Consider the following 71,026-nt stretch of genomic DNA (forward strand, 5'->3'; position numbering starts at 1 on the left):
CGGCAAAGGCTGTGAATAGTTATGTACATGTGATATGTGATATGAAAGAATATGTGCATATTCTTTCACTGTATTTTAATACAGACTTTTTCCAGTCAAATTTTACCTAATATTGTGATTAACTCTTGAAAACGTCTATGTGGCTCCGAAATGTAGCTGGTGTGTGGTGAGCGACTGGCTGTGATTGCTCACATCATCCAGGTGGATGCTGCCCGCTGGTGGTTGATTACACTGGAGTAGAGTGTACTTTGGGTGTACATAATTCTGTCCCATAAAACAATGCGTCATGTGCTGAGGATTTTTTTTTTTGCAGGTGAATTTAATTCTGTTTAATTGTGCATAAAAACATAGTCTAAAAATGAATCAACCAGAGCAAAGTTACATTTAGTAGCAGAAAGGCAATTCCTCATTCACACTACTCCACAGATGTAGATGAGATGATCCCCTACATTTCAGTGGAGAGTCATTTTCTTCAACACAAGCGACAGATAACATTAGTGAGATGTACTGTAGGTGTGTACAGTGCATACAGCTGAGGAAATGTTTGTGGGGATATGGCAACAAAGCTCCTGCACTTATGTTTCTCTAAGAGTACCTTCTGTCAGTTGATAGTCCTGTCTTCTTAAAGAAAACATGCATATCATTAAAGACGGCAAGCAAATAAAGCTCAGACAGCTATATGTAGTGCAGCACCACGTAGTGCAGCAAATTGCAAATTTGCACTGCAAGAAATATATTGACCTTATCATACATATAGTTTTCTGTTCATTAAGTAACCATTTTTATAAGAGAAAGTAATACATTGTGATTGACCAAAATCAAAAGCTGAGGTTAGATCTAGTAAGAGCAACAGTATTTCTAGCATCTGTTGACATAAGCTTTTAAGAAGGCTGTTTCTGTACTTTTTGATTTCAAATCAGATTGAAACATTTCGTAGATTTAGTAAGATCTTGGAAACTGGTCTGTTTAATTGGCATTATTAAAAGAACATTTCTCCCTATTACTTATCCAATGCAATTCCCTCCCTTGTATATGACAGCCAATCACAGCCTGCTTACATCCATCTGATGGAGATTTCCCGCTAATCAATATCATATAAAAAACACAAATCTCACTTTACAACCTCTGTCCATTTGTCATATTTACATATGTCCATGTTTGCTAGATTTTACTTTTAAAACCAGGAAGAACTAAAAAATAACATGAAACAAATAAAAATTTTGTTAATTTTCACGCGAATATAATACTACTTTTTTTATTAATTGCTCCTATATAAATTAGTGCTTACAGATTAATTTAATGTCCTCTAAATAATTACACAATAATAACTGTCATCTGTCTGGTTTCTTATTGGTTAAAAGAGGATCTATGGACTGATTAGAGAGGAAAGCATTCTCTGAGAGTTACTGCAAAGTACTGAAATGAAAGACAGGGATGGAGTGTGATTGTATTCAAGGGATGAGTGACCAGGGTGAATTTCTGACCTAAGAGGTGGTCCATGACTCCAGGACTGCCCACTTGACGACCAGGGCCTCCTTTTTTTTAACGCTGCAGAATTTCTCTTGGCCGGGGGCCAGCTTTCAGCAGATGTACAGTACCAGATGCTCCTCTCCCTCCTGGATTCAGGATAGGACGGCTCTGACTCCTCTGTTGAAAGCATCCATTTGCAACAGGAAGGTCTGTCCGGTCTGTCAGTAAGGCGGCGGAGAAATTGGGGATAAAACAGTGATAATAATCTGCCAACCCCAAGAAAGCTCGCATGACCTGGATCTTGGTCAGGGCACTGGAACCTCCCAGATCACCTCTACCCTCTTTTCCTGGGGCGAATGAGCCCCCCCAACCCCGACTCGGGTACTTTGCTTTGGTACAGTGCACCCTCCACAAAATCTCCAGATATTCTTCCCATGCCTCGGAATGGATTACAGCGTTGTCCAGATAGGCGGCCCCGTACGCCTGATGGGGCTGCAAGATGATGTCCATCATCCGCTGAAACGTCGCTGGTGCCCCATGGAGGCTGAAGGGTATGGTCTTATATTCCCAGTAGCCACTAGGGGTATAGAACGCAGGTTTCAGGTTTCGCTGATTCTGAAAGAGGTACCTGCCTATACCAGGTCCAGGGTGGAAATTTAACGAGCTCTCCCCAGCTGATTCAGCAGTTTGTCCACCCAAGGCATGGGGTAGTCGTCGAATTCTGACACTTCATTCAGGCATCGGAAGTCATTGCAGAAGCAGAGGGTGCCATCCGGTTTTGGGACCATCACAATCGGGCTGGACCATGGGCTGTGAGATGGTTTGCTTACCCCCAACTTCAGCATTTGTCGGACTTTGTCCTCAATAACTTGCCGATGAGCCTCAGGAACGTGGTAGGGCCATTGCCAGACAATCCTGGGGCCATCTGGATATCATGCCAGTGAGGCCGCAGGGCTGCCGGTCAAATAGGAGCTTGAAAGGGGTGAAGCCAGTTGAGGCCTGGATTCCGAAGAGTACGTAGGGCAGCATCAGATCCCAGTCTCTTCTTTCTTCTGCAACTACTCACTGCAGCATTTGCTTGAGGGGTTGAACTGCTCCACAAGTCCATCAGTTTGGGGAAGGTATACTGTGGTTCTCAACTGCTTCACCCGCAGCAGCCAGCAGAGGTCAGCCATTGGCTGAGACATGAAGGGGGTACCCTGATTGGTCAGGATCTCGGCTGAGATGCCGACTCAGCTAAACAGAAGGAACAGTTCCCTCACGATGGCTTTCGTGAGTAGCTTTTCTTAGGGGACTTGCCTCTGGATGGCGGGGTGGCATACTCAACTATCACCAGCACATGTGCAGGCAGACTTTGACAACGGGGCTCACAACGTCCATCCCGATGCTCTCGAAGGGCACCTCGATGATAGGAAGCAGGATGAGCAAGCTGGGAGCTGACGCTAATTCAGCAGCTTGGGCATGGGCTGGAATGCGAGGTTAGATTCCGAGTCATGGAATAATTGAGCAGCAGAGATGGATGATAGGCCTAGGTGAGCCAGAATCTCTCCAGACCTCAGAGTCGTTTCAGACATCTACAGGTACCACTCAATGCAGAGCTTGTTGAGCTGCAGCTTTACAGAGGGCGGTAAGCTCCTGCTCAGCCTCGCCATGTCGAGTAGCCAGGTGTTCCTCAATCTGTTTTTGGCGGATGCTTCTTCCATGTTGAAGGGAGGAGCGCTTCACCCAGCCGTGTATTAGTTATTTATTTCTTCATTCGTTTATTTTTTAATCATTGTAACAATGTTTTCAAAAACTTGCACTTTGAAACCTGTTTTTCTCACTGCTCTGTGAGTATACATAAAAAAAGTATTGGCTGAGTATGATTTTAGTTGAAAATGAAGTCATGTCAACGCCTCCTGAATGTGTAAGAATTCTCACGCTTCAGTCTAAACTGTGTTCAGAGTTTCTTTAGTAATTTCTGCGGTCAAATAAACTGAGCTCTAACAGCCAACAATAACATGTTTCTAAACATCAGCAGTGAGATCAGTGCTCTGAAAATAATAAAGTGATGAGACGTGTGAACATTCTCAGAATTTATACTCTGCATTTAACCCAACACACACACACACACACACACACACACACACACACACACAGAGTTGGGAATGAAATGTTTCTGTTAAAGAAAAGATTACAAAGCACAGTACACATTTATATCTTTTTTTCTTGCAATTATTTTGTAGTAATGTTGAACTGTAATAAAAAAAATCAATATTTTTCAACCGTAATCACTGTGTTCTCGATTTAATATTTAATGTTTTTTGAAAATTGTTTGTGTATCATTATATTGGGTGAATTATCTCTTAAAGTGACCTCCAAGCTGTTACTCCAAGCTGAACTGCTTTTAACAAGAATTAATCTATTATACATTTTATATAGTAATGATTATGCAATGCTATTTAACATATGTTTGATTATTCGGTTTCTATACTCGGCACTACAAACGTAAAAACAAATGTAAACATTAATTTCCATCTGTTGTATTTATACAGTTTCAAACAGAGATCACAGGAACAAACTGAAGCAGTTATTACTAAACTCCATCAGTCCACTCAACTAACGTTTATTAAATCAACTTATACTCAGAGAAACCCACAGATCCAGTAATAAAAAGATTTATCTTGACATGCTAGAAAATGTATTTCACCATACATACATGTTTATAAAACTGTTTTATAATTGACAAATAAAACATACTACAAACACAAAACACTGAATTAATAATAAAGACATATGATATAAACTGACTTGAATGACTAAAAAGATGTAAAAGACACTAAAAGTATTTAGTCAATTATATAATATGTGTTTTATGAATAATTATTTGTCTGATTTGAGATGGCTCTTGTTCACCGATGCTTAAAGCTCATTGCCGTTTTCCTGAACTTCTCTGATGGAAGCGTAAGTCACTTTATCATCACAGCGAACCTGAATCAACATCACAGTCAGTGTTTTAACACAATTATTACAGAATGATGTCTGAACTGAAGAACTACAGATAATAAAACTGACACAGAGTGTGTTGAGGAAGTGTTTGCTCACCTTCTTCTTCTTGGCTCTGTGTTTATTGTACACAGTAACTTCAGTATAAGTCACATCATCTGTCTGCTCCTAAACTCCAGTGAAGAGACAACAAATGCACCACATTGTTCAGAAGGAGCAGGATGAGTAAACATGAGCTTATGATTATAAATAACTCATAGATCAATCTACAAAACTCACGACAGAGTCTTCAGTCATTTTTCTGACACCTGAAACATAACGGCATGAGAACAGTTAAGATCAAACACAAACCAATTGATTTCTGAAAGAGTCCAGAAGATTTCTAGTGCAGCAGAATAAATATATTTCTATTAAATATCTATAAATTCTAGGGCAGATGTTCTGGACTCTTTGTAACGGAGTATGAGAAAGTCTAAAAACTCACCTGCCCTTTTTTTACAAATCAGCCAAAGAATCAGAGCGGGAAGAAGAAGAGCGAGTGAAGCGCTGATAATAATCACAATCACAATCCCTGAGAGACAGACAATACAATAATCAGCATTACTCTGATTATCAAAATATAGATAAATCACAATCTACAGTTAAAATGATGAATGACACAGTTAAGAGCAAAACTATCCTCATTTATCATGAAGAAGATCTCTGGGGTTGATGAGGATCCTGTAGAAACACACCTTGATGCAGAGATCTTGCTGCAGTGTCTGAAACTGGTGCTGTTTCTGTTGATGTTATAACTTAAAATAGAATAGAAATAAAATCATAAAGTAATGCATGAACAGATCACTAAGAAATATTCTGCAAACTTCTGTAATACAGAATAAAATCTGTTAGCAGTTTATAACAGAAATGGAGCTGAAACACTAACACACAACACACACACACACACACACACACAAACACACACACACACACACAAACACACATATATATATATATATATATATAAAGCATTGAAGTAATAAACATTCATCTTATCTAATGTCTTTGTTTATCGCTCATACAGGATTCATATCGGCTACATAAACCTGTCTGTTAGAGACTGCTGAGGAGTGAGAGTTTGATGAACCTGCTGGAGTTTCTCCTGATTTCTTCTCAGAGTTTGAAGAGTCTTGTGTAGAAGTCTGAGCTGGAGTTTCTCCTGATTTCTTCTCAGAGTTTGAGCTGCTGACTGGAATCTGTGTCACTGAATCTGGAGCTATAAAGATGAACATTCATCATCTGTAGAAACCTTTTCTGTGGAGCTGTTAACTTTCTTTAAGACTTAAGAAAGGCCAGAAATACACTGTAACACATTCCACAAATCAGAATAGTCTATCTGAGTCAATCTAAATGTCATTGTTTTGTTTTATAAAGATGATTTATGATTTATCTTCTAATGGCTTTTACAGTTCAGAGAATCTGTCATAACTACATAAGAAAAAGAAAAAAAAAATAATAATCTAAACACATAATTTTGCACTGACAAACTAAACTGACCTAACATCTTTCTTTGGTCAAGAATTCATAATTTAACATCATTCTCATCCCTTTATTTGATTAAAACTACTCTTAAATCAGGTGATGACATGCATCTGTTAAATAACAAGAACAAGAGGGATGCAGTAAAACTCATGACAGTGAAGGTTTGTTTTGTACCTCGTGAAGTTTCTGCTGTCGTTGTTTCAGCTTGAGCTGTAAAGATGAATCAGACAGTAGAATATGACAATCATATATAAACTCTGATCATTATATTACATATATGTTACACTTATAAAGTTAAAGTCCTCATTAGTTACAGCAGCACTTTCTGTTCTGTTAAACTCGACTGTGGTTCACAGGTTTTCAGCAGGTCTTTGAGTTTCTCTTCTGTCAGACTGAGAGAAGCTTTTGTGGTTAGAGATGTTAGCAGGTCATCCTTCAAACAATCTTAACCCAAGTCTCTGAGACCAGACCTTTATACCTCTACAAACAACACAGAGACACGTCATGGAGAGCCAATGATAGTGTAACCTCATGATGATCTGAAAACATCTCTCCCACAGAGACCCATGACACACTGAGATAATGCTGAGCTGAGCGCTTAATTATGGGTCCTTTAAGACACTTCTGTAAAGATTCAATGGATTTCATCTGAGGCACAGTCACAACTTTGTCTGACTTAAGTACACATAATATTTCAATATTAATATTCCTCAGTGTTACTAATATCATGAGCTTGTTTTTCTCACCTGATCTCCTGACAGTGTATGTGACTGAGGTCTTGACTTGATCTCTGTGAGTAACATCACATCTCCACTCTCTGTTGAGATCTTCATTCAGGAGTGTTGTATTCAGTCTGATGATACACTGATTTGATGAGAATAATATCTGATCTCTGGAGTCTGATCTCTTCAGTTTAACACCAGCCTGATTCACCCAGAACACCTCAATTCTCTCAGAACTGATCCAATCATCACAAGAGACTCTAGTAAATGAATACAGCTGACAGAAGAGAGTCACAGAGTCTCCACTGATCTCAGTCTGTGAGGATGATGAAGATGATGAAGAAACTAAAACACAAAATGACACACACATCACACACTCTTCAGTAATTATAGGAGAATAAACAAAGAATTTGTTACTTTTAAATTAATTAAATAATCATAAACTTACTCTGAAGAACATGCAGATAAACAAGAGCATCAGATCCTTGTTGTTGTTGTTTATTCACATATTGTCTGCAGGTGTAAAGTCCATAATCTTCTTCTGTGATGTTCTTGATGTTCAGAGAGCAGTCAGACCCCAGACTCAGTCTCTCATGTTTCTTTGTGTCTTTCTTCTTTATCCCTAAACCGATCAGTTCAACTGCTGCTGAATGTCTGTTATTATAGATCCATGTAGTTGATGTACAGTCATGAAGAGCATTATTACAGGACAGACTGACATTTTCACCAGAACTGATGAACACATGAGTCTCATCCACTCCACTGATACCTGAAACACAACATCTGACTCATCATTATATTATATATTAATAAATGAGAACATAAAGAATAAGAAACAGAAGATGTCTTTACCTGTGAGAAGTGAAGAGAGAAAGATGAGTCCCAGCAGACACAGATCACACTTATCAGACATCTTCTCTTTCTGTCAGTCTTCCTCTTCAACTCTTTCTTTAAATACTTTCAGCTCTTCCTGTGTTCGTTCACTTCCTCTGATCTACAGACTGAGTGTTTATTCCTGACACGATCTGCTTCTGACTAACTCTATATCACTGCATGATGGACAAGTGTTGAATTAACATCATATTCAGGAAATTTCTGTCTGATCGTCACACTGCAGTGCAGATTATAAAATCAAACTTTGTATTTATAAAGTCCTTCCATCATGTTTTCCATCTATTTCAGAGTGGAGATGATTGACAGCAGTTCTACACTTTCATAACTTAAAACAGAGTATTAATTATAGCAGTGTTTCAGAGTGATCTCAGTGTTGATGTTCAGAGATGTGTGTTTGACCGCCGTGATCATCTCTGAACCCAGATTAGACTGAAGATGCTGTGAAGGACACTTCCTCTTGATTCTGCTGCATGTTTTCAGTTAACAGTGACATTAGTTCAGACCCTTTAATAAACTGAAGTTAAACCTTTATCTGAACTCATCAAATAATTAACAGTTTTACCACATTCATTGATTGATTTAAATCCAGGTAAAACCTTTACATTTAATCAAGAATCTTGTTATTTGGTAACATGTTTTAACATGTTTTAACTATAATTTATGAACAATTAACATGTTCAAAATGATCAGACGTGACACACTGCTCCAGACCTGTGCAGGTCATCTTTCATGATTCAGGTCAACAGCTCACTACTTGAGTCCATTTACATTATATGACATGAATAAATTAATAAAGCTCCTGAGACATGAGAGGTTTCTGGAGCTACTTCTTTATAATGTATTGTATAAATGTATATATGTTTTCTGATTTAAAGATAAAGATGATGTTACTGCTGTTGTTTACATGCAGTAGAGCTGAGATCATCCCTGAAACCAGATTAAACTCAAGATGCTGTGAATTCTCACACATTCAGTTTCTTGGTACTCTTCTTCTTCAAGTCAACTGTTGCATGCAGCATTTTCAGTTAACTAGTTGCTCGTCTCGATCCGTTATCTCCCGAGCTCTTGAATCAGTCGATGGTGAACACGAGATCAGTCCCTGGTAAGTTCACTGACTCAATGCATGCTGGGACAGATATCACTCCAAGTCCAGTGAGGTGATTACTTGCAGCATCAACGAAGAACATAGTAGAACGTCATCACTAGAATTATAAAATAAACACACAGGACCAATCTAATTTTCATATTACTTTTTATACTTTAAACACATCATTATGTTGATTTATTAAAAAAACTGTCCCTCTTTCCAAATCTTCTACCGTGTGTCGTTATATTTATCACATTCTCTTGTGGTTTATGTTTCACGCTTCAGAAATGTGACATCATTTCTGGTAAGGAAGCATGATGAGAGCCGATGCTCTATAGTTTTTGCAATGCATTATGGGATTTTTCAGGAAGCAAACGTTCCAGTGCACATCACGGTTGAGACGGTCTTTAAAATGGCCGACTCCCTGATCAGTGACCGTACGACTGAACAAGATTGAGACGCAGCCCGTGACATAATTTGAGCATCTTTACCAGAATGAGTCTAGTGTCCCCCAAAAGGTTTTCCCTCTATTTTTCAGTTGTCAGTTGAAGAATGATCTTAAGAACGTTCAGTAAAACAAAACGCTGCACTCAAATCCGTCATCACTGTCACTTTCTAGACAACCAACCAATCACAGTGGAGGAGGGTGGGACTACGCCTGTAGTACAGCTGAAGCAAGTTAATATAGCTTATCTCTTACTAGATCAAACTGCTGAAGTATTTTAAACAGAACACTAAAGAAACAAACAAAAAAACGGTGATGGACATGCAGCCTAATTTTGTTCATCATGATGTCACTGTGAAGGAGTCAATGCGGTTTTACTCACTGATTGGCAGAAAGACTGAGTGACAGCGTCAGAAATCAAAAATGTATTTACATCATTGTTTCTGTAATAAAGATTTATGGTTATTATTAAACATGCTTTTGTTCAGAGCGTGGTGGATTACTTGCGTATTTAAGTTCACATTTAATAATATGTTACTGATTTCAAATTACACAAGAAATTATGATCAGTACACATTTTAGGTAATATATAATTAGATTACGTTTAGATTACTTTTTCCCTAATCACTTTGATTCTTAAAAAGGATACCAGAAAGATGTAAAAATACAAGTAAGAAAATATATTAAATGCATTGTAATGAACAACATTAAGTATAATAAATATTACATTAAATCAAGGTGTTTGTGAAGGAACTGCAGGGGGTTTGTGAGTTTAACAAAAAGCTAACAAATTATTTAAATTATAAATCCAGTGGTCTGATGCAGTGTAGAACCTCACCAAGGAACGCCCTCAAAACTATAAGACTTTCTGAATGTGTTTAAGCAAAAATATATTTTGGAAAGGAAAATTTCAAAGATGAAAAAGGAAAATGAGAGCGAATCAATAGATGATTAATAATTTATTTCTATAGTGTGAATCCTTTGTAATCACGTAATTATAACAAAAAGTAACTGTAGTCCAATTACAAATATTTTAAAATGTAACTTACTCTAATTACAAGTATGTAACGAGGACACGGAGGCTGTGTTTGAAACCATTTGCAGAAGTTTATTTAGGGCTGAGACAACAATCATAAACGTGAAGGCAGGCAGAAGGTCAGAAGGTCATCAATACAATCCAGCAAACAACACAGAAGGGAAAATCCAAAGGACTTAAAACAGGTAAAAGGCAATAATCAAACCCAAGATCTGCAAGAGGGGAAGATAGAGAACTCTCTGTAAGGCAGGTAACACTGGGAATACTTGGAGAGCCTCTGGTTATAAAGGCCTCTAAACAGGAAATGAAGGCAGAAGAAGCAGAGTGTCACAAATGAGCGGTCTGAGGCGTGCGGATCCATATGCAGGCTTTATTAAACGAAGGCATGGTCATAGCAGGCAGGCATACAACAGTATTTATAGTCCTCAGACAGGAAGTAGCAGCAGAGGAGTGATCGCAGATCACCCAGAGGTAAAGCTCCTCTGCTGGCTTGGTGACATAGCCCCCTCCTAGGAGCGACTCTGGTGCTCCATAAAGCAAACAAAAACACTCTAAGCTTGGGAGGGGTTCCGGGAGGGGTCAGCAAGGAAGGAAGTCCAAGGAGGAAGAGAGCGGAGGGAGGAGCCAGGAGAAGACAGGAGGAGTCCGGAGCGGCAGGCGATCAGAGCCCAGCCATGATGGTCAGTGGTGGAGTTGACGGAGGAGGAGCCATGGAGAGGTAGTGGCCATCAACCCCATGGGGCCGACGACGCGGCAGCGGAGCAGGTGGTCGAGAGACTGAGGCGGAGGCGAGAGCCGAAGAGCCAGGGTGACACAGAGGTGCTGGAGGTCTCAGGCGATACCGCAGGCTTTTTGCGACTGATGCGAGACGGGGGCGAAGGGCGGCTGCGGAGCCAGAGCGACAGAGGACTGAGGTGGAGCCGGGGAAGGGAGAAGCCTGACAGAGCCGGAGGGATGGAGGGACGGCGAAGCTGGAGGAGTGGAATCCTGAGGCGACGGATGGTCGGCGACACGACCAAGGCGTAGCCGGAGAGACGATGGAGCCTGGTGGAGCTGGTGGATTGACGGACGCGGTGGAGAGGAGGAGCTAGGAACCTAAGGAAGCCGGCGGGTCTACAAGCCGAGGTGGAGTCTGGGACTCGGAGGCGGGACGATGAAGCGAGGATCCTTCACCCACGGCGGCGATGGAGACTGGCAGACCCGTGGCGAGCTCAGGTGGAGGGCAGAGGATGAGTGCAGGGCTGCTGGGATCCATCGACAGCGTGTAAAAGGGGAGGGTGGGATAACTTGAGGCTTTGCACGAGGCGCGGGCACTGGAGGCTTTGCACAAGGCGCGGGCACTGGAGGCTTTGCACGAGGCGCGGGCACTGGAGGCTGCACAGGCGCGGGCACTGGAGGCTTTGCACAAGGCGCGGGCACTGGAGGCTTTGCACGCAGGCGTGGGCACTGGAGGCTTTGCACGGCAGGCGGCCATCTTGGGAAGCGGGCGCTGGGCAGGCGGCGGCCATCTTGGGAAGCGCCGCTGGGCAGGCGGCGGCCATCTTGGGAAGTGGCTCTGGGAAAGCGGCGGCCATATTGGGAAGCGGCTCTGGGAAGGCGGCGGCCATCTTGTGAAGAAGCGGCCATCTTGGGCAGCGGCTCGGGAAGGCGGCCATCTTGGGCAGCGGCTCAGGAAGGCGGCCATCTTGGGCAGCGGCTCGGGAAAGCGGCCATTACTGATTTGATGGTGTGTCCTTTTCCTCCTCAACACCCAGCGTGAAAGCTGACCCCACAGTCACTAAACCGAACTCAATAAACTGAGCAAGTGACTCACGTGGACCCTCATGAACAAGTTTTGTCTTGAGTGGCTGATTTACTCATGATACAACTCAATCAATAAGCAGTCAGGTATGTCAGAGAGGTAAGCCATGTCCAGAAACTCTTGAGTATAATCCTCAATTGATGGTGCCTTGCTTGAGGGCCAATAAACGTCTAGCGAGGGTCCTACCTGGCCATGGATCAGGTGAAAAGCCGCTGGATCCTGGTGTGAGGTTGCATTCTGTCACAAATGAGCGGTCTGAGGCGTGCGGATCCATATGCGCGCTTTTATTAAGCGAAGGCATGGTCATAGCAGGCAGGCGTCAAACAGGGCAAACAGATGTATAGGAGGCGAGGCAATAACAAAATCCAGAAACGAGGCGATGGTCAGGTCAGGCAGCAAACAATCAGAAAACCGAAAAACAGACAGGGTCAAAACCAGGGAAATCAGAAACAATAATCCACGAACGATCTAATAAAGAAACAGGCGAAACAATGCAACCTGCAGGTGAGGGGCCTACAACAGTATTTATAGTCCTCAGACAGGAAGTAGCAGCAGAGGAGTGATCGCAGATCACCCAGAGGTAAGATCTCCCTCTGCTGGCTTGGTGACACAGAGGGTAAGCCCAGCTAGTACTCGGGTGAGGGCTAGGTGTTACAAAGTACTTATTTTTTGGAATCTGATCATATGTAATCCAGGTTATATGTAATCAGATGCTATTCAGCTTTGCTTTTCTTGTATTTAATATTCTAAATTTTCTATACAGTTTGGAGCGCTAGAAAAGATCTTTCTAAACTGCATGCAAGTAACTGAGGACTGACATGAGGATACATGAGAAGAGTATTTCATTCTTATCTCGTATTCATCACTATTTCCTCTCGGTGCTGTGATTTCTTCTTCTCTGCAAAATAATTAAAAACATATCATTTCCTGAGCTCTGTGTTTTACAGATTGTTCCAGATCAATGTGAATCATCTCAAACCTCACCAGTTCTTCTCATACAGATGATCTGAAGAAGAATCACAGTAGGAGCAACAAACACTGCAAACTCTACAATAATCACAATCACTGCAGAGAAGATGATAGATGATAGACACAATTACATCACAATTCTTCACAAAGCACTGCAGACTGTTTCAGTATTAATGAACTATCGTACCTCTGACAATACAGACACACATTCACCATACTACGATGATGTACAAACTCACCTCGAAGCACAGATCTTGATTCAGTGTCTGAAACTGGTGCTGTTTCTGAACTGAATGTTACAGCTGAAACAAAATGTGAATAGAAAAATAATTCGCCAGTGAACACATGACATCATTTCTTTCACAAACTGTTATCTGTTAAAACAATTATTTTCTAAATTCACGATTTAACCCTGAATTTTATTATTGTCATACAATGAAAGAATATATTTACATTAGATTTTAGATGTGAGGAATGCTCTGTACTTGACTTTGTACACCACTGGAATATTATTGAAATGAAGTTTGTTCCTTCTCATCTGTACGCTGTATTTTAGGATGTTGTGTGTTACACTTATGGTGCAATTATACTAACAGTTCTATATTTATGAATCAGAAAGAGTGTAAAAATGCTGTCCATATGGATATGCCAAAGCTTCACTGACAAATCTTAACTAAAGAACTACTTTCTGTAGATGACTTCTGTTAAACCTGTCTGTTAGAGACTGCTGATGTGTGAGAGTTTGATGAACCTGCTGGAGTTTCTCCTGATTTCTTCTCAGAGTTTGAGCTGCTGACTGGAATCTGTGTCACTGAATCTGGAGCTATAAAACATGAACATTCATCATCTGTAGAAACCTTTTCTGTGGAGCTGTTAACTTTCTTTAAGACTTAAGAAAGGCCAGAAATACACTTTAACACATTCCACAAATCAGAATAGTCTATGGGGTTAGACAACACGTCTCTGGACCTACTCATTGTCAAAATCATACTCTAGATCTAATACTGTCACATGGAATAGATGTTAAAATGGTTGAAGTACTGCAGCAAAGTGATGACATTTCAGATCACTATCTAGTCTTGTGTGAACTCTGTATAGTTAAACCTGTAAACTCTGCACCTTATTACAAGTATGGTAGAACCATCACTTCCACCACAAAAGAAAGCTTTCTAAATAACCTTCCTGACTTATCTCAATTCCTTAGCTCATCCAATACGACGCAAAAACTTGATGATGTAACAGAAACTATGCACTCTCTTTTTTCTAGCACTTTAGATACAGTTGCTCCTTTGCACTTAAAAAGATAAAAGAAAACAATCTGACTCCATGGTATAATGACAACACACGCACCTAAAGAGAGCAGCCCGGAAAATGGAGCGCAGGTGGAGAAAAACCAAATTAGAAGTATTTCGTATTGCCTGGCGGGAGAGTATGCTGTCATACAGAAAAGCATTAAAAATTGCAAGATCTGATTATTTTTCATCCCTTTTAGAAGAAAACAAACACAACCCCCGGTATTTATTCAGTACAGTAACTAAATTAACAAAAAATAAAGCATCAACAGGTGCTAATATGCCCCAAGAGTATAGCTGCAATGAGTTCATGAATTTCTTTACTTCTAAGATTGATACCATCAGAGATAAAATTGTAACTATGCAGCCGTCAACTACAGTTTCACATCAGATAGTGAGCTTTAGATCCCCTAAGGAAAAATTACACTCTTTCTCTATTATAGGAGAAGAAGACTTGTACAAACTTGTTAAATCATCTAAACCAGCAACATGTATGTTAGACCCTGTTCCATCTAAACTATTAAAAGATCTGCTTCCAGAAGTCATAGATCCTATTTTGAACATTATTAATTCATCATTGTCATTAGGATATGTTCCCAAAACCTTCAAACTGGCTGTAGTTAAACCTCTCATTAAGAAACCACATCTTGATCCCAAAGACTTAGTAAATTACAGACCAATCTCTAATCTCCCTTTCTGTCAAAGATACTAGAAAAGGTAGTATCCTCACAACTGTATTCCTTTTTAGAAAAAAATGGTGTCTGTGAGGATTTCCAATCAGGTTTTAGACCTGTACCATAGTACTGAGACTGCTCTCATTAGAGTTACTAATGACCTGCTTTTATCATCTGATTGTGGTTTTATCTCATTATTAGTGCTATAAGATCTTAGCGCAGAGCATTCGATACTATCCATCACAACATTCTCTTGAAGAGACTAGAAAACTATGTTGGCATTAGAGGAAGCGCCTTAGCATGGTTTAAATCATATCTATCTGACCGCTATCAGTTTGTGGCGGAGGTATCATATCGATCAAAAGTGAAATATGGAGTTCCTCAAGGCTCAGTGCTAGGACCGTTCCTTTCAACCTGTACATGTTACCTCTGGGAGATATTATCAGGAGTCAATGGTGTTAGCTTTCACTGCTATGCTGATGATACTCTATATTTCAGCGCAGCCTGGTGATACACACCAAATTGAGAATCTAACAGAATGCATAGTCGATATAAAAAGCTGGATGATGAGTAACTTCTTAATGTTAAATTCTGAAAAAACAGAGGTGCTAATAATTGGACCTAAAAACCCCACATATAATAATCTAGAACACAGTCTATCACTTGATGGCTGCTCTGTTAATTCTTCATCATCAGTTAGGAACCTAGGTGTGCTGTTTGACCGCAATCTTTCCTTCAAAATCATGTTTCTAGCATCTGTAAAACTGCGTTTTCCATCTTAAAATATTTCTAAATTACGACCTATGCTTTCAACCTCTAATGCAGAAATATTAATTCATGCGTTTATGACCTCGAGGTTAGATTATTGTAATGCTTTATTGGGTGGTTGTTCTGCACGCTTAATAAACAAACTTCAGCTAGTCCAAAACGCAGCAGCCAGAGTCCTTACTAGAACTAGGAAGTATGATCACATTAGCCCGGTTCTGTCAACACTGCACTGGCTCCCTATCAAACATCGAATAGATTTTAAAATCTTATTAATTACCTATGAAGCCCTGAATGGTTTAGCTCCTCAATACTTGAGCGAGCTCTTATCACATTATAGTCCTGCACGTCCGCTGCGTTCTCAAAACTCTGGCCATTTGATAATACCTAGAATATCAAAATCAACTGCGAGCGGCAGATCATTTTCCCTATCCAGCACCTAAACTCTGGAACAATCTCCCTAACTCTGGGGAAGCAGACACACTCTGCCAGTTTAAATCTAGATTAAAGACGCATCTTTTAACTTAGCCTACACATAACACACCAACACGCTCTTTTATTATTGAAATCCGTTAAAGGATTTTTAGGCTGCATTACTTAGATTTGCTGGAACCGGGAACACTACTCCTACAATACGATGTACTTGTGACATCGTAAAAAGAATAGCATCTACGCTAATATTAGTCCTGTCTCTTTCTCAATCTGTTTTCAGTTTGTATCCAGACTAGATGGTGGATCAGCACCCAGAGATTATGTTCATCAGAGACCAGAACACCTAGATGCGCCCGTGGACCAATCACCAGATTCTGATGCACACACACACACACACACACACACTAAGTCATTTACACTACCTGACACAGCAGGGTTTAAAATTGAACTGGAAGTTAAGTGCTGGGCGTCCGGTCAGAGGAGAACTGACCCCAACTGAGTCTGGTTTCTCCCAAGGTTTTTTTTCTCCATTCTGTATGCATGGGGTTTTGTTTCTTGCCGCTGTCGCCTCTGGCTTGCTTGGTTGGGGACACTTAACTTCTAGTGTCTATCGTTGAATTGACTACAGAGACCGTCTCTGCATTTAATAAGAAATTGGTCACTCTCGTCATTATACATCCCTGTCATTATACTGTACAGTGCTTTGATGCAACCTGTGTTGTTAAAAGCACTATATAAATAAAAATGATTGATTGATTGATTGATCTGACCTGGTCTAGATGTCATTGTGTTGTTTTATAAAGATGATTTATCTTCTAATGGCTTTTACAGCTCAGCCCTTCTGTCATAACTACACATTATTTTGAAAATAGCCATCTTACGTGAAGAAAGCAGGATCTACAGGATGAAATAATCTTTGTATAAAGAGTAGTAATCACAAAGTTGACTTATGAAGCTCAGAGATAATATGCAGTGAAAAACTAAAACTGTTAATCAATGCATCAGTACAATTATGAAAACTGAAAAAAACATAAACTCCTTAAAAGCCCAAAATAACTGAACTAACATCTTTCTTTTCTCAAGAATTTATAATTTAACATAATTTCAATCCCTTTATTTGATTAAAACTACTCTTAAATCAGGTGATGACATGCATCTGTTAAATAAGAAGAACAAGAGGATGCAGTAAAACTCATGACAGTGAAGGTTTGTTTTGTACCTCGTGAAGTTTCTGCTGTCGTTGTTTCAGCTTGAGCTGTAAAGATGAATCAGACAGTAGAATATGACAATCATATATAAACTCTGATCATTATATTACATATATGTTACACTTATAAAGTTAAAGCCCCTCATTAGTTACAGCAGCACTTTCTGTTCTGTTAAACTCGACTGTGGTTCACAGGTTTTCAGCAGGTCTTTGAGTTTCTCTTCTGTCAGACTGAGAGAAGCTTTTGTGGTTAGAGATGTTAGCAGGTCATCCTTCAAACAATCTTAACCCAAGTCTCTGAGACCAGACCTTTATACCTCTACAAACAACACAGAGACACGTCATGGAGAGCCAATGATAGTGTAACCTCATGATGACCTGAAAACATCTCTCCCACAGAGACCCAAGACACACTGAGATAATGCTGAGCTGAGCGCTTAATTATGGGTCCTTTAAGACACGTTTTTTTAAACCGAGCTTCAGTTGATTGCCTCTGAGGGACAGTCTTTGTCTGACTTGAAGGACACATAATATTTCAATATTAATATTCCTCAGTGTTACTAATATTATGAGCTTGTTTTCTCACCTGATCTCCTGACAGTGTATGTGACTGAGGTCTTGACTTGATCTCTGTGAGTAACATCACATCTCCACTCTCTGTTGAGATCTTCATTCAGGAGTGTTGTATTCAGTCTGATGATACACTGATTTGATGAGAATAATATCTGATCTCTGGAGTCTGATCTCTTCAGTTTAACACCAGCCTGATTCACCCAGAACACCTCAATTCTCTCAGAACTGATCCAATCATCACAAGAGACTCTAGTAAATGAATACAGCTGACAGAAGAGAGTCACAGAGTCTGCACTGATCTCAGTCTGTGAGGATGATGAAGATGATGAAGACACTAAAACACAAAATGACACACACATCACACACTCTTCAGTAATTATAGGAGAATAATCAAAGGAATTTGTTAAATTAATTATATAATCATGAACTTACTCTGAAGAACATGCAGATAAACACGAGCATCAGGTCCTTGTTTTATTCCATTCACATATTGTCTGCAGTTGTAAAGTCCAGAATCTTCTTCTGTGATGTTCTTGATGTTCAGAGAGCAGTCAGACCCCAGACTCAGTCTCTCATGTCTCTCTGTGTCTTTCCTCTTTATTCCTAAAGTGATTAGTTCAACTGTTGCTGAATGTCTTTTATTATAGAGCCATACAGTTGATGTACAGTCATAAAGAGCATTATTACAGGACAGACTGACATTTTCTCCAGAACTGATGAACACATGATCATCCACTCCACTGATACCTGAAACACAACATCTGACTCATCATTATATTATATATTAATAAATGAGAAGATAAAGAATAAGAAACAGAAGATGTCTTTACCTGTGAGAAGTGAAGAGAGAAAGATGAGTCCCAGCAGACACAGATCACACTTATCAGACATCTTCTCTTTCTGTCAGTCTTCCTCTTCAACTCTTTCTTTAAATACTTTCAGCTCTTCCTGTGTTCGTTCACTTCCTCTGATCTACACACTGAGTGTTTATTCCTGACACGATCTGCTTCTGACTAACTCTATATCACTGCATGATGAACAGTGTTGAATTAACATCATATTCAGGAAATTTCTGTCTGATCGTCACGCTGCAGTGCAGATTATAAAATCAAACTCTGTATTTATAAAGTCTTTCCATCATGTTTTCCATCTATTTCAGAGTGGAGATGATTGACAGCAGTTCTACACTTTCATATCTTAAAACAGAGTATTAATTATAGCAGTGTTTCAGAGTGATCTCAGTGTTGATGTTCAGAGATGTGTGTTTGACCGCCGTGATCATCTCTGAACCCAGATTAGACTGAAGATGCTGTGAAGGACACTTCCTCTTGATTCTGCTGCATGTTTTCAGTTGACATTAGTTCAGACTTTTTAATAAACTGAAGTTAAACCTTTATCTGAACTCATCAAATAATGAACAGTTTTTACCACATTCATTAAATAACTTAAATCTTAAAACCTTTAAATTTCATCAAGAATCTTGTTATTTATTAACAAGACATTTTAACACATTTTAACTATGATTTAGGAAGAATTAACATGTTCAAAATGATCAGACGTGACACACTGCTCCAGACCTGTGCAGGTCATCTTTCATGATTCAGGTCAACAGCTCACTACTTGAGTCCATTTACATTATATGACATGAATAAATTAATAAAGCTCCTGAGACATGAGAGGTTTCTGGAGCTACTTCTTTATAATGTATTGTATAAATGTATATATGTTTTCTGATTTAAAGATAAAGATGATGTCACTGCTGTTTGTTTACCGCAGTAGAGCTGAGATCATCCCTGAAACCAGATTAAACTCAAGATGCTGTGAATTCTCACACATTCAGTTTCTTGGTACTCTTCTTCTTCAAGTGAACTGTTGCATGCAGCTTTTTTCAGTTAACTAGTTGCTCGTCTCGATCCGTTATCTCCCGAGCTCTTGAATCAGTCGATGGTGAACACGAGATCAGTCCCTGGTAAGTTCACTGACTCAATGCATGCTGGGACAGATATCACTCCAAGTCCAGTGAGGTGATTACTAGCAGCATCAACGAACAACATAGTAGAACGTCATCACTAGAATTATAAAATAAACACACAGGACCAATCTAATTTTCATATTACTTTTTATTCTTTAAACACATCGTTATGTTGATTTATTAAAAAAACTGTCCCTCTTTTCGAATCTTCTACCGTGTGTCGTTATATTTATCACATTCTCTTGTGGTTTATGTTTCACGCTTCAGAAATGTGACATCATTTCTGGTAAGGAAGCATGATGAGAGCCGATGCTCTATAGTTTTTGCAATGCATTGTGGGATTTTTCAGGAAGCAAACGTTCCAGTGCACATCACGGTTGAGACGGTCTTTAAAATGGCCGACTCCCTGATCAGTGACCGTACGACTGAACAAGATTGAGACGCAGCCCGTGACATAATTTGAGCATCTTTAACAAAATGAGTCTAGTGTCCACCAAAATGTTTTCCCTCGCTTTTTCAGTTGTCAGTTGAAGAATGATCTTAAGAATGTTTCATAAAACAAAACGCTGCACTCGTACGTCATCACTGTCACTTTCTAGACAACCAACCAATCACAGTGGAGGAGGGGTGGGACTACCGCCTGTAGTGCAGCTGAAGCAAGTTAATATAGCTTATCTCTTACTAGATCAAACTGCTGAATTATTTTAAACAGAACACTAAAGAAACAAACAAACAGAAAAACGGTGGTGGACATGCAGCCTAATTTTGTTCATCATGATGTCACGGTGGGCGGAGTCAATGCAGTTTTACTCACTGATTGGCAGAAAGACTGAGTGACAGCGTCAGAAATCAAAAACGTATTTACATCATTGTTTCTGTAATAAAGATTTATGGTTATTAAATATGCTTTTGTTCAGAGCTGGGTGAATTACTTGCGTAATTAAGATCACATTTAATAATCTGTTACTGATTTCAAATTACACAAGAAATTATGATCAGTACACATTTTAGGTAATATATAATTAGATTACGTTTAGATTACTTTTGCCCTAATCACTTTGATTCTTAAAAAGGATACCAGAAAGATGTAAAAATACAAGAAAATATATTTAATGCATTGTAATGAACAACATTAAGTATAATATTACATTAAATCAAGGTGTTTGTGAAGGAACTGCAGGGGGTTTATGAGTTTAACAAAAAGCTAACAAATTAATTAAATGATAAATCCAGTGGTCTGATGCAGTGTAGAACCTCACCAAGGAACGTCCTCAAAACTATAAGACTTTCTGAATGTGTTTAAGCAAAAATATATTTTAGAAAGGAAAATTTCAAAGATGAAAAAGGAAAATGAGAGAATCAGTAGATGAAGAATTTATTTCTATAGTGTGAATCCTTTATAATCACTCAATTATAACAAAAAGTAACTGTAGTCTGATTACAAATATTTTAAAATGTAACTTACTCTAATTACAAGTATGTAACGAGGACACGGAGGCTGTGTTTGAATCCATTTACAGAAGTTTATTTAGGGCTGAGACAACAATCATAAACATGAAGGCAGGCAGAAGGTCAGAAGGTCATCAATCCAATCCAGCAAACAACACAGAAGGGAAAATCCAAAGGTCTTAAAACAGGTAAAAAGGCAATAATCAAACACAAGATCAGCAAGAGGGGAAGACAGAGAACTCTCGGTAAGGCAGGTAATACTGGGAATACTTGGAAAGCCTCTGGTTATAAAGGCCTCTAAACAGGAAATGAAGGCAGAAGAAGCAGAGGGTAAGCCCAGCTAGTACTCGGGTGAGGGCTAGGTGTTACAAAGTACTTATTTTTTTTAATCTGATCATGTAATCCAGGTTATATGTAATCAGATGCTATTCAGCTCTGCTTTTCTTGTATTTAATATTCTAGATTTTCTATACAGTTTGGGCGCTAGAAAAGATCTTTCTAAACTGCATGCAAGTAACTGAGGACTGACATGAGGATACATGAGAAGAGTATTTCATTCTTATCTCGTATTCATCACTATTTCCTCTCGGTGCTGTGATTTCTTCTTCTCTGCAAAATAATTAAAAACATATCATTTCCTGAGCTCTCGTGTTTACAGATTGTTCCAGATCAATGTGAATCATCTCAAACCTCACCAGTTCTTCTCATACAGATGATCTGAAGAAGAATCACAGTAGGAGCAACAAACACTGCAAACTCTACAATAATCACAATCACTGCAGAGAAGATGATAGATGATAGACACAATTACATCACAATTCTTCACAAAGCACTGCAGACTGTTTCAGTATTAATGAACTATCGTACCTCTGACAATACAGACACACATTCACCATACTACGATGATGTACAAACTCACCTCGAAGCACAGATCTTGATTCAGTGTCTGAAACTGGTGCTGTTTCTGAACTGAATGTTACAACTGAAACAAAATGTGAATAGAAAAATAATTCGTCAGTGAACACATGACATCATTTCTTTCACAAACTGTTATCTGCTATCAGTTTATATCAGTGATGCGCTGAGAACTGTTCACTAAGACTTTCAATAAACAATTATTTTCTACATTTAAGATTTAACCCTGAATTTTATTATTGTCATACAATGAAAGAATATGTTTACATTAGATTGTAGATGTGAGGAATGCTCTGTACCTGACTTTGTACACCACTGGAATATTATTGAAATGAAGTTTGTTCCCTTCTCATCTGTACGCTGTATTTTAGGATGTTGAGTGTTACACTTATGGTGCAAATAAACTAACAGTCCTATATTTATGAATCAGAAAGAGTGTAAAAATACTGTCCATATGGATACGCCAAAGCTTCACTGACAGATCTAACTGAAGAACTACTTTCTGTAGATGACTTCTGTTAAACCTGTCTGTTAGAGACTGCTGTTAGTGAGAGTTTGATGAACCTGCTGGAGTTTCTCCTGATTTCTTCTCAGAGTTTGAGCTGCTGACTGGAATCTGTGTCACTGAATCTGGAGCTATAAAAGATGAACATTCATCATCTGTAGAAACCTTTTCTGTGGAGCTGTTAACTTTCTTCAAGACTCAAGAAAGGCCAGAAATACACTGTAACACATTCCACAAATCAGAATAGTCTATCTGACCTGGTCTAGATGCCATTGTGTTGTTTTATAAAGATGATTTATCTTCTAATGGCTTATACGCCCTTCTCTCATAACTACACATTATTTTGAAAATAGCCATCATACGTGAAGAAAGCAGGATCTACAGGATGAAATAATCTTTGTATAAAGAGTGGCAATCACAAAGTTGACTTATGAAGCTCAGAGATAATATGCAGTGAAAAACTAAAACTGTTAATCAATGCATCAGTACAATTATGAAAACTGCACAAAAAACATAAACTCCTTAAAAGCCCAAGATAACTGACCTAACATCTTTCTTTGCTCAAGAATTCATAATTTAACATAATTTCCATCCCTTTATTTGATTAAAACTACTCTTAAATCAGGTGATGACATGCATCTGTTAAATAAGAAGAACAAGAGGGATGCAGTAAAACTCATGACAGTGAAGGTTTGTTTTGTACCTCGTGAAGTTTCTGCTGTCGTTGTTTCAGCTCGAGCTGTAAAGATGAATCAGACAGTAGAATATGACAATCATATATAAACTCTGATCATTATATTACACATATGTTACACTTATAAAGTTAAAGCCCCTCATTAGTTACAGCAGCACTTTCTGTTCTGTTAAACTCGACTGTGGTTCACAGGTTTTCAGCAGGTCTTTGAGTTTCTCTTCTGTCAGACTGAGAGAAGCTTTTGTGGTTAGAGATGTTAGCAGGTCATCCTTCAAACAATCTTAACCCAAGTCTCTGAGACCAGACCTTTATACCTCTACAAACAACACAGAGACACGTCATGGAGAGCCAATGATAGTGTAACCTCATGATGATCTGAAAACATCTCTCCCACAGAGACCCATGACACACTGAGATAATGCTGAGCTGAGCGCTTAATTATGGGTCCTTTGAGACACTTCTGTAAAGATTCAATGGATTTCATCTGAGGCACAGTCACAACTTTGTCTGACTTAAGGACACATAATATTTCAATATTAATATTCCTCAGTGTTACTAATATCATGAGCTTGTTTTCTCACCTGATCTCCTGACAGTGTATGTGACTGAGGTCTTGACTTGATCTCTGTGAGTAACTTCACATCTCCACTCTCTGTAGAGATCTTCATTCAGGAGTGTTGTAGTCAGTCTGATGATACACTGATTTGATGAGAATAATATCTGATCTCTGGAGTCTGATCTCTTCAGTTTAACACCAGTCTGATTTACCCAGAACACCTCAATTCTCTTAGAACTGATCCAATCACAAGAGTCTCTAGTATATGAATATGAATACAGCTGACAGAAGAGAGTCACAGAGTCTGCACTGATCTCAGTCTGTGAGGATGATGAAGATGATGAAGACACTGAAAGACAAAATGACACACACATCACACACTCTTCAGTAATTATAGGAGAATAAACAAAGAATTTGTTACTTTTAAAGTAATTATATAATCATAAACTTACTCTGAAGAACATGCAGATAAACACAAGCATCAGCTCCATGTTGTTGTTTATTCACATATTGTCTGCAGATGTAAAGTCCATAATCTTCTTCTGTGATGTTCTTGATGTTCAGAGAGCAGTCAGACCCCAGACTCAGTCTCTCATGTCTCTCTGTGTCTTTCTTCTTTATCCCTAAAGTGATCAGTTCAACTGTTGCTGAATGTCTTTTATTATAGTTCCATGTAGTTGATCTACAGTCATGAAGAGCATTATTACAGGTCAGACGGACATTTTCTCCAGAACTGATGAACACATGAGTCTCATCCACTCCACTGATACCTGAAACACAACATCTGACTCATCATTATATTATATATTAATAAATGAGAACATAAAGAATAAGAAACAGAAGATTTCTTTACCTGTGAGAAGTGAAGAGAGAAAGATGAGTCCCAGCAGACACAGATCACACTTATCAGACATCTTCTCTTTCTGTCAGTCTTCCTCTTCAACTCTTTCTTTAAATACTCTCAGCTCTTCCTGTGTTCGTTCACTTCCTCTGATCTCTGAGTGTTTAAACCTATATCACTTCCACGACAAAACATGTAAGAAGACTGTTTTCGTTACAATTGATCCACTTTGTATAAAATAAGTACTTAAATGAAAATAGACATTTCTCAAATCGTCTTCTTTTTATGTTCCACATTTTACATTAAGACATCACAGCCAAAACGTTTTTGTTTAATTGTTGAATAAAGTAAAACCTATTTTTGTAGAGGTGCTTTTTGTAATGTGTGTGTGTGTGTGTGTTTGTTTGTATGTGTGTGTATATATATATATATATATATATATATATATATATATATATATATATATATATATATATATATATATATATATATATACTGTGACAGAGTCGGCTGCCCCTTCCCTTTATTATCATCATCACTCCGTCCTTCACCAGGCTCCCGACGGAGTGGGCGTGTCTAAGAGGAGGGGCATGGTATTAAATACGGAGACCGGTCTCTTCTCCCGTGAATGCACGCTGGTGTCCTCGTGGGTCAGGAAGGGAGCGTGAAGGGACTCGCCCGCCGCCAGAGAAGCGCGCTGTCGGACTCCGTAGTCCTGGCTAAGACTGCACCCGTGTACCGCTGACGGGCCAGGATGCCGAGCTGTTTATCCCTTCTGACTGCCGACCGGAGGAAGATGCGAAGAAGAAGCCGCCGCGCCTCGCGCCCCGGACAAGAGAAGGAGCGCGTGCTGCCGCCAGACTCCGCCCCTTACTTGGACCCTTCCCCCTGGAGCACTGCCTGACCTGGCCACTCTTTCCCCTGGACACTTTATTATTTTGTATATTTTTGTTCATAAAAGTCTTTTTCGAGGCCTGACGCCACGCCCACTGTGTCTGTCGTTGGCTCCTCCCACCACTACATATATATATGATGTGTGTGTTTTCTCATTTAACAACTATGTGAACTATGTACCTTAAAGATGAAGTCACTGCTGTATCTTGGAGACGTGTTTGACCAGTAGAGCTGAGATCATCTCTCAAGATGCTGTGAATTCTCACGCATTCAGTTCCCTGCTCATCTTCTTCTTCGGCTGCATGCAGCTTTTCTCAGTCAACTATGACTAAAGTTTTTTTTTTAACAAAACAATTCTGTTCATCATGATGTCACAGTGGGCGGAGTCACTGCGGTTTCACTCACTGTTTGGCAGAAAGACTGAGTGAAGAGTGTCACAGAAACCCACACAGCTGCAGATAACAGGTGTGAAGGAGCGTAGTATCTGCACACCGCTTTACTTTGATCATCCAAAGCTGTGTTTCCTTTTCCCAGCCTTTGTTGTACTTTTTTCATACTTGGACCACTCTGTTGATGGCATGTTTGTGGAAATGTGCATGTTTATTACATTTTTACTCGTATACGCTAAATGAGCGATTTTACTCCAAAGAGGGGATGCAATGACGCAGGCTACAACATTCAGATTGATTCATACTGAACTTTACTCAGAGGGTGCAGAGTGGAGTAACATTATTAATGAATAACTATACAAGAACATGCGAGTAACTCAATATAAGCACTCTAGTATCTATTACTATCAGACATTCTGATTAATCAGGTAATAAGCAATAGTGCTTAGTTGAATATATGAATAACTATTATATTTTTTTTTAATACCTCCCTAAGAACTACTAAGAACAACTGTATACAGGTTTGCAATAAATATGAATAATACATAAAGTGAAGGTCATGGTAACCCATAAGTGACTTAAAAGTATTACCAAAAACTTCAAAGGCATTATTAATTATTTAGATTCCAAATTATTTAGTGAAGATTATGATAACATCCTAGTAACGACTGAAATCATTGTAAGCTTTTTGAGAGTTTTGTAAAGTATTACTTAGTCAGGTGTTACTACATCTTTCTAATCTATCAAATCATTTTGACTAATTATTTGATATTAGAATTCTAATGTGAAAAGCATGATATCCCTCTTGTAACTACTTAAGTCATTGTTGAGGTTCTGCGTAGTAATTAATTTAGCTAGATTTGGTAATCACTACTTACCATGATCTTCACTTTAGAATATGGATCCAAATAACTAGTAGTTTCTTCAGAAGGATATAGTAACGCTCATTACTATCCAAAACCTTAAATCTCAAAAGCTTTCAATGACGTCGTCTGATATTAGTTATGAGTCCACTTCAGAATACTGATCCAAGTAATTAGTGGTTCCTTTAGAAGGATTCGGTGATACTTGAGTCATTACTAGTGGGTTACCATTATCCTAATTTTAGAATGAATGTTCATTATGCATCATTCACATTAATTATGAACCTGTAGTTCTTAAAAGTTCTCCAGGATGTACAATAAGATTCATCAGTTAACATTAGTTAGTAACATTAGATCATATTAACTAAGATTAACTGAATAATATGTCTACAGCATTTATTAATCTTCGTTAAGGCTAATTTCAGCATTTACTAATGCATTATGGATGCAGTGCAACTAATGTTAACTAAAGACACCTTATTGTAAAGTGTTGCCATTCATTAACAGCTGAAGAATATCCTAAAGTGTTTCCCAGAGTGGTTATAATAACTGTGAGCTGCATCTGCATATTCATAACAAAACATTTATTTTCAGCGTGTTAAGCAAGTGACAATCAAAATCAGACGCCATCATGTGCTTCCCTCATGGTTCCTCCATCTGTGCTCATACGATCTGTCCTGAATGCAGATTTGCGGCGGTACCACTACACAGTTATCTACTAGAGGAAAATTATTTCAAATATTCAATCAATTTATTATTAGTCAGGTAAAGTTGTAGCATGCTGATTATTAGAAGCTTCTGTACATAGATTCACCATCCAGCTAGGTTCTTCTACAATTACCCCATCAACCTCGGTCAGAAATCTTGGTGTAATCCTTGATGACCAACTCACCTTTAAAGATCATATTGCAAAGACTGTTCGATCCTGCAGGTTTGCACTACACAACATCAGAAAGATCAGGCCCTTTCTAACAGAGCAAGCTGCAGAGCTACTTGTCCAGGCCCTTGTCATTTCTAGACTGGACTACTGTAATGCTCTTCTGGCTGGACTTCCATCAAACACAATAAAACCTCTACAACTGATTCAGAATGCAGCAGCAAGGCTGGTATTCAATGAGCCCAAGAGAACCCATGTTACACCTCTCTTTATCTCCTTACATTGGCTACCGATTGCAGCTCGTGATCAAGTTCAAGGCACTGATGCTTGCATATAGAACAACCACAGACTCGGCACGGTCTACTTCCACTCACTATTACAAATCTACACACCCTCTAGAAGTCTGAGATCTGCTAGCGAGCGACGCTCGTGGTACCATCTCAAAGAGGCTCAGAAATCACTCTCCAGAACTTTCTCGTTCTCTGTTCCTGGCTGGTGGAACGATCTTCCGTGTACTTATCCGGAATGCTGGATCTCTGTCAATCTTCAAGAAACAGCTGAAAACTCGCATCTTTCAGCAATACTTGCCTCATCTTAAAAAAAAAAAAAAAAAAAATAAATAAAAATCATTCCCACTTCCCCTTGTTTATTCCTTTCCTTTCTGGCTTGTACTAATTTGAACACTGCCTGTGACTTGGTGTTACAAGCACTTACTCTGTCTGTTTGTCTCTCAAAAAAAATCAATCGCTTGTTGTACTCTCAATTGTAAGTCGCTTTGGATAAAAGCGTCTGCAAAATGACTAAATGTAAAATTAAATGTAAATGTAGATATTGCTAAACTCAGACACATGCTCTCTCTCTCAGATGCAGAAAAGCTAGTTCATGCGTTCATGACATCTAGACTGGATTACTGTAATGCCCTGCTCGCTGGTTGTCCAGCATCTTCAATAAACAAGCTTCAGTTAGTGCAGAACGCAGCCGCTCGAGTTCTTACCAGGACAAGGAAATATGATCATATAACCCCAGTTTTATCCTCCCTGCACTGGCTGCCTGTTAATCTCCGAATTGATTATAAAGTACTGCTACTGACCTACAAGGCTCTAAATGGTTTAGCCCCATTTATCTGACCAGCCTTCTGTCTCGCTACAACCCGTCACGCTCTTTAAGATCTCAAAACTCAGGGCTCCTGGTAGTTCCTCGTATAGCAAAGTCTACTAAAGGTGGTCGAGCGTTTTCACATTTGGCACCCAAACTCTGGAATAACCTTCCTGCAAATGTTAGGGGATCAGACACTCTCTCAGTTTAAGTCTAGGCTAAAGACATATCTTTTAGCAAAGCATACTCGTAAAGATTAACATAAACCTATGCTACAGTACATCGTGATTCCCAATAGTATGAATGGCCGCTACTCTAATTATCCTTTTGTCTCCACCTCGGGATGTACATCCCGAGGCATCTAGTTACCGAGTCTCTCCAGTGGACCCAGTGAGGAGATGACCTTCCCTGCGATGACGTCGAGGAAAACTCAACCTTCTGTCTGGACTAAATCTATCTTGGACTTTCTACATTGTAATTCATCCAGCTGTTTTGTAACGCATCCTGTTGTGTGGTGACTTGCTTATGTCTGTGGAATGATTTGCTTTTGTTATGTAATAATTTGTTTTTGTGAAGCTGCTTTGGAACAATAGCCATTGTAAAAAGCGCTATACAAATAAACTTGAATTGAATTGAATTGAATAGATACTGTAGCTAAATAGCCAAGTGAGTAGCCACATGTAGAGTAACAGTTATCCTAATAGAACACATGGTCTAAAATGCAGGGCATCAACAACATTTTACATACACTTAAAGCAGTCGTGTGTTTAAAGAATAAACTCAACTAGTCTTAAGTGTACATGTAGCACAAACAACTACAGTGTGCTCTTTGGGCACAATGTGTTTGACCCAATTACATTTTGGAATAAAAACAAATGCATACCTGAGAATGCTAAATGATTAAATGTGAATTTTTGAAAATACTTAATAAACACTACGGGTTTATTCTGGCTACAGAATCGCGAAGCAGTGTTTTGTCACGTCCGTTATATACTCAGAACAGACAGCAAAGAAATCTTAAGATCAGAGATTAAAAACATAAAAGGCCTTTTGGTTTGGTTTGATTGGGACACGCCCCTTCCGCAGCGGAACTCTTCACAAGAGCTTTTAATATTTTTTTATGCTTTTTAATGTGTTTGTCACGGTGCGGTTTGAGAGAGAAGGAGCACTCAACGAGTCAATAAACGTAAACAGTATTTAATCCTCTTCAAGTGAACAAAATAATATTATAGAGGCAAGCAGACAGAACAAAACCACACGAATTAAAGACCAAGTCGGACAAACTGAATTAAATACACAACGTAATTGACAAAACTCAAACACACCTGAACACAATAATACAATGAGGAGCAACGAAAAGTAGGGGCGCACAGAGCATGTGGGACAATCAAAACCATAACAAAGAATCCAAAGACATGACAGTTTTTCACTACTCTGAAATTGACACCAATCACACAGAGACCCTTAAAACCGTACCAAGTGAAAAACAACAGGTTCACAAGATTACATGACTCTTAATGAACTTTGAGTGAAGCCTTTTGGGGAAAGAGGATGCAGAGGGGAGAAGGTGGTCATAAATGAGCGAGGAGATGTGTTTTTTCTGTTTTGGAGATACCTTCCCCAGATTAACTTCACGGCATTATTGTGTGGCATCTGTCTTTGCGAGTAGAGTTCCTAAGTTCTTGCCTTTTGAAGAATTCATTTCACAAGGAAACACGAAAACAACTGCTTACACTGTCAAGTACCTTTCACTGCACAACTTGAGATGGATTGACTCTCTTAGCGTCTGATAATTGTGTTTTTTCACTGAATTGCGCACATCTTTCTGAGTGCATGTATAACTGCTCTGAAGTGATGGACTCCTCGGGTCTCGGCCTCCTCGGTGGCGTTCGCTCCCTCCTCGCCCGTCAGTTTTACACCCTTTCCCAGGAGGTGCAAGTTTATATCAGAAAATGATCGCTGCGCTTCCCACCGTGACTCCTCAGCTAAACTAAAGCATATTTTCTTCCATTCTGCTTTATGGAGCCGTCTGTGAGTCTGTTTATACTGCTTTTCCTTCTCGCGCCGTTTCTGTTTCTGAATCTCCTGAATGCATCTCTCTGTTCTCTCAACGGGTTCATTGGTGAAGTGAGTCCCTCCGTTTTCTGCCACCATCCTCTCGACTCTACTGATCAGATCTTTGAACTGTGGGAAACTGGCAGACTTGTTGTCCAGACAGAAGAATCGACTTCCACAACTCCTTACGAGTTTTCCGAGATTTGGATCGCAATCCTGCAGATACTGCTCAATGGTTTTCTTCTCCTCTTTTAACTGATCTTTGTGGGTGAAGATGATCATGGTGTATTTTAGCATCTGTTCTCCAAACACTTCTTTCCTCCTCTGTGAATCGACCCACTCTAATGATGATAATAAAAGCATGTGGTCCAGGAGAGGATAATGCTACACATTTCACTATTTCTCTTTGAACCTGTTCTTTACTGAGTTCAGTATCATAAAATCCAGGCGTGTCGATCACTGTGATCTTTTTACCAAACCTCACTCTAGTCTCTGACTGACACTGTTTGGTCTGAGATTTTGAGCTAGCTGAAAATGTAAACATGTTTCTTCCGATGATAGTGTTTGCAGTAGCACTTTTCCCACATCCGGTTTTTCCCAGAAGAACCAGTCTGATCTGGTCTTTTTTTAACGGAATCACACCAATATCATCTAGATCTGTTGATGAAGACTCTCCTGAAACTACAGATCAAATCAAGTCAGTACATACTTCAGGGATCTTCTCACATGAGAAATGCAATGAAATATTAGTTATGAACAAATCATCATACGTGTTATTTATAATAATAAAACACAACTTACACATGACAGGGGGATCTCGTTTGCTGTCACTCCTCCTCATTCGTTCAATAAAAAATCCCCCATTTTTTTTCTTCAACTTCGTTTCGATCTTCTGCATTAGTTCTTCTACTTGATAGTTTGATTTACTCTTATTATTAAAACAGTGAAAGTTCCTCCGCATTCATCCACCAGTTTCTGGACATCTGCATTGCTTTCCTTCCGTAGATATCCATCAATGGTCTGATCCAGCTCCTCCAGTTCATCTACATGTGTGAACAGAATCATGATGTATTTCTGAACGTCAGGACCAAATAAACTCAGGGTATAATCCAGGGTCTCTTCCTCATTTTCCAAAGGTTCCTCTAGAGAAACGGTAAGCAGAACTGCACTGAGACCCGCTGAACATCGAGAGACCAGCTTCTCCTTCATCACCATCAGTTGCTCTGTATTCAGATCTGGAGAATTAATTACTTGTATATGCTTTCCACCGATCTGCGTCGTACCCTCACACACTTCAGTCTCGTGTTTCTTCACTTGAAACACTTTTTCTCCCAGTATGGTGTTTCCTGATGAGCTTTGCCCAGAACCATATCTGCCCATCAGAAGAATCCGGATCACCGGATCAACTGGACTAATTGCTGACATCTCTGAAAGTGACGTATGGATGGAATAAGATCAAAATTAGCACAGGTCAATGCAGGCCATGCGTATTACAATACAGACTCCAAAAAAAAAAAACAAACAAAATATAAAGGTTATTTAACAAGTTATTTTTAGCCTACTAGGTTATTTTACTGGCTCTTAAATTTGTTTATTTCAAATAATTTTTGGCTAGTTTTTGAGTAGCGCAAATCCTGGGTTCATTTTACAGACAGTTCTAATGTTTACTTAAAATATAATGGTGTCTTTACTTCTACAGTCTAACTAAGCATATATGAGAAATCACAGCATTATTTAAAGTAACTTAGAAGAAGTTAAAGCTCCATTGCGTAACTTTTGCTGCTCTAGCGGTTAATAAACAGAAATGTGTGTCTTGCGGAAGAACACTGCAGCCGGAGCTACTTCTCTATTTATGTCTGTGACAAATCTCTCAGGTACTGGGCTACACGAACCAGTCTGGATAGTCTGTAAACACTTTTTAAAGGTGTACTGCACTGATTCAGGACAAGCCAAAACGTGGTTTGGAAAATGTACTGCGCTTGTGGCATAAACAAGTTTTCTGGACTGCAGCTTTAAGTTGATCAACTTGGTTCTATAGTAAAGATCATGACCTCTGGTTAGATATAGTCTTATCTTAAGTGTGTATAGATCTATGGGAACTAATACAATTATTCTAGAATGAGGATATTACGTCTAGGATATTATTCAGTCTGTATACCGGCTGGTGTGAGACTCAATGTGTTATAGGAATACGATTTATGAGATTAAATACAATTAAAGAGCAAAGTAGAGTAATCAATAATAATTTCAACAAAAAATTTGAGGTCATAAAAAATTATGACCTTAAAGTCCTCTCTTCATTATTCTACATTTTACAACTTGATTTTAAGATCGACTAAAGCCAAAAGCTTTAATTTTTACAAATATTTTTTCAGAGCACAGTGATTAAAGTGCACTACAGGAATGGATTATATTAAATAATCAAACTACACTTTTTGGGAGGTGGAAATATCCATTAAGAAGAAAACGGAGGAAATGCAAGAGAAAGAAAAGAAATAGGGTAATGAAAGATAAGTCAGTAAAAAACATGAGGAAGATACTTTGAGGAAGAGAAGTCAGTTTGGCAACAACAAATAAAGTCTTTGAGTCTGTGTGGAGAAATGTGTCTTACCTGTAGGTGTGGAAGACTGAAGATCTTTAATCGATAGTCGAAAGTGACTCCAGACAAGGATGATATTTCACAGAAAACAAAACCTTAAAATAGTAATAAATCACACGCATAAAAAAGAAAAAAATTGAGAGAGCAGCAGCTGCCAGGTTTAGATTTACTTTCACTTCAGTTAATGCTGCACTTTGTTACTGTGAGAGGAGGCTCTGATTGGTGCTCCGTCTTGAAGATGTTAAAGATCAACTCTTTTATTCACATTATTGTTATTCACATAAATTAAACAGTAATTCAAGCAAGCAAATAAATGCACAATGTAAAATGAATTCTAACAGTAGCATACTGTTTTCTGTTAACACCATAATATATAGCGATGATACAATGCATTCTGGGTGTATCTGTTGTTTTCCTACTATTGCATAATACAGTAAATTATTAATGTTGAGAGTCAACACTCAGAAACTGTCACCGAATCACACTTTACAACCTCATTCACTCCATGAGTTTATTATAGTGGACTTGAACAGACAAAACATCTTCAAAGACATCTTTTTCGTTAACACCTGAACAGCTGATACTAGCCACTTATTCTATTCTATTCATATTCTATTCTATTCTATTCTATTCTATTCTAATTCTATTCTAATTTAATTCAGTTTTTCTATTCTATCTCAGTTACACATACTGCGCTAGGCTAACTGAGACTTTGTCGTGAGCATCTCGTTGGTCTCTCGCTGGTCGGATTGCTTCTGTTGTTCTCCTCGAATAAAAGCATCTGCTAAATAATGAAATGTAAATGTTAATGAATAAGCTCTTTGCTAATCTCACTGACGTCCTGACGAACATCTACATAAGTTATCAATGGTAATTACAGAGATTTATATGATGATATCGTAAAGTCGACATTATGGGGGTTAATGTTTCATTTCGTTGGACTCTTGACCCATGACGCTTTCTGTTTGTTTCTCTGGTTGCTGCAATGTGTGCAAGACACAATAATCTAATGCATAGGGTATCCTTTGTACGCTGTACATTTTAGGACATCTTCAGACCTCAATCATAAACTGAAAAAGCGTCATGTCTTAGACTGAAAAGTTGAGCCACTAGACAAAACTCCATCATGACTCAGATTTGAAAGGCTTCGGATCTTAGGAAAAATGACGTTAGCTGCCAGGTCTCGTACAATTAAACATCAGGTGAATTAAGACAGATTTGTGAACAATATTTGAGACAAATAGGCCCTTTGTCTGAGTTCAGCTCATAAAAAAATGTGTTGCGTTTACGATTTACAATAAAATACATTTTCATATAAAACATCAACATCTCAACCTCTCTAATTCTTAATAAGATTGTTTTTGTTTCCTTTCGACAGTCAGTCTGGCTCAGTAATGTGGGAATTCTTGTGGATTAGTTTAATCTTCATCTGAGGCTGGGGCCAATGTACAGCTGTTACACTGTTCAACCCAAATAACAGCTAGCAGCACTGATGAAACTATTGATAAAACACATCATTATAAATGTAGAACATAAATATTTATATAATGTCTCAGTATAGTGTCTGAGGTTAGCACTCTCTGCTCATGGTGCATCAGCGGTGATCATAATAATTTAACAGTGAGATTAGTGTGTTGCATATAAAACCACACAATTTTAGCATTTCAGGTAAATACAAAGCCTGCCCAATTGCTGCTCAAACTTGTGTTCACGTACGGGAAAATACACATTTTTTTGGCAGGGTTCCCCTGATGAACGTTGCATTCCAAGAGCTAAAAACTGTTAAAAAGCCCAGTTGTAACCCATAACTGTTGTACATCACAGCTATGAGGACAGTAGGGCCTGTAGATAGGCAGCACCTGTTATTTAATAAACAGCATCAAATCCTTTGATTTTCCATCATATGTATTCTAGTATAACTAGTTTAAATTTTATATTTAAAAATTTCCCAGTTAGCATCAGCTAGCCAGTTAGCATCAGGTAACAAAACATTTCAAATAGGCTAATATAATTTTGTAATACATAATCATCAAATATGCTCTTTAAACTTTAGTCTGAATTGTTTTATTTGATTTTCTATCCTCTTTTCTTCCTCTTCTTTTTAACATTTTTACAATTTTTCATAGTGCCTTGAGTGTTTTTGATGCTCTTGAAGCATCTCTGTGATCTCCAGAACATGCTGCAGTTTTCTTTCTGTCGACTTGTGAAATTCTTCTGCTTGTTTTCTGGCTTCATCTTGATGTTTCCTCATCATGTCTTTTTTATCCTTCTCATGTTTCTGTTGCTGTTGTTGCAGCCTATCTTTCATGACCTGAATTTCTTTTTCTTTCTCTTGCATTATTTCCTCCGTTTTCTTCTTAATGGATATCTCCGCCTCCTCAAACATGCTGTTAGTGAAATATCGACCCTGATTAGCATGTTTCACCTCTTCTATGATGCTTATCAGTTGAATCACTTGAGTTTTGTCGTGTTTTTCTCTGTTATTGAAAACCAGGAATCTATTTCCACAATCTCTGATCAGTTTCTTGAGTTGTGCAGACTTACTTCTCTTCACGTAATCCTCTATGGACTCGTTCTCAAGTTCATCTCCTCTAGTGAAGAGTACGATGCTGAACTGAGCAGCTTTTGGACCGAAGATCTTCTTTATCAGATCAATAGTGTCCACCTTCTCTTTGGTGAATTTTCCCAAACTCAACACAATGACAAACACGTGAGGTCCAGGTGACGACAGTGAAACGCATCTCATTATTTCTTCCGCCACTTGTTCGTTTTTCAGTGATGTGTCAAACAGTCCTGGAGTATCAACCACAGCTAATGATCGACCATCCACTTCACCAAGTCTCTTTTCACAAGCAGTCGTCACTGAATCTGGGCTCATTCGGCTGTGAAATTCATTTCTTCCCAGAATAGTGTTTCCTGTTGCACTCTTCCCGCTTCCTGTACTCCCGATCAACACAATCCTCAAACACTCCAGATCATCTGCTCCACCTTCAGCGCCTGAACAGAACGACAAAAGTTAGTGAACGCAGAATTTCACAAAGAAAGCATGCACCTAGAGAGGAAAATAAACTGGAAAAGCCTTCAAAGAAAGAAGAATATGCCTCCGCGGTTGATGTTTTTGGGGATACTCCTACCTACTTCTGCCTGTTTTTTACTTTTATAGTGTTTATGTGTTTTTGTATTCAGTTTTTGCATTAAATACATGTGTTTATACAGTATTTATAAAATCACTTATACTTGTAAAATACAAAGAATGAAATATGTTTCATATAACACATAAGACAAACAATTGAAAACAATGGGGTAGTGTAGCACTGAACAAATACAGTCGTCCTTTGTGCAAATTAAACTTTTACTCTTTCTTTCTATGCACTTTCCAAATTGCTTAAATGAGAGCGAGAGCAACTACTTCATGAAGATGTCACACACCACAAAAATGAATATATTCACCTTCAGGCTGACCTTGACCTTGTAGCTCTTTGATTTTATTTTCCATGTCTTTTTTGAGCTGTTCCTCCAGTTCCTGTCTGACTCTGTTCTCTTGCGTTCACATACATCTGAAGTGAATAGGGTTCAGTTTTCATGTTCTCTATATAATCCAGTAGATCTGGGATCTGTCTTGAGTTTTCAGGTTCATTTAAGCCCATCACTTTGTACTGACCTTCACAACAACTGATTAACTTCCGAAATTCTGGGTTGGATTCAACAAAATCAGTAATTTTTTATTAATAACGAGCTCTGTTGTGAAAAGCACCATGAAATGGTCTCTGGAACAAAACATCTTCTGATCTTCTCTATTTCTGCTCTCTCGTCATTATTAGTGGAACAGCAGGAACAATGAGGAGGAAAACGTGAACTCCAGGATGACAGAGAGATACACAGCTGAGCTGCCTGACGCTTCACTTCTCTTCTGAGAGCCGAGTAAGAGCTGGAAGCTCCAGCAGATTGAGCACACGTCCATGTATCTTCTCCTCTCTCTTCACACACTCTTCACTGAGAGCTCTCTGACGTGAGCGTTTTTATCTTTTCCTGTAAAAGTCTGGACACTGAGACCTTGTGGGTGCTATCACATCCACACAGCACGAGATTCAGCTTCTGCTTTCCAGAGGAATTCAGCGACCCTGAGAAGCACATTTAGAGACGTCAGGCACAGTTTAAGATTTAGTTGATGATCGCTTCCCAAAAACAACACATCTCTGCAGATTACAAAAAGCTATACCAGTCATTTCTGAGCCTGTGATGTTTTACAAAAGGTTTTCTGTGTTAGTTTAGTGGTAGGTTTAGACTTAAGGGATCAAATATTGAGTATAAAATAATTAAATCTATAGATGTCCCCATAAAACATTTCTGGTGGAATATTTTTAGAGACTCTCCAAGGCATTTTTATGGAAGATTTTAAAGCTCAGGATATTCATTAATGGAGAGTTTGAGACTGTGTGTGTGTGTGTGTGTGTGTGTGGTATTTATCACATTATGGGACCAAATGTCTCCACAAGGATATGAATACCAATAAATGTTGTTTTTAGGTCTCCATGAGGAAACAAACTTATAAAACATACAGCATTTAATTTTTGAGAATGTAAAAACGTGAGTAGTTTCTGTAAGAAGACAATCACACATACAGTCTGTACAGAATAAAACATTACACCATAAAACATGGAAACACAATGTGTGTGTGTATGTGTGCTGTTTTTGTCATTTCTGTAATCAGACAGTCATTGTAAACTAGTCACAAGGCCGCTTGTAGTTGGTCTCTGTCATTTTGAGTAGTTCTTGTAAGGAATGTTGTCAATCAGAAATCAGCACAAAACAAAATGAATGAGATATTATTAATAATCATCATCATCATAAACATAATAATAATACTCACTTTGTGATTGGTTTATCTCTACTTGAGTCAGTTTACTAAAACTGGAACGTAATCCTTGAGAGGGGAGCAATTGATATCATCCACAGTTAAGCCTCTTGTCACTTTATTGAACTGTGCTTTATAGAGTTTCATAGAGTTACGTGTCTTTATTAATTAGATATAAATATTTGGTCAATGGTTGAAGTCAGTGTTTACCCAGAAATGGATTGTTTGTTGTTTCAGCAGTCCTTAACCTCAAAAAGTTCTGGTTTCTGTTTCTCCAGGATCTTCTCATCGTTCTCCAGTAGTGGCTGGTCTCCTTTCCTTCCTGGATGAGTCCAAAACAATTATGTTTTAGTTTGGCCTCTCAAAATAAACAAAGAAATAAAATAATATAAAAACAAAAGAGCACAATCTGCAAAGCGATTGGTCTTTCAGGAGTGTGTGTCTGCTGCGGAGGCTTTCAAATGAAAGAGAAACTATAAATGCAATACGCAAAAAACACATTTCAGGAGACTCACGTCATGTTTTGACATTTGAAAACTACAAACCACAGTTTAAAGACCTTTAAAAGGTCGAAACATATGGCAAGCTAGAAACCCCCCTCTTTTATTTATTCTTGCCATCTTAATAAGAACCAAGAAAGTAAGTGTAATCCGGCGAAGATATTTCCTCTCCTTGACACAACAGTACTGTAATGAATCCATATGAACGGTTTGCACTTATTTGAAAGCTTATGGTCGTATTATGTGTTAACATACTCACCGGGTTGTCTGGGTAATCGGCCAGAATCATCCATCTTCACCCAATTCTACCTCAGTAAATCACTTCAGGTAGCAAGAAACTATGTTGCGAGCTATAAAAAGCTGTGATGTCCTCACAGAGGAAAAACTCAGAAACTGGTTGGACTTGATGAGGCATACATTCCATGCAGCTTCCTGCTTTACGATCAACAGAGCTGTGTGATCTGTTTAGACGACTGCCACAAAAATCACAGTGGCTTTATATATTAGCATTTATTTTGTCAGAGACAGATTACACAGAACTGGAAATGAGGAACAGGAAGGGATTGTATCGGTACTCGGAAGATTTCTGAGGGAACTGGTGGTCAGGCTGCAAACTTTCGCAAAAGAACATAAGAGTATTGACCAGAGAAGGCCACCAGAACGTATTTCAGATTAACTGAATGGTATATTGCACACCTGAATATATCACTGTGTCTCTGTGGATAGATTTTGCCCAAATGATGGAATCCAATGGCATCAATCAATCAATCAATCACTTTTATTTATACAGCACTTTTAACAATACAGATTGTGTCAAGCACTGAACAGTATCAAATAGAAGAATAGATTCATAATAATGTATAATGACAAGATTAAACACTTAATTTTTTATTCAATGTTCTCTGTAATGAAATCAACAATAATCGCTAGAAGTTAAGTGTCCCCAACTAAGCAAAAACCAGAGGCGACGGTGGCAAGGAATGGAGAAAAACCCTTGGGAGAAACCAGACTCAGGCATGTAGGTCTTTAAATCTAGCATCCCATAATTTAACAATCTGTAGGGTATCAGAGAGAATCAGACATCAATTCTGATCTGAACACTGAAAAATGAGGAGCTGAAATTCCACAAAGAGGCCCAGGACCGGACAACAACGCCATAAATCTGCCCACGATACCATGATCAAAGCAGATCTTCTTTCACAAACCAGCAACATTACCACAAAAAACAACACTTATTGATCATCCCAACTCAGGAAGGAGTTCTGGAGCAGAAGTTAAAGACACAGAGCATCACGAGCATCACACGATATAAACCCACAGGCTAAAGACCGGTTGCCTCCTCCAGACTGAATTCCTCATGAGACCTTTTATCTAGGGATTGTCACGATCTGGATTCTTGTTGTTGTTTTCATGTCCCACGTGCTCTGTGATCTACTTTCTGTCTTATTGTGTTCAGGTGTTTTGAGTTAATTAAGTCGTTTAGTTTGTGTGACATTTCTCGATGGTATTTTATATTAAATGTTTACCATGAAATAGGTCACCTTTAACAACATCCAGCCCTACACAGTGCGCAAGTTTCAGTCAGTCAGAGGAAAAAATCACATTTTTAAAAATCATTTTGATGATGGTTTGTAATACAGAAATGATTTTATGAATCATTGCTACGGTTATGGTTGTAGCATCTCCGTGGCTGCTGCTGTGATAGACAAAAGATGACGCACCATTTTAAGCCCTGGAGGCTTGGAGGAGAAGAACATCCACGCGCCTTTTTATTTCCCTCCTCTCCAGTCCAGAAGATGGCGCTAACAAGTGTTTTAACACCATTAAACATCAGATGAAGAAGATTAGGTTCACTGAGCTCTTTTTTGCTCGTGATGCTGGTTTGAAGTAAACAGGAATATCTGGAGGAGAATCATCTGAACTGATCTTCTGCTGTGAAGATGATGTTTATTAAAGAGGAGAGTGAGGAGGACACGAGTGAACCAGAAACATGGAGAATAAAACACGAGGAACAGGGAGGTTAGTGTTTATTCTCGGTACATTCACAGATCCAAATGTAAAAACAGGACCTTAACTGCTATTAAAAAACGTTGAATCAATGTGGACACATGTCTGAATCTACACAAAGCAGATGTATGTATTAGACTTTATTAAAATATAAAACTTCTGTGAGAGCGTTTTAGATAGAATTTGTTTGGGTAGAAGTATTTTAAATGAAGTCCCTATAGAACTGTGGTTATTCTCAACCATGTGAAGGTCTCAGTACGCTATTATTTTTTTCATTTAGTGCATTTCGCTGAAAATCGGTAACAGTTTTGTAGCAGGTTTGCAAACAGACTTTCACTGTAAGATATAGATGTAAACTTGTTTTTGTTCTATTTCGATAACATTATTAACAATCTTCAAGAACATGTCAACTTATTCTAACCCTACCAGTCTACTAATACTCTAACACTATAATGGAAGGGACCATCAAAATAAAGTCAAACCGGGATTTCTGATTTGTCATTTATTCAAAATAAGACGGATTTTACTTGTCCCATTTGTGTGTGTATCGGTTAATAAAACCAGGACCAAACTCAACATAACTCCTGATATAAGGTTATTTATATTGTTTATATTGTGATTAATCGGGTTGTGTTTCATATCGTAACAGTACCGATATCACCGCCGCTTTAAAGCGCCCTGTGTGTTTTACTTTCGCTTTATATTTGCATCACCAAGCAATTGTTTGCTTTTAGTTCGTTTGAGTTTTTCCCTCCGTCCCTCACTTTTAAATAGCCTACTTTTAAAAAGAAGCATGCGCATATTACTTTCACGGCAATTCGACGTCAAAATACAATGTAGAACATGGGACTTTTATTAACAAAAAATACGCCATGCTATAGCTATGCCTAATAGGAAATAACAAATAAAAACATGTATGCTTTGAACCGAACACTAAAATATATATGTATTTTTATTATTATTAAAAAATCTAAACAATGGTTAAATTATATACTGAAAGCGATCAACGAAAAATCCCAGTTTACCTGGACACTTAGAACCTTCGTTTTAGTTTACATTTAATTACAGTTAATTAATTTGCATTCATTAACATATATCAGTTACATTTTCTCCTGTTGGTTTTGATGAAAGCATTTCGTGAGAGTGCAGAGAGTGCTGCATACATTCATGTGATGGGAATACATCTAGTTCATCTAGACAGCTGTTGTGGTAAAAAACATGTTTAACATAATGCTTGCTATGCAAATATCTCAGCAGACGCCATCTTCGAACAGACAGCTCAAATCAGAGTATAAAATGGATATTTAATTATATGTGTTAATTAGATGTGCAACAGCATTCAAGTACTCGAGTGTTCGGTTCAAAGCGTAGACCTGAGAAGAGAAAGAAGCATGAATATTTCTAACAGAAGGACAGCATTTAACGATCTCGGTTCACGCCGTGTCTAACGCCCTTCAGCCGTAATTTCTTCAGGATACAGCACGTCTTCTCGATATTGCTTGCATAACAAAACACACCATCTTTAGTATTACTTTATCTAAAATTGGGTTAACAGTGAGCTTACATATCCCTTATATAAAGCTTGAAGCTTGAAGTATCGGCCGATCAGCATGAAGAGATTTAAAACAAAGTCAAAAACCTTTAAAACAAAGTCCTTTAAGACTTATTGCATCTGCTTATATCTGCAGGTTCTCTGTAGACAGATGTAAATTCATGCAGATTAGACGCATGCTTTTAAATCGATTTAACTGAAAGGCTAGCCCTTGAGACGTGACGCTTCATTTCAAGGGGGTCTTAAATGCATGCACACACAAATGACAACCTTTGTAGCTGTTTTGTTTTGATTTTTAATGTTTAAAATGTTTAATTTGCTTGTTTTCTATGCTGGTTCACTAACCCGCTTTGTCTGTTTTCTTAATTGAAGTTTTCCTTGCCGTAAATCGTAGCGTTTCCTTGCAGAATGACATCAGCATCTACTGGCCTGTCATAATAGTGCTTTTAGTCATTTTTCTGGATCTCTGTTATTCCTTTATTTTCCTAATTTTCCCATTGATTTTCATCGCTTTGATGATTTCATTTTAGGCCTCATGAAAGTGAAAGAAGAAGGACAAGATCTGAACGAGGTGGAGGAGGAACATCAGGATGTCAGTGGAGAAACTACTGAGGTCAAAAGGCCTTTCAGCTGCTCTCGGTGTGGAAAGGTGTACAAACATAAAAGAAGCCTTAATAAACACATGAGAATTCATAGCGAGGAAAAGCCATTCGTCTGCTCTCAGTGCGGAAACACGTTCAAGCGTGAGAGGAGGCTTCATGAAACACATGAGAATTCATGGTGAGAAAAGGCCTATCTGTCTGCTCTCAGTGCGGAAAGCTTTCACGTGTAACAAAACCTTAAAGATCACTTGTTAATTCACGCCGGGATAAAACCTTTCAGCTGCTCTGAGTGCGGGAAGAGATTTACGCAAAAAGTGCATCTTGAGAATCATCTGGTAACTCACTCTTCAGAGAAGCCTTTCAGCTGCTCTCGGTGCGGAAGCACTTTCACTCGTAAAGCGAGCTTAGCCATCAGCACATGTTAATTCATAATGAAATAAAGCCTTTCAGCTGCTCTCAGTGTGAAAAGAGTTTCACGCAGAAAGTACACCTTGACAATCATTTAGTGACACACTCCTCAGAAAAGCCTTTCAGCTGCTCTCAGTGCGGGAAGAGTTTCACACGCAAAGCTAGTCTTGAGAAGCACGTGTTGATTCACGCCGGGATAAAGCCCTTCAGCTGCTCGGAGTGTGGGAAGAGTTTCGTATGTAAAGAAATCCTGAGGAATCACATGGTAGTTCATACTGGGATAAAACCTTTCAGCTGCTCTCAGTGTGGAAAGACTTTCACGCAGAAAGGACACCTTAAGGATCATCTGGTAACTCACTCTTCGGAAAACCCTTTCACTTGCTCTCAGTGCGGGAAGAGTTTCACGTGTAAAGGATACCTTAAGACTCACATGTTAATTCATGCTGAAATAAAGCCTTTACCTGCTCTCAGTGTGGGAAGGGTTTCATATGCAGAGGAAACCTGAGGAATCACATGGTAGTTCATACCGGGAACAGGCCTTTCAGCTGCTCTGACTGTGGAAAGAGCTTTACACAGAAAGGACACCTTAAAGTTCATGCTGCCAAAACACATTTATTTTTAAACAAGTGATTTCTTTCCTCTGACGACTGAAACTTGCGCACCGTGTAGGGCTGGATGTTGTTAAAGGTGACCTATTTCATGGTAAACATTTAATATAAAATACCATCGAGAAATGCTCCTCGTGATACTTCTTCTGGAGGTGCAACTGGATATCTTCACAATAACTAAATGGCTTCCTGATTCTCAGACGATTAATTTTGTTTTCAACACGCATCTTCACATACCAAATCATTTTACCTCATGTTATAAATGATATCACTGCTCTTTCTTATTATTTCATGCTATGTTCAGTTGTCTTACTCACACGACGGAAGGTTAAAGCTTTTTACAAACCGTTATCCGTTACTGAGAGAACATCCTATTTACAATTTCCTGTGAAGCTTTCAATTGCCTAATAAATGATATTTACTGCACGCGTGAATGACACTGCTGCTTTGTCTGTTAGGAACTCTTGATTGAGTCTGATGTATGAATGTTTTGTTGTTTTAGATATAATTGTTGGATAATCTGTCATTGATGACATCCTCGTTTTTTTAAGCCTACCTGAAGAAAATAGTTTAAAGGTGCCATTGAATGCATTGAAATGGATGGATAGGCTAAGCAACCAGTTGAGGATAATCAGGAGTGTTAAAATAGGCTCATTCTCCAAGTCCCCCAGAGTTAATAAGATGAGTTTTACGTTTTTGAATCTCCGGGTCTGGTGATAGATCTTTCTCAGCATAGATCATTGGATCTGATTAGAGCAGTAGCCTTGCGCTCAATAATAACCAAAGAGTTTCAAGTTGTTTCCTATTTAAAACGTGACCCTTCTGTAATTATATTGTTTACTAAGACAAGCAGAATATTAAAAGTGTTTAAAATCTGGCTCCTCCTACAATAATTACATAATCAGCGAAGCTCCTCCCACAGAAATGTATCAATAAATCCATCAGGAAGAGCTGAAATCATCAGAGATCGGTAAAGAGGACAGCGAGAAGATCTCACGAGCTACAGAATCAAACACACAGAAGATACTGAAGAACAAACAGGGCGGTGTCTGTTTCATTCTTCATTAATAATGCAGGTGGTTGTAGAGCTTCGAATAGATTTTAATTTGTTGTAACATGAAAAACCTTTACCTGGACAGGGGTTAAATACTGTGAAGACACCAAAAGATTAAAATCTTTATGACTCCATGCAATTTTGTTTGCCCTTATATAAGTATTACAGACAAAACTGTACTAAACTAAAACTAAAAGGTGCAGATTTTTCTATTTTGAAAGTCAAAGATGCTCATAGTTGATGCCAAATCTGTCAAATATTTGACTAATAACTTATCCTCACTCCCAAATACACATATGGAAAATTAAACATTTATATTTTGTTAATATAACTGACCCTTTTAAAGGCCAGTGGAGACTCATGATAAGTGCGGGTGTAAGATATCCAGGGTTAGACTTACTTTACAATTTGGATCATATTTATAAGATGCCATGAGTCCTGATAATTTGAAATTATTATTTTTTCATTTCTGAAAGGCTGTCAAATTATAATGCAACGCCCCATTTATTTTCCCCGCTGTATTTGGTGTGCGCGGTGAAGAATATTTGATTTAATATTTTGATCTTTCTTGGTTTTCTTCCTGACTTGATGTATGCTGGAAAACGAAAGTAAAACATCAAAGAGCTCGTCTTCTCACAGAGTGAGTAACCCATTCTCGAGTCATCGATGTCAACCGGTTCAGCACCAGGTCGTGGACAGCGCCTGGAAACGTCGCGCGTAAGAAGGTTTGCTTTAATCATCCGGGGAACACGCCTAGAACAGCTACACCTCGACTTGAGGCACACCTTTAGAGTCTCCGTAGAGCGCTAAGAGACAACGTTATCGGAAACGTATGATCTCCCTCTTCAGTCTCCAGTCCAGCGGGTGGCGCTTAAAACACTTACTGTTTACCATTAAACCTCAGAGGAAGAAGTTCAGTTTCACCTCGCTCTGTTGTTTTGTCATGATGATGCGTTAAAAAAAATACCGTTTTTGATCAGGTCAGTTAATACCTCTAATAATCTCAACTTCAAGTCTTGATGCAAGCAGGAGTATCATCTGAGCTGAGATCTGCTGCTGTGAAGATTGTGTTTACTGAAGGGGAGGGTGAAGAGAACATGAAAGAACCAAAACCCTGGAGAATAAAACGAGAGGAACGAGGAGGTTGGTGTTAATCCCTTTAATCCAGCCAATGGACGTTCAGTTAGTTTAGATTTATTAATCCAGCCGTACAAATCAACAAGATGTGCATTCAAAGAACTGAATTAGCCAGATCCGGATTAGGGGGATAACATCATCCTGGATGTGTGATTTGATCTCGGGTGTAATAAGCGATGCTCGAAGGATAAGCCCCTGAAGATGCCATGCTTGATGGAGAGCGCGCCAAGTCTCGATCAGAGGCGCGTTTCCCAAAAGCATCGCGAGCTTGTATCGAACTCTATTAGTGACGACGAACCTTGCGACCAATCTTCACCTCAGATGAATTGACCTACACGTGATACGGGGCAGACATGCGCAGTGAAAACCAACCGTGCATCGCTTTTGTTTGTTCAGTGATTGATTGTTGCCTTCATTCATTCATTCATTCAGACGCAGGCCTGTGGATTAAAATATTAATTCTGTACATAAAATGCACATTCGTGTACATAAAAATACATTTGTGTGATTTCAACGTGATCTCATGATAATTGTTGTGCATTTTACAAAATGTTGTTTAATAAAATGTCAATTTAATTACGTTTTTACAGGTATTTGCGTTTTATAGACAATATAAAGGTGGCGGGTTTGGGTTGAGGGGCTAAAATTAAAAGGCTTATTGATGAAATGATAGAAATTCATATATGCTATATAAATAGTATAATTTAAAAAGTGTATGGTTGTTTTCCTGCATATTTCACACAATTGCGTCTTATATTTTATATAAAACGGGTAGTTTTCAAGTTAGGTTCAGGGTCTCAAAAATTAAAATCCAGGGACATATAATTGATATATATTAAAAAATGGTTACACTGTTATATCTACATTTATCTGCTTTCTATGAGTGATTAGAAATTAACAATTGTTTACTTTTATTTTAGAGCATATTGAAGAAAATGAGGAAAATGAATTGAGTGACGTTGAGGAGAAAAATCATGCGAAACCTGGAGAAAAACCTTTGAGTTTGTCTCAAATGAAACAGAAAGATTTAATAAAGCGCAAACAAGAAATCTTTCACCTGCACCCAGTGTGGAAAGAGTTTCACGCGCAAAACAAGTCTCTCGAGCGCCACATGAGAGTTCATACCGGAGAGAAACCGTTCGCTTGTGATCAGTGCGGAAGACTTTCACGCAGTCGTCGCAGACCGTAAGGTTCACATGAACATGCACACCGGGAGAAACCGCACGAGTGTTCACACTGCGACAAGAGATTCAGTCGGTCAGGAGACCTGAAAACACACGCAGACGATCCACACACCGAGAGAAACTGTACTGTGCGATCGATGCGACAAAACATTTTCGAGGCCTTCAAACCTGAGAGCACACCTGACGGTTCACACAAAGGAGAAGCCGCATTCGTGTTACTCCTGTGGAAAGACTTTTTCGTGTCTACAGAATTTGAAGGTGCATCAGAAAAACGCACGCTGGTGTGAAAGAGTACATGTGCTTTGAGTGCGAGAAGACGTTTACTTCGCAAACAGTTTAAAGCTGCACCGAGGATCCACACCGAGAGAAACCGCACACGTGTTCCCACTGCGACAAGAGATTCAGCCTGTCGTCAAATCTGAAAACGCACGAGAGGATCCACACCGGAGAGAAACCCTACGAGTGTTCACACTGCGACCTGAGATTCAGTCTGTCAGCGACTCTGAAATCACACGAGAGGATCCACACCGGAGAGAAACCGTGATCAGTGCGCTGAATGTGGGAAGCGCTTTAATCAGTCCTCTTCTTTACACAGACATACCAAAAGCAATCACAGTAGGTAGATCGCCTTCAGATGAGCGCCCTCAACAAACAATGCATTAAATCGATAAAATATCTGGATAAATCTGTCCAAACCAGACATTACAAGTTTGTCATCTTCATCGGGAGCTTCGACTCTTGAGGTTCAGATCAACACAAAAATGTTCCTCCCAAAGAACAATGTCAGGAAGTTAAGTCTTATATTTCATTTTGCTTCTTGATATAATATACTTTTGCTTTCTTAGGAGTTTTTATATTATGATCAAAAGTCCACTTGTTTATTGCAGAAAGATCGTCTTTTCAGCCTGGTGCAATAAATCGCTTTCTCTTATGTTAAAGAATTAGTTCACCCCAAATAAAAATTCTTTCATTAATTACTCATCCTTGCGTCTTTCCAAACCTGTAAGACCTTCTCTAAGTTCATCTTCAGAACACAAATTAAGATATTAATGATGAAATCTGAGAGATACCTGACCCTCCATAGACAAGAAACACAACCGAAATGTTCAGAAACGTCGATTGAACGCTGGTGAAAAAAATTCATGTGACATTAGTAGTAGCTCAACTTGCAATCCTACAAACGATTACTCAACCGCTCATAAATCATAGATCTGGCTTAAAAGCAAGAGCGTTTAATAATGGATTCCAGTGCAGTTTGCAAACATTTCCAATTTGGAAGAACAACACTCAACACTGGCATCTGTCGATTTTTTGAGCACGGTCTCATGAAAATGTGTTGAAATTGCACCCCAAACAAAACCCTGAGGTATTGATATGCAAAAATGGACTTTGGTGTTCATATGAGACAAACATGTTTGGCGTGTATCTGATACACAGTTTTTGGATACATATGATACATATCTACCCTCAACCCTGACCCTGCCTGCCATGTAGCATACATTTTGGCGTATCACTACCATGAGTTTTCATTTTATTTGCTGTACTATTTATGCACACTAAATCTACCAATAACATTTTAACCAGTAACAAATAATATTGGGTACAGAAATCAATATGTATAATGTTGGTTGGTTAACTTCATTTATCACATAAATACAGTCAAATTGGGCTAATTGCTAGTTTTGCTGCTATAATTCAGGAAACCGTTCATTTTTAACATGTGATGTGTAATGTTGTCAGACATGTTTTTTTTCCATCTGAAATGAGCTACCATTTATATTTGGAAATGATTCATATAATGCATCATCAATCAAGGAAAACATGCACAGCCCTTGTGTTTGTCTTGTGCAGAATGAGAAGGATAACCTGCACCTTTCACCAAGAAGTCTTGTCTGCATATGGCTAAAAAAAACGTATGTTTACAGCGAATGCACCAATAAATGTAGTTTTATATGTAATATTTAGTTTTAATCATGTGAGCGAACATCAAAAAAGATCACGCAACAGAAACGCTTTCGCTCTCTTTCTCGCCGTTGAGTAACTTGTGCATTGGTTTACTCATATCTGACCAAACAGTGATGTCTGTGACAAAGGGAGGTATATTCACTCGACGAGCTTGTGCTCAATCCACTCTAGAACTTTTAACTAGTACTGGAGCTCAGTATCGGGCAATCCTGCTAATAACCTACGCCTAAATGTAATGTACTTTGTATTTTCTGTAGTACTTAAAGTTTACAGTCTCATGAGAATATCTTGTCGCTTCACAGAAGACGGGTCAAAATTGTTGTTTAGCGTTCTACTATTAAGAGATTTTAAACAAAGTGTGCTCTAGACTTTTTATTAAGACCCTAAAGAATCACATCAACTTGTAGAAAACTGGCATCCAATGTAACCTTTAACCTGAGAGTCTCAAGGTGTCCAAACTGAGCGCTAGTGAAAGTCTTTTTCACGAAGAGTGAGTTACCAAATGTTTCTTAAGTTTTCCTTTGTGTATAAAAGTCTTTCCCAACCTAGAGCAGGTGAAAGGCCTTTTCCCAGCGTGAATTAACATATGATTCTTCAGGTTTCCTTTACATATGAAACTCTTTCCACACTGATCGCAAGAGAAGGGCTTTATTTCAGAGTGCAGAAACATGTGAGTCTTGAGGTATCCTTTGCTCATGAAACTCTTCCTGCACTGAGAGCAGCTGAAGGGCTTTTCTGAAGAGTGAGTTACCAAATGATTCTCAAGATTGCCTTTCTGCGTGAAACTCTTTCCACAATCAGGGCAGCCGAAAGGCTTTTTCCCAGCGTGAATTAACATGTGCTTCCGAAGGCTTTCTTTACGAGTGAAAGTGTTTCCGCACTGAGAGCAGCTGAAAGGTTTTTCTGAAGAGTGAGTTACTAAATGATTCTCAAGATGTACTTTCTGCGTGAAACTCTTTCCACACTGAGAGCAGCTGAAAGGTTTTATCCCAGCGTGAATTAACATGTGATCTTTAAGGTTTTTGTTACACGTGAAAGCTTTTCCACACTGAGAGCAGCTAAAAGGCTTTTGGAAATTTCTGCAAATCGCTGATTTTTCTCCATTGGCATCATGATCCTTCTCCTCCACATCACTCAGACTTTCTTCTTTTAGGCCTAAAATTAAATCATTAAAACTATGAAAATTCAATTTGTGTACAGATGAAAACAATGGATGGATATTTACTGCTGATCACAGAACGAGCTTTACTGGCAAAATGTGCATGACATTCACGATTAATTGAGTTTGGTTAGTTGTGCAGCCCTAATTGAGAGCTCCAGCAATCAGGATTTGTTCTTTGATCCCTTTCTGTAATGCACACACACACACACACACACACACACACTTAACAAATACATTCTGACTGAAAGGTTCACAGATAGTCAATAAAGATGATTAAAAAATAAACAACAACCTTCATGTTCCTCCTGTTTTATTCTCCTGGGTTCAGACTGCTCGTGTTTTATTCTCCATGTTTCTGGTTCTCTCATGTTCTCCTCACTCTCTTCTTTAACAAACATCATCTTCACAGCAGCAGATGATTCTCCTCCAGATATTCCTGCTTGCTTCAAAACTCAGTCACGACTATCGTTGACCTCACCCAAAAACTGTATTTCGCTATTTACAGAAACCTCACCACAAAACAACAGAGAGCACAGTGAAACTAATCTTCTTCCTCTGAGGTTTAATGGTGATTGATAAACAAACGCATGTGTTTTAGCGCCACCCTCTGGACTGGAGACGGAAGAGGAGAGAATCTCCACAAATAAATGAAAGATAATTATAGACTAGTCTTAGTGAGGATTGGTAGACAAACGTGTATGAATATGATATGAAATTAAATTTGCATGCACAAGAGAAAATTTGTAAAGATGTAAAGGTTGCAAGCGCAAGAAACTAAGAAACTGTATTTTATTGTTACTCTTAGGATGAGCGGGCTATCTGGTAAAATGGGATAAATAAGATTGTAGCATGATATCTTCTTACATTTTTACAGAAACATTACACATCCAGTAAAAATAACATATAAAAACGTTATATTTTATAAGTTGTGCTCCTTTAGAGTGGACTACCAGTTGAAATTTTATAACCTGCTTACACATCTGAGCGGATGTTAAACTTTATAATTAATATTATGTGACAGGGATCAACACTATGGTCTCAGAGTGAAACCCTTTGTTCCCTTTGCCAGTAGAACTACTTGAATGTCTCTGTTTATGTTAACATTCGATTGTATATTTAGAAATTTCAGTATTGGCTCTGATTACTTTCATGTGACTAATCGAGCTATTACCTCTATGAAAATAGTGTGTCAATAATGTAAAACAAGTAGAATAAATCAATTTTCAGTTAGAGATATTTCAATATTGAATTCAGTGATGCCATTTTCCAGCTTGGTTCAATTTAAATAGTACCCCTATCAAATGAAACACTATAGAAAGCAGACAGGAGCCAAAAGTCCATCGATGATCTAATGGAGAATAGATTTTTGTTTTTAAATATAACTTTTCCCAAGGTTATTACTCATTGCAGGGTCATAATAACATAATAATAATTATTATTAATAAGTGTCTCTGACTGAGCAAGCCAGAGGCGACGTGTGGTAAGGAACCAAAACCTTGTCTGTGACAGAATGGAGAAAAAAAAACATTGGGAGAAACCAGGCTCAGCTGGGGACCTGTTCTCCTCATTAACAGTTACACTTTTGGAGACAGAGACAACTATTACACTCTACAGAAATGAGATGGACACATTTATTTCAGTATGTTTCAACAATTGTGAAGTAACACATTTGATCTGTCAAAAGTGAGAGACATCAAAAGAGAAGAGATGGGTTTTTGAGCATAAATTGTATTTACTTGATGATATAAAGGCAAAGGGTTCCTTTGTTGTTGTTGTTAAGTAACTTAAGCTGATCCTTCAGTCTCCAGTCCAGCGGGTGGCGCTAAATACATGCGGTTCTTTGCCAAACACCATTAAACCTCAGAAGAAGAAGAAGACCAGTCTCACCGTGTGATCTCTTTTCTATGTAGGATGACGTAATACAAGCTAATAGAAATGTTTTTTTAATAAATACATATATATATATATTTTTGGAATCTCGCCAATAAATACCCATGATATTTTCATCCTCAAAGTCGTGACGAAGTTTTGAAGCAAGCAGGAATAGGAGGAGAATCATCTTCTGCTGTGAAGATGGTGTTTGTTAAAGAGGAGAGGAGGAGAACATGAGAGAACCAGAAACATGGAGAATAAAACAAGAGGAACCAGAAATATTGAGAATAAAACACGAGGAACCAGAAAGATGGAGAATAAAACACGAGGAACAAGGAGGTTGGTGTCTATTTTTTGTTTGTCTTTAATGACTTTTTGTGGTAACAAAGCTTTAGAAATAAAAACAGTGGTTGTTTTTTAAGAGTGTGGGGCACTGATATTTGGAGTCTTTGATTATTATATCACTACAAAAAGCTCTGCAATTGACTGAGTGACATTACTGGTGGGTTATCAATCTGGTCTGTGGAGGAAACACTGGGTTTCTTTATTTTAGAGCCATACAAAATCAAAGATGAGTATATGTGTTTTTTACAGTAGAGGCCATAAAAGTGATGAAAATAGTACATTTGTGTTTATTGCTGTAAATTATAGATTATATCACTTTTTCTAATTTTCATTTCAGCATGATAAATACTAAAATTAATAACTTTATTGATATGTTTTATTATTTTGTGAGAAAAAAAATGACCGAAGGGTGACTTCCTAAATACTACTTTCAATCACTTCTAAGTTCACTTCAGGTGCAGAAAACTTATTTTCTGTCATTAGAAGCTACAAGCAGACCTTAATATAATATAATTTGCCGGATTTCGATTTGTGTGTAAAGAACAGAAAACTTCTAGAAAGGCTAATTTGTTTTGTTACTCAGCATTCTGGCAAGATAAAATGCTTAATCTTAGTAAATTTTATGAATAATACGTGTTGCTATAAGTCGCCTGCTTCTGCCCTAACTTGACTTCCGGTAGACGTCCCAATAGAATCAATAACAACATCTAAGTCCTTCTAGAGTAGATCATTTAGAGTAGACAACCAAATACACACTTGATTACCTAAATTACATATTTCCTGTATTTCACGTTTTTTTTTCTTATTTTAAGAACTTACAGCAGAACACATTGGCACAATATGTTTAACAAACTACTTTACATTTAACCAACCAATTACATGGAATTATTTACACTGGAAAGTTTTCTGCAGGTCTTGGCAAAAACATTGCAGTTCGTATCAAGAACATGATGCATGATGGGATACGCTTATCACTGTAAAAGTGGTGTCTACTTAACCAAATGTTAGCTTTTTCCATGTCACAGCTGATTCTTAATTATTTATTTTAGGGCTGATGAAAGTGAAGGAAGAAAGACAAGATCTAGATGAAGTGGAGGAGGAACATCACAATGTGGATGAAGAAAAGTCAGAGAGTTGCCGCTGCTCAAATAACAGACGTCAAAAGGCCTTTCAGCTGCTCTCAGTGTGGATACTGCAAGCACGGACAGAGAAGAAGCCTTATTAAACACATGAGAATTCATACGGGGGAAAAACCTTTCAGCTGCTCTCAATGCGGAAACACTTTCACGTGTAAGAAAAACCTGAAGAATCACATGTTAATTCACGCCGGGATAAAGCCTTTTACCTGCTCTCAGTGTGGGAAGAGTTTTACCAGGAAAAGTCAACTTAAGGATCACATGCATATCCACTCTTCAGAAAAACCTTTCAGCTGCTCTCAGTGCGGAAAGAGTTTCACGCGTAAAACAAACCTTAAGACTCACATGTTAATTCACGATGGAATAAAGCCTTTCAGCTGCTCTGAGTGTGGAAAGACTTTCACTCAGAAAGGACACCTTAAGGATCATCTGGTAACTCACTCTTCAGAAAAGCCTTTCAGCTGCTCTCAGTGCGGAAGCACCTTCACTCGTAAAGCGGACCTTAAGAAGCACATGTTAATTCATAACGGAATAAAGCCTTTTACCTGCTCTCAGTGTGGGAAGAGTTTCACACAGAAAGTAAGCCTGATGAAACACATGAGAATTCACAGCAGGGGAAAGCGTTATAGCTGCTCTCAGTGAAGAACGAACACCTTACGTATCACGTTAATTCATGCTGGAATAAAATGTTCACGTGCTGTCCGTGTGTATGGAGTTTACATTCATTCATTTTGCAGATGCTTTTATCTAAGTGACTTACAATTTACAAAGCTATAAAACAATGTAATATGTTCTGTTTACATACAACACACTAATAAATATACCATGTACGTTAAAATGTGCATATTCTTTTTCTGTACTTTTCCCAGTTTTACCTAGCGCTGAAATCCAGCTGAGAACACGTGAGGGCCCGAATTGATTGCATCTGGGCCCGGCAGTGTCATCCTTAAAACAACACGCCATCGCTTAATTGTGCAAAAACACGCTGAAATTGTATTTTCAAGTCAATTTTATTTATTCATTTATTACAGTTAATTTTTTTTTTCAATGTGTACATTAAATCATCTAATGTTTTAACATTTTGATATTTTATAAGCATACATGTGAAAAATATATATATATATTTAGTTTTTTTTCTTACGCTTAAGGTATTGATGGTTCAGAAGCAGGAAAACATATGTTTATAGTGACAATAAATGCAATATTAATTCAATGAAATAATGCCAAAGTATTCAGCTCATATTTCATGTATTTCATATAGATGTATCTGCATTGAAATGATCAAACAATAATAAACGCATCAAAATACATCTGTAAATATGTCATGATAACCAATAGACTTGTCTGGCATAATCAGCTAATGGACTATTATAACATTTAAACCCTTCCGTGAAAAATTGTATGCAATAACTAGTTAAGTTAGAAAAGTACTATGTATTTGAATTATTTTAAAAATAATAATGGTCATTAAAGACCACCTGTCACGCTCTAAAGATATTACATTTAAAAATAGGCAGTACAGTATAAACATATTCCTGAAAGCTGTATGCAAATCTCCATAATATTATTATTATTGACATGAAGACGAATCTTGGTGTAATCTGGCCGGTTATTCGTACATCACTGTTTCTTTGTGCTGCAGTTTCTTCCTCCCTGCAAAATAATTAATCACAAAAGCATTGACTGAGCTCCTATGATTGCAGAACATCAACGCTTTACGTGAATCATCTGAAAACTCACCAGCTCTTCTCTCACAGACGATCTGAAGAAGAATCACAGTAGGAGCAGCAAACACTGCAAACTCTGCAATAATCACAATCACTGCAGGAAAGATGTGAAAAGAGAGGAAGATGAGGTTGAAGTCAGGGTTGCAAAGCTATGAATGATTATGTATTGAAATAGTATCAATTATGTATATGCATGTATTTCCCTAGAAGCCCCTTTGTGGCCAGATAATGAAGGGGAGGGATTTTGCTTCAGAGAGTCAAAGCTGGAAGAAATCTCTGGAGAAAAAATTTACACACAGATACTGATTCTAGAAGACACCACTGGAGGATGGGTTTGAGGTAAGATTCACCATATTACAGAAACTTCATCTTTATACCAGTCAAGACTCAAGTATATCGTTATCAGCTACAGATAACAGACTATGCATATCCAAAGCCACGGACTCCATCTCACCGACAAATCAGATTAAAGATCTAATTATCAGATTACATGTAGATGAAAATAAGGCTTGTGAAAATAAGGAGTGTGAGAGATGATGAACCTCGTAAGAGCTACTTCTGGAGTTTGTCTTGAAGTCGCCTCAGAGTTTGAGCTGGTGACTTGAATCTGTGTTGTTGAATCTGGAGCTGGAAGATGAACGCTCAGATCCATCCGAGGTCTGGCAGGTCACTTTAAAATGTGTTTTTGTTACATATTACAAAAATGCATGGTTTAAAATGATTTTGCAGTGTATTTTGTTAAATTACAAAAATTGTGTAACAATCTAAGTACATTGCAGTATTTAAGGTAAGGACCATCCTAACATTGATGTCTTGTATTTATATACGCCTAGATAAAAAGGGGTGGAGTGAATGCATTTATAATAATTATAGATGCATGAATAATGGTATGAGATTATAACATTTTGAACATAGCAATAGTAAATTATCGAATTTTTTTAAATTATGAAACTAAATCTACCAGTAGGCGTGGAAAATCCCTGTTTTAATTAAAGAGTTATTTAAAGATTTAATTTATTCAAAAAGTAATTGGGTCATTCTCTCAGCTGATTCGTTTCAAAACGTGGTCAAATGTTGCTTGCAGACCTATGACCCTTAATTCTGACGCAAATTTATTTTGAAGATGGTGGTTATTTGCATTATGTGCAATAGCAATAGATGCTACTTAACCACAGATGTTTTACACTAAATGTAAATAGCTATTAATTTTATGTACACTATGTAGAAAAAGTAGAATTTACTGCCGTCATGCTAACATTCAGAAAAACAGCACTGTCCTTCCTTGACTGATATTGCTCAACGATAACTCTGACAACCGTTGAGATCCAAGTGCAAGCTTTATCGGAGCACAGCATGGTCAAACAGTCAAAGTTCAAACACCAGCAAACAGTAATATCCAGCGTAATGCAAAACAAGTAATGGTCGGGGCAGGCAGCAAAAGAATCACAAAACACAAGAGAGGGCAATCCAAAGTAACAAGGCAAAACCATACTTTCTGTCTCCTGTTTGGCCTGACCCAGCAGAAGAAGAAGCAGAGGAGAGAGCTAGATGTAACGCTAATTCAATTATTTTGTATTTCATTTCTCCCCGACCCTGGCTGGGCGCGTCATAATACTGTAGAACATTAACATGTTCCACCAACCGTGTTTACTTTGGTAGTAGGTGAGGGCATTCTATGCCACACTTATATAGACAGAACACTTGTGAAGTAAGGCTAAAAGCTTATTTAATTGACTTAAGTGATGCTTATGCTTGCCGCTGTCTTTAAAGTTGATTTTGTGCTGTGGACTGGACTCTGCTGTCATTGAAACTGCTTGAGCTACAACAATCATATTTTATTTAGTAAACAAAATAACACTAAACTAGCATGTCTAACAGATACTCTTCATAACTGAAGTTAAGTGACGTGTGGAATGTGTTCTGCATTTGTTATGATTATTATGCCGCAGGAACCTTTTTTAGTATTGTGGAAGTACCCACTTTTGGCGTGTAAAAAACCTGTAAACATATTTACTCCACAAACTTTGAAAACAGCAATAACAGCATTTACCTGTTCTCTGCAGTGTTGTGTTCTTGTCAATTTATTTTTTGGTTTCTTAGCCCAAATTCTTTTTTTCACTTGAAATCGACATCTGGAAGTATATGCGTGAGATAGCCCCTAATGTTTTTCAGGGACACGTTGAGGGTTTGGTTCCTTTGTTCAAGTGTCTGAGCACTGATTATTTACTCCCCATTGATTAATGAGCTTGTTTTCTCACCTGATCTCCTGACAGTGAATGTGACTGAGGTCTTGACTTGATCTCTGTGAGTAACTTCACATCTCCACTCTCTGTAGAGATCTTCATTCAGGAGTGTTGTATTCAGACTGATTATACAGTGATCTGATGAAAATAATATCTGATCTCTGTAGTCTGATCTCTTCAGTTTAACACCAGCCTGATTCACCCAGAACACCTCAATTCTCTCAGAACTGATCCAATCATCACAAGAGTCTCTAGTATATGAATATAAATAAAGCTGACAGAAGAGAGTCACAGAGTCTGCACTGATCTCAGTCTGTGAGGATGACGAAGATGATGAAGACACTGAAACATAAAATATCACACTTTTCAGTCATCATAAGAGTTTAAATGAAGAATTTCAAATTGATCGTATAATAATAAACTTACCCTGAAGAACATGCAGATAAACAAGAGCATCAGCTCCATGTTGTTTTATTCCATTCACATATTGTCTGCAGATGTAAAGTCCAGAATCTTCTTCTGTGATGTTCTTGATGTTCAGAGAGCAGTCAGACCTCAGACTCAGTCTCTCATGTCTCTCTGTGTCTTTCTTCTTTATCCCTAAACCGATCAGTTCAACTCCTTCTGAATATCTGTTATAATAGATCCATGTAGTTGATGTACAGTTATGAAGAGTATTTTTACAGGTCAGACTGACATTTTCACCAGAACTGATGAACACATGATCATCCACTCCACTGATACCTGAAATACAATATGAGTGATCATGTAAGGGAAACAGGTAGATTTTGCTCCAATGAAACTAATCTCAGAATCTCAGCTGATGATACATTATTAGTTGATTAATCTGCAACAAACCTATTTATAGACATTAATATCCAAAACAGTAAAACTGTTTATTTCATGGTAACAAGATCGGCAGTTTTAGACTCTTCTCAATGCCCTTTTATATATTGGGTCTCAGTGTACTTTCCTTTCAGCATCTTCATTTTTAAGGCCTCATATAATTTGGTTCCAGATATAATGGAATTTCAAAATGGCTCCAGAATAAAGTTGTTAAATCTGTGGTCAAAAATAAACTTAATTTAGCTTATTTATGTTGCTGCTTTTAAAGAGGAATGTCCGAACAACAAATAATGTTGAAACCAGACATGTATTTCATGTTTCCTTTGTATTAAAACAACTGCATTGGAACATGCTTGTCTGAGTGACATACATTTTTTTCCAGGAGTCTGTATAACTCAAAGTATTAAAGACACTCCAATATGACTTTAGTTTCTTGTTGTTAATAAACCTTTCTTTTGAAATCTTAATTTTAAAGGCCCTACATTGTTCAGTCTCAGATTTATGGGGATCTCAATGAGACTTTTCAGTGGTGGAAAACCAATCGTTAGTCACTTTGTAATCAGCTGATACTGATTTAATTTAAAGAACTATGTCTAATTAAGAAATATTGCTTAAATTAGAATAGTATGTTGTTTTCCTCTGTCAAAACATTTGCTTAAAAGTGTTAAAAGTGGACTGAAATGGTCAAGTAGAGGCACATTTCCTTGCTCTATGTACTCTTACAAAGATCGCTGAAGCCTGCAGATTTGACACAAAATAACAATGTTGTTGCGTCTTTCTGAAGTCGGTTTTAACCCAAATTTAATATTTTGCCACATGTATCCATCTTCTAAAGAAATATTAGTAAAATAAAAAATGTGAAGAGATATTTGATTGATTTGACACGGAATGACCTGAAGGGAAAGTCTTGGTTCTGCTCACATTATCATTGTCTGATTCCCTCTAACATGCTACAGTTATGTTCTGTATTAATGTATGAAGCTTCATAAACAACGCCCGTGACAGTGGTCTCATGTCGATGAGTTCTCAAATTAAAACAGTATTTATTTTTACTGAGCTCTTTAAAGGAGTTCAAAAAGCGTGTAGAAATGTGCTTACCTGTGAGAAGTGAAGAGAGAAAGATGAGTCCCAGCAGACACAGATCACACTTATCAGACATCTTCTCTCTCTTGACCGTCTTTCCAGATCCTCAGCAGCTTCTACAGTGGAGATCTTGAGACTGATGCAGAATTCAACCTTCTTAAAGAAAGGAGAACTACCAACAGACTTTGTTCCCATCAGTCTATTCTGGGTTCAGTGATCTCTGATTTATTTTCATCAGTTTTCGGTGAGATCACAGCTCCGAAAAAACCACAGGAAACATGTCATGTCACACTTAGCACAAAACCTGACCTCCTCGAGCCACCTGCCTGGATTAAAACTAGACGAAAGGTTTCACGAAGAATATATGGACTTAAACAGAGCTTAGAAGGAGCAATAAAGACTTGTCTTCTTCAGACTGAAAAGACTGATTGGTAAATACAAAATAAATCAGATTTCCACACACAAAAAATTATCTAATAACCCAATAATAGTAAACTAAATGGTAACACTTTACTCGATGGCCTCTGAGAGGTGAATCATGGGCTGATGCGTGAATGCTTTAACAGAGTTTACTCATTTACTGCTCAGCCGAAGATAGTGGTGAAAGACTCCCCCCACAGCCCAAACACACACACACACACACACACACACACACACACACTAACACACAAAATGCCTGATGATTATGATCTAATAGAACTTCTGTGAGCAGTATACCCGCAATGTTTGTAGGAGCACAATCATCATGCCGACATTTCCCACCATTCTCAATTAAACTTTTTCTACTCAGAAACCAGCTTCACCACTCTTGCTCGTTGGGCAGTTTAGCTGAGAACAACTGGTAGTCAAGCACAGACTTCTTCAGTTCAAATTAAAATTTTATTTGTCACATACACATACATACATGGCACGACATGCAGTGAAATACTTTTTACAACCGTCCAGCGTATCGAAAGAAAACAAAATATATATCTATATATAAATATAAAATATAAAAATATATATATACAAAGAAGTGTGCAAAGTATAAAAGGTAAAAATGAAATAAAGTATAAAATATAAAATATAAGTATAAAATATGGCACCGTATTTTAAAGGTAAAAGATTAAATAGTAAGTATAAAATATGTACGCGGCTGTGCGGGATGTTCAATGTAAAGTGATTAGTGCAATTTTGTCCAGTGTAATTGTCCGTCAGGCAGCCTGGGGAAGAACCGGTGATTCGGTCGGCCTGCGGGGAAGAGTTTCTCCCTCATTCTTCTGCAGCTTGCCAGCTGAACGCGTTGGCAAAAGAGTCCGAGAACCGACGATCTTCCTGGCCCCGTGAAAGCACCTTTGAGGCGTGCCGCGAGCCAGCGTGACGGTGACTGAAGGACTGGCAGATCGATCTTCGAGTTGAGTCACTGTCCCAGCATGGTGCTGTTCCTCACCAGAGGTGATAAACATCAGACACTTCTCGACAGTGGCAGCCTCTGGAGCACTCCAGAGGTGACAAGTTCAAAGTCTTCTTGTTACACTGTAGCGGAAGACCGCTGCCGAGCTTTCACGCGCTGATGTGACAGGATCGGCATATCTGCATGAGCGTGAACACTGCGTAGTCAAACGTCACCGACAGTTCGCTGGACGCGGAGGCCGGGGATGGTGGGGCATACATCAGCTGTGCCGAAGTTCAATTACAACTCCTTCGCCTTGCCGACGTTCAGAGCAGATTGTTCTCTGACATCATCTCTCCAGGCCGTTGATCTCCTGACGTAGGCCGTCTTCACACACAGCTGGAGATCGCTCAATACGCACGCAGCAGTCGCCGCGTCTCACGATGGTGGAGGTCGGCCAACACAGTCACAGTGCACAGCGAGCGGCCAGCAGGCCAGAACACCCCGAGGCTCGGCGCCGAGGCGAGGAGATGAGGCGTAAAGCTTTCCATCGCAGGGCTCGCGGTCTGTCGGTCAGACGCCAAGTATGACTTAGGAGCTTGTATCTTCAACTAGGTGAATGAGGAATTGAACGCTGAGTCCATAGTTCCACAACAGCATTTTCACATGTCTTCTTTGTACTCCAGGTAGTTCGTGGTTGTGTGGGAAGATGGCATCCTTCAGCATCGTTCTGGGGTACAGGTGTAAGATGAGGTGATGAAGTTCTCGACGAAACGCCAAAAGCACTCATCATCATTTGACGTCAGAGTTATAGGCAACATCAGGCAAGAGCGGTTGAGCCGTTACTGCGGAACAATGATGGACTTCTTGAAACACCCAGGGGATTGCAAACTGTTTCAGGGAGAGATTAAATATTCAGTCAACACGAAATGGTAACGTGATTTTCTCTCGTGCCGCATGCATGCTGCCATCAAGGTCACAGTGGCGCTTAGCGATTAGTTGCAGTTCAAACGAAAGCATAAAGATTTCGCCGCTGCTTATATCCGCATTTGTTTGAGTTGGCGTTGCGATGTTTTCTTCAAGTTGGCTGCGGTTTCGAAACATTACGTGTTGAAATCACAGACTTAGTTTTCTTCCGCAGTGTCTTTTGCCTTGTCATTGAAAGATACCGTCAGACGCCATGCAGCTAGTATTCAAGTCATTCCGTGACTATCTCCATACATAGCCGCGAGCGATTCAAGAGTCACGATAAAGCTTTGTTTACCATCGGCCAATAAACGCCCGATGATTATCCACCACCGCTTCGCGGAACACGCGAGGGTCGAGCTACACTCGAACATGGCTCAGGCCATGTCGCCGCTAGCGCCTTCTGCAAGCGGTCGAATGGCCAGACCAGCGCGAGTCACCTTCCTCTTTCACTACTTCCTGCTCAGCTCGTTTGTGCTCAGGCATTTAGCAAGAGCACGGTCCGACGAACGGCAAGGAGACGGTGCCTTGTAGCTGCCCGAAGGGCGTGTAGCAGTGATTCAGCAAACGCCGCTTCGGTGGGGCAGGTATCGCTGCAGCCCGGGCAGTGCGCGAGGTTTGCACTGCCAGTCTTCAGCACATGAGCGTGGCGCCTCGGCGCCGTGTTCGGTGTGTTGCAGGCGATCGCAAGTCTCATGCTGCAGTGTTCATGTTCACTGGAGGCGGAATGTAACCGCACGATTGAGATCGAAGCGAATTTCCGTGAAGACAGCGGGCGACATTTGACGGTCAGAAGTTCCAGGTTTATAGGCAGGAAACACGCCGCCACGCACAGCGCCAGTTCACCATCGCACACCACCTTCCTGTTTTCTTGACTACAGCCTGTTCATGTGAACAGAGAGTCTTCGGCCGTTGTGTTAGCATGCGGAACCGTGACGCTGCTCGCCATGTTCGGTGAAGAGAAGTTAGAAAACTGGTCAGCCTTTCTGAATTGATTCAGTTCGAGAAACAATGAGCTTGTTTTCAGAGATCGACGTTATTAACAGGACACTGTGTGGGGAGCCGCTGCAAGCGCAGTACCAATCTCCAGCTCAGATTACAAGCCTCAGCTTCTTCTTCGCGGACGGTAACACATTCTTTTTGTTCTCGACAGATTCGCCAGCTGGCAACCGGTTAATCAAGTAGTAGGCGAGTTGTACACCGACAAGAGTGGCTCGGTCATATTTAAGATAGCTATCTTACAAAGAAAATAGCGCAGAGCTCAGAGTTTTCAGCCACACCTCAAAATGACAATACATATATCTCTCTTTCTCAGAAGAAAATATCAAATCTCAACAAAATACTGTATATGCATATACAATATTCATATAATTATTATGAATGTCACTTGACTGTTATTTTCAAACTACAATAACATAAATGTGAATTAAAGAATACTCCTGTGTAACTTGTCAATGATGTATTTAACATCATCAATGCATCATTCCCAGCATCATTACTTCACAAGGTGCTTACTACACCTTTCTGACCAGACAGAAGTTCATTTTTTGGAGAGCCACCACGCCAGCACACGCCGCAGTGAGCTTGTTTTTTGGCACAGAAGAAAGGCCTTCACGCAGATTGAGGCAAATAGCGCGAGCTGCCCCCAGCTTGTGCCAACGGCCTCTATTGTGTCCAAAGTTCGTTGCTCAGCATGGACGTGCTCTCATTTGCTTTTGCCAGATTTTTACGAAGATAAATGTTATGACGGGTATTTCATTTTCCACAGTTCAACACAGCCTGGAGCAGCCATCAAAATTCACTATGACACCAGGAAATGTCCAGATATGGTTGCATCTCATTTTCTTCGACGGAGGTCCTGGGACACTCGTTTTGCGTCGTAATAGTACTTGATGCTTTTGTTATCCAGGACGATATTTCATTTTGAGGTTTGCAGATAGTGGAGCAACCTCCCATCACCAGCACACAGCTTTACACGGGCAGACTCGCTCGCAACCCGCTCGCTGCTTCTGGCAGCGTTACTACACCTACCGTCTGGCGACCTTTCAAAGTGAAACGTCAGTCTGGATGAAAGCAGCATATCCAGCAAAAGTACCACATCGCAAAAGGCGCGGTCCCCGACCTACCAGTCCTGGAGAGGAAGTAAGGATGCAACCATATCCTGACATTTCAAGTGGTCTCCTGGTGTCAGTGAGACCACATTGTGCCCACAAGATCCTGCACACTGGGAAGTAAGGAGTACCCGTCGTGAACATTCAGCATCTTCAGAAAAGAGTAGAGAAAAGCAAATGAGGCCCGCTATAGGCCTGACAACGAACTTTGAATTGAAATGCCAGAGGCATTTAGTGACATAAAAATAAACCAGGGCAGTCACAGCACTTATTTTGCCTCTCAATCAACGCATGAGGAATTTCTCCAAGGGGCAATCACTGCCAGCAGGACAGCATGTCACTAGGCGGGGAAGAGTAGTGAAACCCCAAATAGTTCTTGTCTGTAGTCAGGGAAAGGTGTGGTGAAAGACACCTTGTGGAAGTTAATGATGCTGGAATACTCACTGTTAGTGTTAAATGCATCATTGACTGAAGTTTACACAGAATGTGTGCTAACCCTTTATTTATGTTATTGTAGTTTGGAAAGGAAAAAAAATATAGCCAAGAATCTTGAGTAATTCATAATAGTTATAGTTAGATGTATATATTATACAAATCTTCTGTTTTGTTTGAGTTTGAATGTTTTCTTCTGAGGAAGTGATGTAATGTATTATTACTTTGACAGTGGGCTTAAGAAACTCTCTGGACTCTTCTGCGCTATTTTTTATATAAGATATTAATACTAAATAGATCCAATACTTTATCTATTGGTGTACAATGCAATCTAATTCTTCGTAGTTTTTAAACCCGACCCATGTTGGCTGAGCGAGATCTGTCAAGACAAAAGGATGTAATCGCACCGGCGTCCACGAGGAAACGAGCCAGCCGCCAGAACAGGTTGAGGCACGCCACACCAAGGCCTCACTCTGGTAACTGTTAGCCAACGTCCAGTCTCTGGAACAAGCTCGATGACTCCTAGGGCAAGTGGATCAAGTTCCAGAGAGACATTCGACTGCAACCTTTCTCCATTACCGAGACATGCTGAACCAGCGGTAACTGACCACGTACAACCGGCCGAGTTTTTCTGCTTACCACATGGAGAACAATGGTCAGGGAAGACAAGGAGGGGAGTGTGTCTGAGGAGAATAATCACAGATATATAGCTGAAGTTCCTCTCTCATGCTCCTGCATAACGCCAAACCTGGAACTTCTGACCATCAAATGTCGCCCTTCTATCTCTGGCACAGGAATTCAGCTCGTCATAGTCAGCCACATTCCACCCTCAAGTGGACATGGACACTGCAATATGGGACTTTACACGATCACCTCACAACACACCAGACACAGCACCGGGACGCGCACTCATTGTGCTGGGGATTTTAACAAACTCTGCCACGACCGCCGAACTTTCACCAGCAAATTGCCATCACCAGGGCTGGGGGACACTGGGATCACTCTTCACCTCAGAGACAGCTGGCAAAAATTACAGCCCACTGCTTGCAATCGAGACCACAGACTATCTGTGGAACTGGCTTGTTTACAAAACAACAGAGGCCAGAAACAGGAAGCCCGGTACAGAGGAGGTGTCACGCTGGTCTGACCATTCGGTGGTCGCGGCAGGACGCTTTTGACGACGCCCAGACTGGGGCCATGCTCAGTGTAGCTCCGAGGATCGCCAACGTGTTCACGGAAGGTGGTGGGATTCATCGAAACGACAGGATGACACGGTAGAGAAACCATCATCAGGACGCTTCCCAACCAGCCGCGGGTAGATAAAACTATCCGTGACTCTTTTTGAGATCCCGCCTTGAGCCCCATAACATGGGATAGTCACCGGGATATGACCAATACAAGGCCGTATCGACAGCAAAGGTGAGCGGTAAAGGAGGCAAAGAGACGCTACGGGAGGAAACTAGGAGTCACAGTTTCAACACAGTGACTCTAGAGCCCGTGGCAGAAACTGGAGAAAACATCACAGACTATAAACGCCAACCTCCAGAGTGAAGAGTGGATGCTTCTCTGGCAAACGAAATAATAACTTCATGCTCGTTTCGAGGCTGCAGGCCAATCACGCCAGCGCCACTAGCGGTATGATGAACAGCATGCATGCCGAGAGAGCCGGAGAGGAAATCACGCTCACCATTTCAGTGATGACTGAGATATTTAATCTCTCCCTGAAACAGTTTACAGTCCCTCGTGTTTCAAAGAGTCCATCATTGTTCCTGTGCCGAAGAAACCTCAACCATCTTGCCTGAATTGATTACTGCCCTGCTAGCTCTGACGTCGAGTAGTGATGTAGAAGTGCTGAGACTCGCCAGAGACTTCATCACCTCATCACTACGGACACACTCGGATCACTACAGTTTGCCTACTCCTAGAACTGGCCCATGGAGGATGCCATCACACTCCCTCCTCTGGCACAACCACAGGCCACCTGGATTTTAGAAAAGGGAACTATGTAGAAAATGCTGTTAGTGGACTATAGTTCAGCTGCTTCAACACCCATAGTTCCTCCCACGCTCACCTCGGGTTGGAGGTCCTGGGACTCAGCCCATCCCTGCGCTCACTGGATCACCAACGCCCTGACCGACAGACCACAAGCCATACGGATGGGCAAAACATACCTCATCCTCCCCTCACCCTCAGCACTGGAGCCCCTCAGGGTTGTGTCCCTGAGCCCCTGCTGTACTCCCGCTGCACACACATGACTGTGGTGGCCACTACGACTTCCACCACCATCATTAAATTTGCTGAGCTGACACTGTCAGTGGGTGGGCTTGATCTCCAACAACGATGAGATGGCCACCTTCAGGAGATCAACAACCTGGAGAGATGGGTGCTCAGGAGAACAATCTGCTCCTGAACGTCAGCAAAACAAAGGAGTTAATAGTGAACTCAGCATGCGGCGCAGGTGCGCTCTACCATCCGGATCCACGATCCCAACGGGACCCCAGTGGAGTGAGTGGACAGTTTTCGAGTACCTGGGTATTTCACATCATGCAGGACCTGTCTTGGTCCTGTCACATCAACACCCTGGTGAAGAAGGCCTGGCAGCTGCCTATTCCATCTGATGTGCTTAAGAGACTTCAGACTCCCATCTCAGGTGCTCAGAGGAACTTTTACACCTGCACCATCCCGAGTGTCCTGATGGGAAACATCACCTCCTGGATTGAGAACAGCACCATGCAGGACAGGCGTAGCTCTTCAGAAGGTGGTGCGGTCATGGCTAGTGCACCATCCGCACTGAGCTCCCTGTACTGCAGCACATCTACAACAAGCCCGGTGTGCTGTACTCAGGGCCAGGAAGATCGTGGAAGACCCCAGCCATCCCAACAATGGACTCTTTTTTTTCTGCTGCGTTCCAGGAAAGTGCTTTGCCGTCCTGAAGGCAAACACAGAGAGGAAACAGAGGAGGAGCTTCTTCCACAGGCTATTTCGGAGTCTGAACCAGAGAACACCCAGCACCGAATCACAGGATTCCCTATGTTCACCCCTCTTCCCAGATACCCACTTACAATTGGACAATTACACTGACAAAATTGCACTAGTCACTTTTTACATTGACATCCACACAGCCACTTTATATTTTATATTTTATACTTATTTAATCTTTTTACCTTTGAAATGCGTGTGCCATATTTTATACTTATATTTTATATTTTATACTTTATTTCATTTTTACCTTTTATACTTTGTACACTTTGTATATATATATTTTTATATTTTATATTTATATATAGATATATATTTTGTTTTCTTTTCCGACGCTGGACGGGGTTGTAAAAACATTTCACTGCATGTCGCATCATGTATGTATGTATGTGACAAATAAAATTTTAATTTGAACTGAAGAAGTCTGTGCTTGACTACCAAGTTGTTCTCAGCTAAACTGCCCAACGAGCAAGAGTAGGTAGAAGCTAGTTTCTGAGTAGAAAAAAAGTTTAATTGAGAATGGTGGGAAATGTCGGCATGATGGTTGTGCTCCTACAAACATTGCGGAGTATACTGCTCACAGAAGTTCTATTAGATCATAATCATCATGCATTGTGTGTGTTAGTGTGTGTGTGTGTGTGTGTTGGCTGTGGGAGTCTTTCCACCACTATCTTCGGCTGAGCAGTAAATATGAGTAAACTCTGTTAAAGCTTGTACGCATCAGCCCATGATTCACCTCTCAGAGGCCATCAAGCAAAGTGTTACCATTTAGTTTACTATTATTGGGTTTATTAGATCATTTTTGTGTGTGAAATCTGATTTATTTTGTATTTACCAATCAGTCTTTTCAGTCTGAAGAAGACAAGTCTTTATTGGCTCCTTCTAAGCTCTGTTTAAGTCCATATATTCTTGGTGGAAACTTTCTAATAGTCTTAATCCAGGCAGGTGGCTCGAGGAGGTCAGGTTTGTGCTAAGTGTGACATGACATGTTTCTCTGTGTTTTTTTCGGAGCTGTGATTCCACCGTTGGAGGTTTAAAACCCGTGAAAACTGATGAAAATAAATCAGAGATCACTGAACCCAGAATAGACTGATGGGAACAAAGTCTGTTGGTAGTTCTCCTTTCTTTAAGCAGGTTAATTCTGTGTCAGTGTCAAGATCTCCACTGTAGAAGCTGCTGAGGATCTGGAAAGACGTCCAGAGAAGATGTCTGATAAGTGTGATCTGTGTCTGCTGGGACTCATCTTTCTCTCTTCACTTCTCACAGGTAAGCACATTTCTACACGCTTTTTGAACTCCTTTAAAGAGCTCAGTAAAAATAAATACTGTTTTTAATTTGAGAACTCATTGACATGAGACCACTGTCACGTGGCGTTTATTTATGAAGCTTCAGACATTAATACAGAACATAACTGCTAGCATGTTAGAGGGAATCAGACAATGATAATGTGACCAGAACCAAGACTTTCCCTTTGGGTCATTTTCGTATCAAATCAACCAAATATCTCTTCACATTTTTTTATTTTACTAATATTTCTTTTTAGAAGATGGATACATGTGGCAAAATATTAAATTTGGGTTAAAACTGACTTCAGAAAGGCCTTAACATTGTTATTTTGTGTCAAATCTGCAGGCTTCAGTAATCTTTGTAAAGAGTGACATAGAGCAAGGGAAATGTGCCTCTACTTGGACCATTTCAGTCCACTTTTAACACTTTTAAGCAAATGTTTTGACAGAGGAAACAATGATACTATTCTAATTTCCTTAAAACAATATTTCTTAATTAGACATAGTTCTTTAAATTAAATCAGTATCAGCTGATTACAAAGTGACTAACGATTGGTTTTCTCACCACTGAAAAGTCTCATTGAGATCCCCATAAATCTGAGATCGAACAATGTAGGGCCTTTAAAATTAAGATTTCAAAAAGAAAGGTTTATTAACAACAAGAAACTAAAGTCATATTGGAGTGTCTTTAGATACTTCTTGAGTTATACAGACTCTGGAAAAAAAATGTATGTCACTCAGATGCAAGCATGTTCAATGCAGTTGTTTTTAACAAAAGGAAACATGAAATACATGTCTGGTTTCAACATTATTTGTTGTCTGACATTCCTCTTTTAAAAGCAGCAACATAAATAAGCTAAATTAAGTTTATTTTTGACCACAGATTTAACAACTTTATTCTGGAGCCATTTTGGAAATTCCATTATATCTGGAACCAAATTATATGAGGCCTTAAAACGAAGATGATGCTGAAAGGAAAGTACACTGGAGACCCAATATATAAAGGGCATTGAGAAGAGTCTAAACTGCCGATCTTGTTACTATGAAATAAACAGTTTTTACTGTTTTGGATATTAATGTCTATAAATAGGTTTGTTGCAGATTAATCAATTAATCACTGAAGATTTGTATCAACAGCTGAGATTCTGAGATCAGTTTCATAGGAGTTAAATCTACCTGCTTCCCTTACATGATCACTCATATTGTGTTTCAGGTATCAGTGGAGTGGATGATCATGTGTTCATCAGTTCTGTGAAAATGTCCGCCTGACCTGTAATAATGCTCTTCATGACTGTGGCATCAACTACATGGATCTATTATAACAGACATTCAGAAGGGGAGTTGAACTGATCGCTTAGGAATAAAGAAGAAAGACACAGAGAGACATGAGAGACTGAGTCTGGGGTCTGACTGCTCTCTGAACATCAAGAACATCACAGAAGAAGATTCTGGACTTACAACTGCAGACAATATGTGAATGAACAAGAACATGGAGCTGATGCTCATGTTTATCTGCATGTTCTTCAGGGTAAGTTCATGATTATACGATCAATTTGAAATTCTTCATTTAAACTCTTATGATGACTGAAGAGTGTGATATTTTATGTTTCCAGTGTCTTCATCATCCTCACAGACTGATATCAGTGGAGACTCTGTGACTCTTCTGTCAGCTGTATTCATTTACTAGAGTCTCTTGTGATGATTGATCAGATCTGAGAGAATTGAGGTGTTCTGGGTGAATCAGGCTGGTGTTAAACTGAAGAGATCAGACTCAGAGATCAGATATTATTCTCATCAGATCACTGTATCATCAGTCTGAATACAACACTCCTGAATGAAGATCTCAACAGAGAGTGGAGATGTGAAGTTACTCACAGAGATCAAGTCAAGACCTCAGTCACATTCACTGTCAGGAGATCAGGTGAGAAACAAGCTCATTAATCAATGGGGAGTAAATAATCAGTGCTCACTTGAACAAAGGAACCAAACCCTCAACGTGTCCCTGAAAACATTAGGG

General features: G+C 39.2%; 7 protein-coding genes, 1 long non-coding RNA gene and 2 pseudogenes across 8 annotated transcripts; 2 read left to right on the forward strand and 8 right to left on the reverse strand.

Annotated features, from left to right (window-relative positions):
* Positions 1-4,332: 4,332 nt before the first annotated feature.
* On the reverse strand, positions 4,333-7,643 carry LOC122333128 (annotated as a pseudogene).
* Positions 7,644-12,809: 5,166 nt separating this feature from the next.
* On the reverse strand, positions 12,810-18,776 carry LOC122333129. The gene is made up of 6 exons (XM_043230632.1): positions 18,704-18,776; positions 18,308-18,620; positions 17,887-18,194; positions 17,286-17,348; positions 12,946-13,008; positions 12,810-12,859 (listed from the first exon to the last, which is right to left on the reverse strand). Exons 1-6 carry the CDS (start codon positions 18,762-18,764, stop codon positions 12,810-12,812), a joined length of 858 nt encoding a protein of 285 aa, XP_043086567.1. The 5' UTR covers positions 18,765-18,776.
* Positions 18,777-21,853: 3,077 nt separating this feature from the next.
* Positions 21,854-25,153, reverse strand: LOC122333130. Its single transcript, XM_043230633.1, has 8 exons — positions 24,818-25,153; positions 24,417-24,734; positions 23,990-24,313; positions 23,418-23,453; positions 22,774-22,845; positions 22,214-22,276; positions 21,990-22,070; positions 21,854-21,903 (listed from the first exon to the last, which is right to left on the reverse strand). The coding sequence occupies exons 1-8, from the start codon at positions 24,876-24,878 to the stop codon at positions 21,854-21,856; spliced, it is 1,005 nt and encodes a 334-aa protein (XP_043086568.1). The 5' UTR covers positions 24,879-25,153.
* A 5,496-nt stretch (positions 25,154-30,649) lies between these two features.
* Positions 30,650-32,403, reverse strand: LOC122333131 (GTPase IMAP family member 8-like). The gene is given in 4 exon segments (XM_043230634.1): positions 30,650-31,297; positions 31,299-31,659; positions 31,780-31,929; positions 31,932-32,403. Coding segments are annotated over 4 exon segments (1,554 nt in total). The 3' UTR covers positions 30,650-30,726.
* A 2,629-nt stretch (positions 32,404-35,032) lies between these two features.
* Positions 35,033-37,596, reverse strand: LOC122333132 (annotated as a pseudogene).
* Positions 37,597-38,473: 877 nt separating this feature from the next.
* LOC122333142 lies at positions 38,474-39,435 on the reverse strand. The gene is made up of 3 exons (XR_006248590.1): positions 39,192-39,435; positions 38,643-38,754; positions 38,474-38,501 (listed from the first exon to the last, which is right to left on the reverse strand). It is a non-coding gene; the product is annotated as an uncharacterized LOC122333142 (long non-coding RNA).
* A 1,340-nt stretch (positions 39,436-40,775) lies between these two features.
* On the forward strand, positions 40,776-44,006 carry LOC122333133 (oocyte zinc finger protein XlCOF15-like). Its single transcript, XM_043230636.1, has 3 exons — positions 40,776-40,951; positions 43,022-43,271; positions 43,544-44,006. Exons 1-3 carry the CDS (start codon positions 40,873-40,875, stop codon positions 44,004-44,006), a joined length of 792 nt encoding a protein of 263 aa, XP_043086571.1. The 5' UTR covers positions 40,776-40,872.
* A 5,800-nt stretch (positions 44,007-49,806) lies between these two features.
* LOC122333140 (gastrula zinc finger protein XlCGF8.2DB-like) lies at positions 49,807-51,043 on the reverse strand. Its single transcript, XM_043230646.1, has 2 exons — positions 50,904-51,043; positions 49,807-50,604 (listed from the first exon to the last, which is right to left on the reverse strand). The coding sequence occupies exons 1-2, from the start codon at positions 51,010-51,012 to the stop codon at positions 49,931-49,933; spliced, it is 783 nt and encodes a 260-aa protein (XP_043086581.1). The 5' UTR covers positions 51,013-51,043; the 3' UTR covers positions 49,807-49,930.
* A 2,936-nt stretch (positions 51,044-53,979) lies between these two features.
* On the forward strand, positions 53,980-54,802 carry LOC122333134 (gastrula zinc finger protein XlCGF8.2DB-like; the record flags this gene model as incomplete). The annotated part of the gene is made up of 1 exon (XM_043230637.1): positions 53,980-54,802. A coding segment is annotated over one exon (627 nt), but the record flags the coding sequence as incomplete, so codon positions are not given.
* A 1,370-nt stretch (positions 54,803-56,172) lies between these two features.
* On the reverse strand, positions 56,173-60,089 carry LOC122333135. The gene is made up of 4 exons (XM_043230638.1): positions 59,879-60,089; positions 58,361-58,678; positions 57,950-58,276; positions 56,173-56,318 (listed from the first exon to the last, which is right to left on the reverse strand). The coding sequence occupies exons 1-4, from the start codon at positions 59,937-59,939 to the stop codon at positions 56,173-56,175; spliced, it is 852 nt and encodes a 283-aa protein (XP_043086573.1). The 5' UTR covers positions 59,940-60,089.
* Positions 60,090-71,026: the final 10,937 nt, after the last annotated feature.

This window comes from Puntigrus tetrazona, unplaced genomic scaffold (assembly GCF_018831695.1).
Source record: "Puntigrus tetrazona isolate hp1 unplaced genomic scaffold, ASM1883169v1 S000000181, whole genome shotgun sequence".
NCBI classification, from domain to species: Eukaryota; Metazoa; Chordata; class Actinopteri; order Cypriniformes; family Cyprinidae; genus Puntigrus; species Puntigrus tetrazona.

What these genes read in the sequence shown, in the direction of transcription:
- LOC122333129 (XM_043230632.1), bottom strand. Translation starts at nt 18,764, where the DNA reads ATGTCTGATAAGTGTGATCTGTGTCTGCTGGGACTCATCTTTCTCTCT. An exon ending in GTTTATCTGCATGTTCTTCA is followed by an intron (nt 18,195 to 18,307) that starts GAGTAAGTTCAT and finishes GTCTTCATCATC; the next exon opens with TTCATCATCCTCACAGACTG. An exon ending in CATCTGTATGAGAAGAACTG is followed by an intron (nt 12,860 to 12,945) that starts GTGAGGTTTGAG and finishes ATTATTTTGCAG; the next exon opens with AGAAGAAGAAATCACAGCAC.
- LOC122333130 (XM_043230633.1), bottom strand. Translation starts at nt 24,878, where the DNA reads ATGTCTGATAAGTGTGATCTGTGTCTGCTGGGACTCATCTTTCTCTCT. An exon ending in GACAGCAGAAACTTCACGAG is followed by an intron (nt 22,846 to 23,417) that starts GTACAAAACAAA and finishes CATCTTTTATAG; the next exon opens with CTCCAGATTCAGTGACACAG. An exon ending in ATCAGGAGAAACTCCAGCAG is followed by an intron (nt 22,277 to 22,773) that starts GTTCATCAAACT and finishes ATTTTGTTTCAG; the next exon opens with TTGTAACATTCAGTTCAGAA.
- LOC122333133 (XM_043230636.1), top strand. Translation starts at nt 40,873, where the DNA reads ATGATGTTTATTAAAGAGGAGAGTGAGGAGGACACGAGTGAACCAGAA. An exon ending in AAAACACGAGGAACAGGGAG is followed by an intron (nt 40,952 to 43,021) that starts GTTAGTGTTTAT and finishes ATTTCATTTTAG; the next exon opens with GCCTCATGAAAGTGAAAGAA. An exon ending in GAAACACATGAGAATTCATG is followed by an intron (nt 43,272 to 43,543) that starts GTGAGAAAAGGC and finishes AAAGCCTTTCAG; the next exon opens with CTGCTCTCAGTGTGAAAAGA.
- LOC122333140 (XM_043230646.1), bottom strand. Translation starts at nt 51,012, where the DNA reads ATGATGTTTGTTAAAGAAGAGAGTGAGGAGAACATGAGAGAACCAGAA. An exon ending in AAAACAGGAGGAACATGAAG is followed by an intron (nt 50,605 to 50,903) that starts GTTGTTGTTTAT and finishes ATTTAATTTTAG; the next exon opens with GCCTAAAAGAAGAAAGTCTG.
- LOC122333135 (XM_043230638.1), bottom strand. Translation starts at nt 59,939, where the DNA reads ATGTCTGATAAGTGTGATCTGTGTCTGCTGGGACTCATCTTTCTCTCT. An exon ending in TCTCTCTTCACTTCTCACAG is followed by an intron (nt 58,679 to 59,878) that starts GTAAGCACATTT and finishes ATTGTATTTCAG; the next exon opens with GTATCAGTGGAGTGGATGAT. An exon ending in ATTCACTGTCAGGAGATCAG is followed by an intron (nt 56,319 to 57,949) that starts GTGAGAAAACAA and finishes TTCATCTTCCAG; the next exon opens with CTCCAGATTCAACAACACAG.